We start from the raw sequence: 67,016 nt of genomic DNA on the forward strand, positions 1-67,016 counted from the left end.
GTAGATCACGTGCCATGACGGATAACACTGGATATGTTTTCTCATTTGCTTTCCACCAAAGCAAAATTTCAAAAGTTTTTCATTCTTCGGGATTGATGTAATGTTCATTTTCCAAATACAATAATAACTCATTGCAAGATGCTTCACCAACACTACTAGGTTTTGCTCTTTTTAGGCTTATTAAAGTAAAAATTGGATTATTTTTAGGCCCCGAGCTCGTAGAAAAACTGGGTCTTCTTTGTCCATGTTCCACCTCATATATATGATACATAGACCTTAATAATGATTTAATTTCATTTATACTTTTCCCTTAATCTTCAGGATCATTACCGAGGCTGTTATTACACTCTTCTAACAAGACTTCTAAACCTTGTAACTTAAACCTATGGTCCATTACTGTAGTGAAGGAATATAAAAGTGGAATTTCATTAAAATATGTTTTAAACTTTACCTCCATGACTTCAATTATTTGTTCATGTCTTTCAGTTCTATTTTTTTTAAAGTAAGCGTGATGTTATATAAGTTACCCATAATTATGTTTGAGGTTGGTTTGTAAACAGCAGAAAAAAACATTAGTTGCAGTATAAAAAAGTTCAAAAAAACTCATAAAACCCTTACAAGAGATCCAATTTGGGAAACCTATAGTGTAACGGAGAGGTTAAGGTATATTTTCATTACCAGATGATTGAATTAAATTTTTATATGGGAGGCAATGTTTCAACATTAAATAAATTGATTTCCACTTATGTCTAACATCTAATTTGAATTTAAAAAATTCTTTTCCATAGGTATTGCATAATTTTGTAAATTCTTATCTTCTGGACATTGAAAAATTGATAAATGTAATATAAGTTTTAATATTTTCTATTTGTGGGTCAATAAGAGCTAAATTATCTTGCACAACCAAATTTAAAATTTGGCATGCACATCTAATGTGAAAAAGTTTTCCACTTAAAATAGGTTTCAATTCAGTTTTTAATAACTCTACTGCGGAATTATTATTACTAGCATTATCTAGAGTTATAGAAAAAAAAATTGTAATATTATATTCACGAGCAGTATTTAAAATATGTGTTGATATAACATTTTCAGTATGTGGGTAATCAATAAGACTAAAGCTAATATTTTTTTTTTCTAAAAACCTATTAGAGTTGATATAGTGTGCGGTTACATAAATATATGAATAACCCTTTTTAGTACTCAAAATTGTAATTTTCCCATTAAATCCTTCAAAATATGAAATCAATTGTTGTTTATGTTCATTAAAAAATTTACAACTGTCTGATTTTAGAGTGTTTATATATACCCTTTTAAAAGCAGGATTTAAAGCTTGTTTAGCATATTTTTCAAAACGTTTATCTTCTCCAAAAATAAATGGTTGTTCGGAGTGTATAACGTATGCGGCTAGTTATCTTCTATTATTATGATGAGAGTAGGAAAATGTTCCTATTGAACTAGACGTGCGACTTAGTTGAGTTTACTTAGGGTCTAACGGGCCATGCTTTTTACCACAAGCGTCGGCATGCCTTTTTAAGTGGCCCGTTCCACTCGAAACATTACAACTAAGATCCCTTTTACAATGTTTACAAATTGCCCTAACTTCTACTTTCCCATCGGAACGTCTTATCTCTTCACGAGTGAAGGTAGACCAAACAGTTGAAGTTCTACCCCTTTTAACTTTAGAGCGAGAAGGAGCTTGGCTCCCACTAGCACTAAGGTTGGGTTCATTTTGGACTTCAAATTCAACCCCGTCTTCACTCCACTGACCTCCAAAACAAGCTTCCATTAACTCATCATTGGACATGACTTGGTTGCTATCATGGCCAATGTTGGGGGTAGAAAACTTCTTCCGAATCGGCCATTAAGAGAGGTTTAAAAAAATTAATGAAAGGAGAATTATAATTAAATATTTAAATGGGTATCAACCTCAACCTATTTGAGCAAAATCTTGCCCTCTTGTTAATCGTCAATGGCCGCCCTCGTGTTAATCGCCAATCGCCGCCCTCTAGATGAGTAGTTAGTGCTACTAAGTAGAGAGAGAAGTAGATTGGAGAGAGAGAGAGAGAGGGAGAAGTTGATTAGGAGAGAGAGAGAGGGTGAACTTGATTAGGGAGAGAGAGAAGTTAATTGGAGAGTTTAGATAATAGAGAGAGACTGAGCTTTGGTGAGAAATGAAGGGGGTGGAAAGTTGTATTTATAAGATTGCGTGGGTTATTTTTTTACTTCCCAAAATACCCCAAAAAAATAGTTGTTGGGGGGGGGTTTAATTTGGTAAAAGAAATGAAATGAATTAAATATCCACAAAAAAGAGTTGTTGGGAGGGTATTTAGGGAATGTAAAATATTTAAACAATGAAAATCCCAAAATACCCCTCAAAAAAGAGTTTTTTTTATTTTGGGGGGGGGGGGGGGTATTTTCAAGATTTTATGAAAATATATGTTTTGAAAGAAAATACCCCAAAAACTAGCCGTTTGAAACAACTTTTGGGGGGTATTTTCGGGTTTTCCTAAAAAAAATGCATTTTCTAAAGGGGAATCGGGCTCGCGGGGCGTGCCGGCCCGCCGGGCCACCCAACCAGGCCCGGCACGCTCATTGTAGCTATTCGTGTCGTGCCGGCACTGCCCGTGGCGTGCCGTGCCTTGTTGGGCGGGCTGGCATGGTCTGTTTGCCACCTTGACTCCTCACTTTATTAAAAGTTAGGGAAAAATACATTTACACCCCCTCTAGTTGCTCACACATTCAACTCTAACCTTGACTTTCAAAATGTGACAAGTACACCACATGATGTTTATATTTGTATGAGTTAGACCCCCTTCGTCAACCGTTCGTCAATTTAACCTAACGGAAAGACTGAAACTAACTTGGGTTAAAAATTTGAGGACATAAATACTCTCAGTCACTGCTTTTAAGCCATTTGCAAAGGGATTAAGGTTACGTCATTTCCCACCGCCCTTGTGGCCGGCCGCCATCACCTCCACCACAGACAATGGAACCTCACCCCATGGCTACATCAAACCCACATTTCAAGAAAAAAACATTGATAAAAAACAAAAAAGCAGGGAAATGATTTATGCGCTCAAGTGTTTTGATCCACCACAGACAATGGAACCTCACCCCATGGCTACATCAAACCCACATTTCAAGAAAAAAACACTGATAAAAATAAAAAAAGCCGGGGAGTGATTTATGCGCTCAAGTGTTTTGATAAACATGCACTCCACTTGTTTGATATGTAGTATTTAAAGGGCTTTAAGAGCTTTTTGAGAACTGTAATATCCTCTGACATCCCTTTAAATACTACACGACAAACAAGTGGAGGGCATGTTTATCAAAACACTTGAGCGCATATATCATTTCCCAAAAAGCCCTAAAATATTAGGGTTTTTGTGCAAATCATGATAATGATGTGAATGAAGATAAATAAAACTCCTAAATCGAGGGTTTATGTTGATAAATAAACAATGGTTTGAATCAAACCCTAATTTTCAGTTTTCATGTATGGAAACCCTAATTTTCAGTTGGGGATGACGAGGGCATTTTGGTCATTTCTACCTCACCGTCTACTTTGTCACATTAAAAAACCCTCAGGGGGTGTACTTGTCATGTTTTGAAAGTCAGGGTTAGAGTTGAATGTGTCAGAAACTAAAGGGGATGTAAATATATTTTTCCCTAAAAGTTAATAAAGTACGGTATGGCCCGCACCATACCATACTTTTAATAAATTGAGGAGTGCCATCATCAAAATACAGTAGTGTTGATAACATTTCCCAAAAAATATTAAATTTAGGGAAATAATATCAGCACAACCATGTTTTGACATCTGAACTAACTCATCTTGTCTTTTATTATTTAAAGTGCTGTTGAGTTATTACAGTTCCCAAAAGTCTATGAAAAGTCCATTAAAAAAGAAAAAGATGATTTGGGCTTGTGAAATTATTAAAAAGAGATTTTATATGATGGACAGTTGTGCATACACTTGCAACCCAAAATACAATGTGGCCAACATTTGTTTGGGTGATCCAAATCATTCATTTGTTGGGACCTGACATAGGAGGTGGTCAGAAAATCTTCTCTATAGGATGACCTTACTCCTTCAATCTGTGGCCATTTCTATACTGTGCTGTCCATTTTTAACCTCAACAAATTAGAGGGTTAGGGTCATTCTACGGAGAGGATTTTCTACACACACCCTATCTATGTCAGGGCCCAACAGATGAATGGTTTGAATCACCTAAATGATGTGGGCCTCATTGTATTTTTTGGTGTGAAAGTGATAAATCGACTCCCATATATCTTAAGTCGATTTAAGATACATGGGAGTCGATTTATCACTTGCCCCATATAAATGATCTAAATTTAATTCAAAATATTATAGTAGAAATTTCATTCCGACGAGGGATGAATCAGAATACCACCTCCTGACGTGGGAAACAGATTCTAGCCCTTTAATTTTCATCTCTCACGTCACGCTTTCTTTAATAAAATACATTTTTCTAAACAATATTTGCTAGGGACCATGGCACAAGCAATTTCGCGACCGGGCTGCTGAAAAGTGAGCCGCTCTCACATGCAACAGCCCTGCCGCAAAATGCCTTGTGAGATGGTCTCTAGCAAATCTCATTTAGAAAAATGTATATTTCTTGGAACCTTCGCGCAAGATCTCTCTGTAAAGTGTAAGCCCTTCAACCCTAACTCTTCCTTGCTCGTTCCTTTCATTGGTTTTTACTCATTCACCTGTTAATCAAGATCATCATCAGAAAAAAAAAAATCTCCCCAACAGGTATTCAATTACGGGCCTCTTTATTTCTGAGATTTCACCTTGTTTTCTACTTGATAGAAATATTGTTAGATTTTCCCTCTACCGTCTCTCTCTTTCTCTCACTCTCTTTTTCCCCTTATTAACACAAACCCTAAAATTTATCATCTGGCTCAAAATTGTGGAAACACAAAGAAATTTCCTCGGAAAAATATTCACAAGAAATGTTTTTCTTGCAATCCAAACAGTGGCTGAATGTTTTCTCTAAACACCGTTTATACTTTTTGGAGTAGCAGTGAATTAAAAGAAATCGGGTCCAATGGATGGAGATTCAAATGTTAAGGCAGATTCGGCTTTGTCGTGTGCTCGTTGTGGCAAGCCTGCTCATCTTCAGTATGCTTATTCTATTCCTATCGAATATTTTTCTGTTCAATTCCAATATCACTGGTTTCGTCGTGTGATTCTTCTTCTAGAGAGTATCTGTAAAGATTAAACATTGATTTACTGTGTTGCTTGCAAAATACCAATTGCATCTCACTGATTGCGTTCTTCATTGTGTATTTTTTGTCATTTCATGTTTCTGCCAACATGACAGAAGCTTTATATTCAGTTATTGTTTTGATCATTTGATAACTTGGTGGATCAGTATGTAACATGGTAGATGAGGTGAGGTCGTACTTATATAGTACAAACTATTCAGTTGTCAATAATTTGAACTTTCTATTAACCTATGATTTTAAATGCAAGTATGCAACTTGTATTTTCCAGGCTTGCAATCATTGTTAAATCTGTTACCGTTGGGGGTTCACGCAAAAGCAAAGATCCGACATCGGATCTGTAATGAGATGTGGATGGGCTTATAAAGGGCGAGTTCTACCCGGGTCCCAACAGTCACTTTATTACTTTATTAAAAAAAATAAGAAATGCATTGTTGAAATATGCCACACCAACCCCCCCACCCCCACCCCCACCCATGAAAGTATCTTAACAAGAGAGAGGGAGAGGGAGAGGGAGAGGGAGAGGGAGAGGAACATTAGAATGAATTTTAGACTGTTTTCATGAAACATGGGATGTGGATGGGCTTATAAAGGAGTGGGTTCCCTCCCCTTAATGGCTAGCTTTTAAATTTCTACCCAGGTCCCAACAGTCTCTTTATTACTTTATTAAAAAAATAAGAAATGCATTGTTGAAATATGCCACAGCACGCACCCGCCTCCCCCCCCCCCCCCCAACACACACACACACACCTACTCACGCAAAAAAATAAAAAGAAAAAAAAAAAACACACGCAGACCCAAGTGAATGCAAAGTGCTTGTTAAATTCTGAGCCAACGCATAGAGGTCCCTATAAGGTTGACTTTATCTCTTAGGCATATAATCCCATTTTGCTAAATTGTAATTTGCTCATCTATTCTCATCTATTGGCCGATGATTTTTCCTTGGTTTTGATGGCTTATTGATGGTGCAGGAAATATACCAAAACCAAGCTCACAAAAATTGTGATCCCTGAAAGTATCTTAACAAGAGAGAGGGAGAGGCAGAGGAACAATAGAATTTTGGACTGCTTTCATGAAACAATGGGAAACCCATGGTTGAAATTCATGTGCAGTCAGAAAAATCCATGAACCAATGCTTTGACATCAATACACTGAGGTCTAGCACCTCACAAATTTTCCTCAGTTAAATAAGAATATTTGTAGATCATTCCCATCTCTTAAGCCATTCATCCTCAAGGAAACCTCTTTAGCTCAAATGCATTCAAAGGCAAACCATGGAGGTTTCTGGATATGTGATGTGAATCCATGACAAGTTTGACAACCAAGAGAAAAAGAGAGGAAGAATAGATAATCAAGATCACGATCAAGAAAGAAGGTTAACACGGGTAGAAAGGGATGCAATTTACAAACCTAATCGAAAAGGGGGGAGGAAAGGGAAAAGGAGGGAAAAGAGAAAGAGAGACTTAAGAAAGTGAGAAGAGAAGAGAAAAGAAGAAAGTGAAAGAAGAGTTTAGGGATAGAAAACTAACCTGATATGATGGTCAAATATTTATTCATTCCATCATTGCATAGCGTCCAAGTAAAGTGCCCTTAGGCTATATATATCAAGGTTACCAGAGCGGGAATCGAAGGCTCCCAGGGAAGAATCCTACTAAAGGTTGCCAGAGCAGGAATCGAAAGCGGGAATCGAAGGCTCCCAGGGAAGAATCCTGCTTCCTTGATATATATAGCCTAAGAGCTCACAAACCATTGGGGGGGGGGGGGGGGGGGGGGGGGCACACATTTTTGGAGGGATCCAAAGCATTCATTTGGAAGGCCCTTCCATGGATAGGGTGTGTACCAAAAATAAGCCCGATCATCCTAACCCTGCCATTTGTGGAGGGAAAAATGGGCAGAAATAGTGTTTGTCCATTTTCCCCTTAAACTTTGATTGGGTTAGGATGATCCTATAGGGCTGATTTTTGGTACACACCCTATCCATGGAAGGGCCTTCCAAATGAATGCTTTGGATCCCCCAAAAATGTGGCCCTCCTATGGTTTGTGAGCCATGCATAGATGGCTTATCTGTGCAGCTGCACATACTTTATTTTCTCTCTCTCTCTCTCTCTCTCTATACACACACGCACACACACACACACACACACACACACACATATATATATATATAAGAAAAGAGAACTAGAAAGTTCTAAAACCCTAAATAAAAAACTCACTTTTGGACTAAATTATCATCAATAACTTAATGACTTAAAATTTCTTTAATATATGTGTGGGGCCTATTTAAAACACTCATAACTTAAAGAACTTAAGTGATTTGATGGGAAAAGACCGTGGTATCCCTCCTATAACTGCATCTACTTTAAAACTCCTAAAAGACTCTTAAAAAACTAGAATATGGGCCCTAGGATGGCCCCCTTCATTCTCCCCTGTTTGATTATATTCGACCCTGTCGAATATAATGATTGTCATGATGGGTGGGAGTTTATCGGCTTTGATCCTCACACAATCTGCAAACGATTGCCCTTTCCTGCGGACTAAATATTTCCAACGTACAAGAAGTTATGGGCAATTGTGTTGTCGATTTGAAGTAATGTGATCCTAAGGTCCGCCTTTGATGTTCTCCTTGTATCGTGATAACTTAGGCAGAAAAATATCCGAATCGTCTATTTCCTTAGATCGGTAGACACTCACTCGTGTGCTTTCGATTAAGTAGTAAATATTTAGTAGGGATCCAAACACTACGATTTGTGATTTTGTTGGCATGGTCTAAAGTTCTTGTTGACCATATTGAACTGCTTTCGTCTTCTAGGCGTGTTGGACGACAATTGTTGGTCTGTCGCTTGATGGTGAGCACTTTCCGCACTATTAATCCTCGCACAAAAGTCTTGATCTGAGTGACTGATGTGACTAGTTTCTGTTACACTTTCTAGGCTTGGTACATTCGCCATGTTTTCTGGATCGTTAGGCAAACAGATTGCTTCATTGCCCGTCGCTTGGCTTTCTCCTCTTGAATCATTCTAGCTCATAGTATTTTACGTTCTTAAAAAGTAGTCTGAGCAAACTTTTTCCAAAAACAGATCCCCCATGTCACACCAATGAATAACTGCTGGTTTTCGCATTATGCGTCGTTTCTTCTTCAATGTTAACCACTAATCTAAGGCATGCTAGACCAAAGTTGTCCTAGTAATGTAAATAATTTGGTCATCGCCGTATTAAGTTGCCATATATATATATGAGGAAAATGATTGTGAGCTTGAAGCTCGTATAGCTTATATGAGCTTGAGGGCCCAAACACATGTGGGCCCACATTGTTAGGATGATCCAAAGCATTCATTTGAAAGGCCCTTACATAGATAGGGTGTGTACAAAAAATCAGCTCCATAGGATCATCCTAACCCATCCAAAAGTGGAGGGCAAAATGGACAGACACCGTTTGCCACAAATCTGCCCATTTTTTCCCCTCTGCTTTTGGAGGGGTTAGGATTATCCAACGGAGCTGATTTTTGGTACACCCCCTATCTATGATGGGGCCTTGCAAATGAATGGTTTGGATCACCACAAAAAATGTAGGACCCATGTGTTTGGGCTCTCAAGCTCATATAAGCTATATGAGCTTCAAGCTCACAATCATTTTCCTCTATATATATATATATATATGAGGAAAGTGTTAGTGAGTTTAAGCTCACCAAACTTATGGTGAGCTTAAGCGCCCAAGCACATTGGGGCCTACTTTGTTAGGATGATCCAAAGCATTCATTTGAAAGGCCCTTACATAGATGGGGTGTGTACCAAAAATCAGCTCCATATGATCATCCTAACCCATCCATTTGTGGAGGTCAAAATGGATAGACATTATTTGTGCACAAATCTGCCCATTTTTGTCCTCCACAAATGGAGGGGTTAGGATGATCCTATGGAGCTGATTTTTGGTACACACCCTATCTATGATAGGGCCTTGCAAATGAATGGTTTGGATCACCACAGAAAATGTGGGACCCATGTGATTAGGGCGCTTAAGCTCACCATAAGTTTGGTGAGCTTAAGCTCACCAACACTTTCCTCTCTCTCTCTCTCTCTCTCTCTCTCTCTATATATATATATATATATATATATATATATATATATATATATATATATATAATGCTTCTACCCAATCAAGACATTCTCGTTCTTTAATTCCATAGAATCTTGGCATGTCTATAATCCTCATATTGTATTGATTACGATCCATGGGTTGGGACATTCCCATCATATTCTTGCTTTCCCAGCTAGCCATTTGAACCTAGGCTCTTATACCAAATTGATGTGAATCTATGACAGCCAAGAGAAAAAAAGAAGAGAAAGAATAGATAATCAAGATAAAGATCAAGAAAGAAGAAGAATAGGGGTAGAAAGGGATGTGGCTTACGAACCCAACCAAAATGGATGAAGAAGGAAAAGGAAAAGGAAAAGAAGGGAAAAGATAAATAGAGACTTCAGAAAGAGAGAAGAAAAGAGAAGAAAAAGTGAAAGAAGAGTTTAGGGATAGAAAAGTGACATGATATGAAGTTCAAAATTTATTCATTCCAGCACTGCATAGCATCCATGAAAAGTGCTCAGGGATGGATAGCCATGCCAACTATGCATGTGATGAGGAGATGAAGAGGAATGGAGAGCAACATCGACAAACTACAATCCATGTAGTAAACGCTGTTTGACTAGTAGGCCACCAATAGTTTTCTTGGTCTTCAAATCCTAAAAAAACACAAAAGGAAGGGCAAAAAATTAGTAAACACTAAAAAACTTTAATTACTTGCAAACAACAAATAAAAATGGAAATTGGGGACTCTTCTGCAAAAATATTAAGTGTTTGCATGCATATGTATCACATTGAATGTGCATTCATGTAATCCACCAGTACTATGGTGAATCATTAATTTTTATTTGGTTTTATTGTTACCTATTTTTTTTTTATATGCAGATGTCCCAAGTGTGTGGAGTTGAGACTACCTCGAGAAAGTGCTGCATTCTGGTTTGTAACCTTTACCTGCATTGTGAAGCATTTCTTTTTTGTAAATGTTACAATATTCAATTCTTAACAAAATCCTTTGGTGGAATGTTCTACAATTACATGGCCATGAAAACATTGGTGGAATGTTTTCATAGTTGGGCTTTTGATGGGTTGTGGTGGTTCGGTTATATTAGTGGGGTTCTGATGTTTTTTGTAATTTAACGTGGTTAATGTCTGTTGCTGGTATCTCTGTTCATTTTGGTATCTAATAAATGCGTGGCTCTATATCAATCTATTATCGCTTCCTTTTTTTCACTTTTCCTATTTTTCACATATTTCCTTAATTTTTACTAGATTTTCCTGATGTATTGTACTCTTTAAGTTCAAAAATAGTTGCACAAATGTCTAAAGGGGAGTGGCTGAGTGGGAATTACACTAGAATCAACTTCTAGAATCAGATTTATGGTTTTGGGATTTAACATTGATTAAAAAAATTATCTGGAGAAGATTTATTCAACTTTCATTTTAACTTTGAATCTTTATTTTGTTGCATGATACAACCTTTTCGTATATAGGCCTCCCCTTCCATGTTATTGACCTGATTTTTGTGTGGATTATCAAATTCATAATGTTTTCTATTGCATCATTTTCATCAACAATGATTTGCGTTAAAAAAAATGGAAAAGGTGTACATTTGATGGATTTGAAGAATGTAGTCAAAAGTCCCGCTTTTTATTATCTGCAAAATTTCTATGTTTTTATGCCATTCGTATCATTAGGGTTGAATCAACGGTGAAGAAGAAAGGATTTTGGAAGGGCTTGTTTTTGAAGGATGCTATTAGCAGCGGGGAAAGAAGTTGAGGTAAAAGAATGAGCCATCGTTCAGGAAATCCAGAAAATGCAAACTTATACCCCTAGTGAAGTCAGGTGTGTGCTTTGATGACTTAGAGATCAGTGTGATACAAGGGAGGCAGTGTCTTGGTACTTGTAGAAGGCAAAGAAGCTGTCTATTACTCTATTTAGGGTCAATCATGATAAGGTATTCTATAAATGTCATTCTTTGGGTGAGCAAGGCCAAGAAGCCCCTTTGGAGACTTGGAGGCTGGAAGAAGAGATATTAGGCTGTCTAATCCGAGGTTTCATTTCATCACATGCATCAAGAGATGAAAACTGAGAGAGAGAGAGAGAGAGAGAGAGAGAGAGAGAGAGAGAGAGAGAGAGAGAGAGAGAGAGAGAGAGAGAGGGTTGTATTTGGGATGGTAATATCATCTTATTACTGGGCAGTTTGAACAGTTTGAAAGTCTATCCGACATTTTCTCCTTGATTCCTTTATTCTTTTTTGTTTTTTTTAATTGTGCCTTTCCTTTTCCTTTGTTCCTATTACCCATAAATTAATTATGATTAGGGTGCTTACCATTCCCTTTCTAGCCTTATCATCATCGCCCTTGTCACATGACCACACATTTGCAACTCTCTCTCTCTCTCTCTCTCTCTCTCGTGTGGATAGGGAAATGGCTCTACACATTTGCAATTCTTCCTATTTCCCTCTCTCTTGAAATGATTGTAAAATGAACTGTATTGGGTATTTAAGAAGTTACAATTGGTAATAGCTGGGTATGCTAAATATAAGAGCGTATAGAGGCTTTAGGAGCAGGGATAGAACTGTTGCCACTGTTTCTTCATAGTTTTAAGGATATGGTAGTAAGAGATTTTAGACAGTATTTTGATTGTTAAATGGTTTGTTTCAGGTAAGGCTTTAGTACAGGTGCAAGTCTGTAACAGGTTTGATTTAAATCTTGTTTAGGAATAAGGTTGCAGGAAGTTTACAGGTTTTCTATCAGTTATATGACGTAGGTAAAAGAAGGTAAATCTGTTACAAGGATCTGTAGATAATCTGTAACAGAAATTTAAGAAAGATCTGCAATAGATCTGCAATAAAATTTCTGTAGCAATTTTGTACCCATTATGGGGTTAAATCTGTAATGGAAATGTGTAACAGATCGATGGTGGATATGTGACCAGATTGTAACAGGCAGGGCAGTCGGCTGCTAGGGTTTGGGTTTCTAAAGGTTAGGAAGGGACTGGTAGTGATTGATGGGCTGAAAGGTTGAGGTAAGGTTGTGAATAAAGGCTGAAGGTGGTGGAAAAGCTTGATGATGGGGATCAATGGGTGCAAGGTTTGAGATAATAGAGCTAAGAAAAGAAATAGAGAGGGAGAAAGAGAGAAGAAGAATGAAAGATAAGAGTTTAGGGATGGAAAACTGACCTGGATTCACACCAAGGTTGCCCTAAGCATCATACCTTAGGATATGAAGTATCACACTTCAGAAAGGCATCACATCCAATCAACATAAGAAAGCATCAATTTTCATTCATATTCAACCGTTTTCAGGGCAAATAGGCCTTTTATATTTATAGACTATGCAAGCCATACAAAATTGTATCTGATCTTACTAAAATAAAAGCCATTTGAAACATGCCACATAGGATAAAGTGCCTCATAGCATAGTCTTTCAAAGGCATTTCACCTCTCAGTTCGGAGTCTAAATAAACATGGTAACTACTTGATGTAGCACCGTGAAGGGAAATTGAGGAAATGGGAGAGAAATAGACGAAAGGAGATAGAATTAGAAGAATAGGGGAAGAGACGAAAATAACCTGAAGAGGAGACAAATTTAGGGTGAGAAGAGAATAGACGAAGAGAGAAAAGAAGAGACGAAATTAGAGGGAGGAGAAGAAACCTTTAGGGGGAGAAGCCAATCAATCTTTATTAATCATCAAAAGTTACAAAATAAGCTGTAAAGAGGCCTATATATAGGCAAATAAACAACTTAAAAGATAAAAACCTACTAAAATAAGAATTCCTAAAAATAACATGGAAAATAAAATCCTACAAACTAATAACATGGAAATAAAAATACTAGAAACTAAATAATGCAGAAATATATTCTAATATCTGCATCATTCTTCCCTGCTTGAAAAAGAACTCGCCCTCGAGTTCTAGTCCACCTGGGTCAAAGATGTAAACAATCCGCTGAAGTAATAGAACACGTAATCTGGCGGAAGCAATCATCATGTCTAACGCTCGAGACAATCGAGAGAAGCATCTGCAAGGTCGGTGGAATAAGAGGAAAGAAAGGGCCCATGTAGACTCATGCGAACAGAATCTGCGCCGGAGAAGTAAACTAGCTGGGAAGATCGCAACGTACTCCTCCTGGATCGGTGGGATCAGCATAACAGCAATGGGCAGTACCAATCCATAACTAGCCTCAACAAGGTCATCATCTACTGGTATCACATCGGGCGCAATGGAATCAACAACAAAGTCATCTGTTAGAATTGTATCCGGCATAGTGATATCAGACGGGCAATCCTCCTGATCAATCCGCATAACAAGTACCTTTGTGTCAGCACAAATCTCGACAATTTGCTCAACTGGCTCAAAGATAGTACAATCCTCAACAATATGCTCTCGAACATCCATCTCAAGTAATGCCTCAACAGTCAAGTCACTCGGATCGGACTCAAGCAATGGATCAGCCTCACGTGGATCTGCCACAATATCTGCCTCAGAAGAATGAAGCTGGCTCGCTGGATGCTCGTCAATCGGTGCGACAGAAATCCCGGAATCGTCATGCTCAATGATGTCGACCTCAGAAATTAACGGAGTCTCAGGCTCTGGATCGTCCATCTCATATTCTAAATATGAATTTGATGGAATCAAAGGCTCAACATCGATGATCTCATCAATACTAGCATCGGGCTCCGTAAGAATAGCAACAACATTAGGTGGGACAGATGAAGTAGTGAAGCGGCTCTGCAAATATGACTCGCGCATGTGACGCTCGAAATATCGTTTTTTGGCAGCAATTTCAGCGTCTCGTGCACGACGTGTTGCGGCTTGTCGTTCACGGCGAGCTTCTTCTTCTCGTCGAGCGGCTTCTTCACGCATCAATCTTTGGTCATACGCTGTTCGCTCACGTTTCAATCTCTGTTGATTTTGATAGTGGTATGTAAACTCATAACGAACATCTTCCCATCGACGAAATGGAGGCTTACAAAACTCACGATGCTCGTTAACGAAGAAATTCCATTTCGACTTGGCTTCGTGGCACACTGTATCCGTGACTTTGCGAATTGTTATTTGATGATCATAACCACAGTACCTATGGTATGCATTAAGTGCATGGATCCAATCTAGACACGCATTCTCAACATCTCCATAGGGATAGGTGCAGTCATCATAACCATAGAAATATGGAACTTGTGGTGCAAAAGAATATCAATGATCATATCTGTCAAAATATGGAGCAGCTAGAGGAGCCATAGGGACCGGCGTCAAAAACTGAAATCAACCGTTTGATTTGTGTGTCATGTCGAAAGGAACACAACATCTATCGCGGATCTGAAATCGGATGAGTGAAAGCAGATGATCGGAAGAATGGGTGCAATCAACGGCTGAGATGGCTCCTGAAATTATGCTAAAGACTGATGTCCGCTGCTGAAAATATGTTGGATGCGCTCTAAAAGTTGTCACGAACAACTTTCGTGTTGAGATCGAGGGCTAATTTTGAGCGGAAATGGCTTGGGCGCGGAGAGAGAAACTAGTGATGGAGAGAAGAGAGAGAAAGTATACAGAGAGAGCTAGCTTTTTTTCTCCTTTTTTTTTTTTTTTTTCGAAGAGGGGTGCCTAAAGATAAAAGAGGGGTTAAATTGGTTTGCACTAATTGGAGGGAGGTGTTTATTCAAGTGGGTAAGTGACCCACTTAATGCAAAAAGCAAAGATAAGGGGTGCCCAAGAGGAAAGTGGGGTTGGGAAATATGTTAGATAACTTACCTCTTACACATATCTTCAATATTTTGTGGCCCACCATCAATCGGATAAAAGTTGGAATCCAATGCAAGTCACGTAAACTGATGCCTTATTTGTAAAGTGATGCAAGACCAACCTTTAATGTGACCCGCTGAGTCACGTTCCTTTTCTAAAAAAAAAAAGTTATAGTGATGTTTTTTCTGACAGAGACTTGTGGTGGAGGTCACTGCTTAGGATACCAAATTGATGTAGCACCGTGAAGGGAAATTGGGGAAAGGGGAGAGAAATAGACGAAAGGAGATATAATTAGAAGAATATGGGAAGAAGAGACGAAAATAACCTGAAGAGGAGACGAATTTAGGGTGAGAAGAGAATAGACGAAGAGAGAAAAGAACAGACAAAATTAGAGGGAGGAGAAGAAACCTTTAGGGGGAGAAGCCAATCAATCTTTATTAATCATCAAAAGTTACAAAATAAGCTGTAAAGAGGCCTATATATAGGCAAATAAACAACTTAAAAGATAGAAACCTACTAAAATAAGAATTCCTAAAAATAACATGGAAAATAAAATCCTAGAAACTAATAACATGGAAATAAAAATATTAGAAACTAAATAATGCGGAAATAAATCCTAATATCTGCATCACTACTCCTCTTCAAGTCTCATAAATACAAGGACTCCCTTATGTTGCAGTGTGGGCCATATTAATCACTTAAGCGACATGATGTCACCTTATGTCATGTGGGCCCTCGTGGTCACTTAAGAGTTAAAACACAAGCGAATTAACAAGACGATGACTTGAGTGTCCTTATAAGTTAAGAAATTCGTAATAAACATGTGGGCCTATTTTAAACACCTACAACTTAAGAAACCGAGAGATACTGGCGGGAAAAGATCGTGGTACTGCTCCTATAACTTAAGGGACGTAAAAAAATACCTAAATGATACTTAAACATTAGTTGAGTTCTACGGTGATTCTCATCAATTGGTTACTTAAGTTACCCCGAAGCAAAGAACTTATTTGTGATTGAGTATGCTTCTTTATAATGGATTGCAGTTCCATATACCATTCCTTGTTCCTTGCTTTTCGTTTTCCTCATGTCCCAACTCATGTTATATTATTTTATTTTTGCCATTTATTCTCAAATGTTTATTGAGTAATATTGGATTGCAGCACCCAGGATTGTTTCAAGGCATCATGGAGCTCCCATAAGTCAGTACACTTGAAGTCAAAGGTGTCCAGTCTTACTGCAAGCACTCCAGATGAACAAATTTCAGCCGCACTTAATGAGGGTTGGGTTTATTGCTTAAAGAAGGGCCAGGCTCGAACATCCCGACTTCCTCATTTTGATTGGACAGGGTATTTTTCAGGGATTCTCTTATTAACAAACTTGTCATTATGGATATATTGCTATACTTTACAGAATTTCTGATGTTTCTGGCATTGCACCATAGTTGGCGTACCTTTCTTCATCCCTTGAAATACAGTTCTTACCTTCTCTATAATCCCTGAGAATTACTTTGTTTTCATTGTCTATAATCCATGGGAATTACTTTGTTCAGTATGTTATATACGGAACTCTAATACATGCGATGTCTATGATTACGTGAGTTCTTTTTTCTCTGGTATTTCCTTCTAAGTTATGTCTGGTTTGTTGCATCAGAATGTGTGAAAAAGTGGGTTAGTATACAGCTAAGAAATGCTTTGTAAACATACAATGTTGTATTTGTAAATAATGTCCTATTGAATAATTTTGTTAATACAATAATAAAAGAAATGCAATGTTCGGTTTTTCTTTCATTACAAGGCAACAGAAGAAACTAAGCTATAAAAAAGATATTGAAATTATAGACTTTATGTTGAACTGGAGATGTATACATAGGTTGGAAATTATTTAATCCTAATATTTTGCCATAACATAATTCATCTGGAGTGTGTATTATCATAAATGGTGTGACATAGTATTCTTAAAGAGTCATACGTGGAGAATCAACACATAGGGAGCTGGTTAAAACAGTGGTTGTGCTTTCTGATAAACTGTTTTGTTAACAAGCTCAATGCATGTAACTTTTATAACCAGTAGAAATTTCCGCAATTCCATTTCCCAGTAGCAGCCTCCTGTTCGTGTCTTACTTTAATCAAGCGAGATTAGGAATTATCCTGTCTAGCAGGCGGTGAGATTTCAGATAGCAATGGCAAAATGTTCTATCCCAATGCTCCATTCAAAAAAAAAAATCTATTCCAATGATGTTAGTGTTCTCCTTTACACTTTTCCCATGTGAGTGGGCATCTAACCACTGTAAGAATATCAGGAATAGTGTTATAGTGTTGTTAAATATCGGAAATAGTGTTCTGCTGTTGTTATAGCCCTAGCCTAACTTTTAGCCTGATACCGTTTCTCCCTGTATACTTGCTCCTTCTGAATGCTTTTATTGTTTGTAAATACTGCTCCATTCAAAAAAAAAAAAAAAAAAACAATCTATCCCAATGATGTTAGTGTTCTCCTTTACACTTTTCCCATGTGAGTGGGCATCTAATCACTGTAAGAATATCGGAAATAGTGTTTTAGTGTTGTTAAATATCAGAAATAGTGTTCTGCTGTTGTTATAGCTCTAGCCTAACTTTTAGCCTGATACCGATTCTCCTTGTATACTTGCTCCTTGTGAATGCTTTTATTGTTTGTAAATATATGATTACAAATATACCTCATTTGTTATACATGGTTTATTCTTACATGTAAAATGTCTTTACGTTCCATAATATATTGTTATGAGGCGGCAGTTTTCATTTTTTTGTCTGTCTTTCTTCTTGTTCTGTTAATACTTCTATCTTATTTTCACCTATCTGTATTTGTTCATTACATGTATCTAATGGGGCTTAAAGTTTTCTTTTATCATGATCTTTTCAAAGTTGGTTTTTCTTTCATGTTCATTTACAGGTCTCTCAAACCGTATCCAATATCAGGTCTGCGTATTGTACCTTCAAGCGTTGAGAAACCTGATTGGGCCATTGATGTGAGTCATTTCCATTTGGGTCTTATTGCTTGGCTTCTATTTTTGATGTTTAGGCTGCGAACAAGTAGATCGACATGAAAATGAATGTGGCTCTCGCTTGCTGTCTGTTCGTGCATGTATTAAACACATTATTTAAACATGCATGCATTCCTTCACTTTAGTACATTCAAGTGAAGTTTAGTGGCCAAATGCATTGGTCACACATAATGCATGCCCGTTGCCTATATATATATATATATATATATATATATATATATTCGTCAAACTATTACAAGTCATATGGGTCAACTCCCGAGTCAAGGCGAGTCTCATGGGTGACTCGCCTCTGTTGAAGACTCTTACAACTTCCAAGAAATAAATTGGAACATGTATATATAAGCAATTCCTTAGCATTATCATCTATTAAAGTCAATAGCAAATGTGTGTGCATGCAAGTTACAGGCATATAGTTATTATTATTTTGGCTTAGTGCTTTATCTATGTGCTATTGGGTTATATTTTTTACATGCTTCATCTTTTGATATATAATTATATTTTTTTCAACTAAATTTATGTTCTTGTCAAAAACTCTTACGGCCACGAGTCATAAAATTAAGAAATCCAGTTATGGGTTGACAACTATGTGTACATACACATATGTTAATGACTTTAATAGATGATAATGCTAAGGAATTGCCTATATATACATGTTCCGGTTTATTTCTTTTAATAGATAATGATGAGAAATCATCTTTCATTTTCAAATTGTTGGTTATGTATCTCACCACTTTCTCAACTTGCAGGGAATCCCAAAGATTGAGCCCAATAGTGACCTGCAGAATGTTGTGGAGGTAAGCTTGGACTAGGAACTGCTCTTTAAGGGTTTTTCAAGTCAGATATCCTTGTTAAAATTCAGATGCATTAGATGATTGACATAATTTTTTTTCTTTTCTATTGCCATGGTTATCTTCAACTTCAAAGATCAAAACACCGGAGCAGATTGAGAGGATGAGAGAAACTTCTCGTGTAAGTTCATAGTTTTCGGTGTGGTATTTTCTGGTACAAAACTATTTTCTAGTCCATGATTATCTACCTAAGATGCCCTCTGTGATAGCTTATCTTTCTTTTGCAAATGAATTGCTCTTTTTTAAATTTAGCCTTGCAACTTTCTCTATTTCTTACATGTGATGCTCTTTGGGGGTGCTAAAGTTGGTAGGTTTTGTAAGTATACCTCCAATAATACCATGAAATTAAGTTGTAGCTATATACATGAATGAACGTATCTCATGATTGAGAGGATGAGAGAAACTTCCCAAGTAATTATATGGTTTTAGTTTGGTATTTTCTGGTACAAACTTTTTTCTAGCCCATGATTATCAACCTATATGTGTGGATTCTATCTTTTGAGCTCAAATGGTGATCAGATCATCAGAACCAGGGTACCAACCTCTTTCACCAAAGAGGACGTGTACATACTCTTAGACTACGACTGCCATCACGATCTATTCTTAGTTCTTTTCTTTCCTTCTAAATTGTTCCATTGTGAAGATTTTGAGTTTCATGGTGGGTGCCTGTGACTTTTCTTTTTTTGAATGGTAGCAAAATTCATTAAAATCAATTGATTGACCGAGGTGGTCCATCCAAGCGATAGAAGGATACAAAATGGGTGCCTGTGACTTCTTAAATATTTTCAAGCAAAGTTCCCTTTTAAGATCAAGTAGAAATCTATCTTGGTGTTTTCTCCTTCTAATGTGTGGCAACCAGCTCCCATTACTTGTCGTGATGTTTATAGGTCTTCTTCATAAATGACTGTTCGTGCATTTTTTTTGGCTTTGGCACTCTTTTTTATTTTTAGTTTTGACCCTTTTACTATCCATCTAAGGGTAAACTAGACATGTAATTGCCATAGTAACAAATTAATAAAATCTTGGGAGCCTTTGCCTGTTTGCAGTAATCTGGTGTTATTAATGAGTTTAAGTGGTCGTTATCATGGTGTTATGCAGAACAATCCCCCGCCCCATGTTCTTCGTAGTTCTATTGGTCAGGATATCTCCTTGCCTAAAGGGGTGTGGGTAGCGATTATCTGTATGTGGAGGCAATCTCTGCCCCCTTTGTAATGATTCTTGTTTGTTAATGTAATCATACCCAAGTTTTGAAATTTTGGTTTCGATTTCAATTTCGGCCTCAGCCGAAAATGCAATTTTGGTTTTGGTGGAAATTTCGGTGAAAATCTTATAATTTCGTCTGAAATTTTTAAATTTCTGTTCCGGATGAAATCCAAAATTTCGGTATTTCGGCCGAAATTTAAAACCATGATCATACCTTTTCTCAAAAGAAAAAAATAATAAATAAAGAGATTAGTAAATCTTTGGCGGCCCAATTAGGATGTAATTCTTACCCAAAGCATTTGAGCTTCACTCTCCTCTTAGCAAAGTAGTTACAGTGCAACTGCAAATCTATTAGAGTTTAGAATTCAGATGCAAAGCACGTAGGGATCACCTTAGCAAAGCAATTATGGCTCATCATATTTGGAAATTGTAATTGCTCCTTGATGTCCTAACATGATTGATGACACAAAATTGAATTGAACATACTTAAAACACTAAACACTTTCAGAACCAATATTTTAAAATTTTGGAAAATTATGTTCAAGTCAAAGAAGGTATGATCTAATAGTGTCCACCTTATAATTGATGAGTATGTTGAAGAAAGAGGAATTGTTTCAACAACTGTATGGTAACACCATTTCACCTCAATGACATGACAATATCATTGCCACCAGCGTGGCCATGGCCGTGGCCACAACCACTATTTTTTTCCTTGGTGTGATATAGAAAATTAAATTAGTGGCAGAGAGTAAGAGACAGTGCTACATGTAAGAAAGATTTATTTGCACCCTCGGTTGCTAACCTTTCTCTGCATCATTCATTTCTATTACCATATAAACACAAAAAACATTCAACTCTGTGCAGGTCACTATTAGCATCCATAATGTGCACAATTTTACAAGCTCTCAATCCTTGAACTGACACCCACTTGATCTTGTCAAACAAATCTCCCTCCACTGCAGTCCTTCCCTCGTCTCATTAAGGGATTTACCAGGGCTCGTGAGAGGAGCTCTCGCTTATGTCTAATCTGGGCCTTTGACACCAATAGACCCTCAGTAAACTTCAAAATCTCCACCTTGTCATTCCTAAACATTCCCTACTATTGCCTGCTCCCCCACTTCCAATCCCAAAAAAAAAATCTTTTTTTGAGTATAATATAGGTATTTATGTCTTAGTTCTAGCTGTTACCTTATGATTGAATCATTGGATCCCTAAATCTATGACCTTCATAGGTATATTGGTTTCTCGATTGTAATGGAGTTGCCTATTTGAATGATGGAGAACATTACTTGTGCTTGATATGTAAAATTAGTTTCTTCTTGGATTTGTATGTAAGTTGTCTTACAAATTTTATCTTTAGATTGCAAGGGAAGTTTTAGATGCAGCTGCTCGTGCAATTCGACCTGGAGTGACAACTGATGAAATTGATGAAGTGGTCCATGAGGCCACAATAGCTGCTGGTAAGTAGTCTTCTTCTTCTACTAGTTTTACATTGTCCAAGTGACTAATTCTTGGACTTCTTTCTTTATGTTGAATTTATGAAATACCCAATCTGCTATTTGATTGGTAGATACATGTCCTATGCTTGTGCTGCTAAAGTTTAAAACAATGGTTAAGACCCAGTAATGGTTCTCATTTGTACTCGGTCAAGAAATCGCCTAAGGCTAACATGTCAACTCGGTCATGTCAATGAGGGACCCAGCAAGCTTTAAATACGTACTCAGACAAGTCTAGCGAGTTCCTTTATTGACTCGGTAGGGCCTAAACCGAGTCAACTCGATCCAGTCAATGATTGACCTTGTGAAATTTTTACACTGCTTTGGACTTCATATAGACAAGCTGATTTGGTTTTCTGGTTTCTGTTTTCTTCTGATATTTCCTATTCGTAAGCTTCAGAAGTATCTGCTAAGTGTGGGAGTTTGGGCAATTATCACATGTTTTGAGTTTTATCTACCCTAATAGTAAAGTTTTTATATTTTTAAAAAATAGTAAGGTTTTTATATGGAAATAAAACATTTTATTTACTTAACCTACCAAAATTCTCAATATATAACCATATTATAATGTTAAAGAATTAAAATTGGCCGAATCCATGAATCCTTTTTTTTTGTTAGCCGAATCCGACACTTCATACCCGTGTCGAATTCTGATACTCGTATCCGTACTCATGCAACATAGAAAAAAGAAAGGAAAGAATATGCAACAGTAGAAAGGGATCTGGTTCACTAGGTGGAAGGGTGTTTTATATGCCAAATATTAATCCATCCCTAGATCATGATACTGCCTTAAAAAAATCAACATCTTACACATTTGTCCTGTACCTTTTTTTATTTTTGTTGTGATGAGGTTATAAAATTGTCAATTGCTCGTTTCTTACATGTGTTCTCATGCGAATGGCATTTGCATGGGTGGGAAGGGAAGGGCATGCTTCCTTGCTATAGGCCAAAAATAAGTGGGATCGGGTGGGATAGGATTTATACCAATTCTGGAAACTCATAATGAGCCAGGAACATGTAATTAATAGAGAGAAATGAGGAACATGTGAAGTGGAAAATGAGCTCCCAATGAGTTCTTAGTTATTATTTTTTTGATATGTTGTAACTAATGTCTGATTTTAGCATTGTTGTCCGCATCAATTCCTATTTTTAGCGAGAGGTATGCTTATGATTAAATTCCTATTTCTCATATGATGTGGCATCATGCTTGCACAGGCATCATGGGTAGAAAGAGAAGTCTGATTTTAGGTTTTCGATCACCATCATTAAGATTTTAGGTTCTCCATCACCATCATTAGTGAGAGGAATGCTTGTGATTGTTAGGTTCCTTTTCTTGATTCTTGTTGTATTTCCATTCTTCTTCTTTATCTCCTATTTTGAATCTCAAAATCTTAATTTTGGTAAACTGGTAAATATTCTAATTTTTAACTATTATGGTTATTGTAGAACATATGCTTACAACTATTAATCATTGGCCCGTTACTAAGTTAATTATTGGATCTCTGATCTACTACTGGTAATCATTGGCCCGTTACTAAGTTAATTATTGGATCTCTGAACTATTACTAGTAATCATTGGCCTGTTACTAAGTCATTTATTGGATATTTGATCATTTTGTAGGAGGATATCCATCTCCACTAAATTATCATTTCTTCCCAAAGTCTTGCTGCACGTAGGTACTTTTTAAGCATCTTATTTAACATGGTTTCTATACTCTATACTAAAGATAGAAATGTGGTTTTATTTTTGAAAGGAGTGTTTCCCTACTTTTTTTTTTTTCTTTTGGTTTGCAGATCAGTTAATGAGATTATCTGTCATGGAATTCCAGATGCCAGGTGTGTATTATTTTTAATTTTGTATTTAATTTTCATATTCATATTCAGTTTCTTTTTAAAATTAAATTGCCATGCATTGGTATAGTATAGTAAGCTGATTTCTGTGGTTTCATCAATTATGGAATTATGGTTAGTTGGTTACCTCTGATGACCATCAAGGGTTGACGAGAAATGAACATTTTAAGTAATTTCTGAAGAATACTCTCTCTAGCCAATTTCTTTTGTGTGTTGTATTTGAAGAATACTGTGTTAATTTGGTTATGTATGCCACATTGCGAAATTGTCAAAGTGAGCACATAACTGGTTTTTTATTTTATTTTTTTATATTGAACTAAGTACGGCTACAAAGAATCTGCACTGTGTAGCTTCATTTGGTTCACTTTTGATATTTAAACCGATACTATAATGAAGTTTATCTTCTCATATTTATGGAATGAAGTGAAGTTGCCGTATATGGGGTAAGGCAGTCTCCCCTAGCCTAGTTTGACAAGTGTTGTCAAAGTGAAGCGGATAATTCTGTGTTTGTTCAGCATACTAAAGCTGGTTTGGCGAGAAAGTAATAAATTAATTCAATCTTTAGACAGTGCAACTTCAATGCCGAGAAAGTAACGAAGGTGTCCCAAATCCTTGATGAAAAAATTATGCTTTTGGAAATCCTTCAACCAGTTAAGTCCAACAGTGTCATTTCCTGTAACAACAATATCATCTCTACAAAAAGAAGGAATTATTATCTTTCTTCCAACAACTTTTACAGTTCCGAAATATTTATTTCTCCAAATGAAGCGACATTCCAATTATTTATCACTTTTTCAGCGGCTTCTAATATTTGCTCACAAAGATAATGATTCTTATTAAATAAGAGGGATTACCTATTGCGTATGTGTACAATTAAAAATAGTTGCAAAATGTATATGGGATAAGTTGCAACAAAGAACTTTAAATAAGAGAAAGAAATACCCTTCTTTTAACATTGTTTATAATTTGTTAAATAGTTCTGATTTGGTTACTATGAGTCTCCTCACTATGTGCGTAGTAAATGCTGCACATCTCCTTTGCAACATGGTACTTTTTAAGTGCATAAAATTAACCATATACAATATTTGGTTCTATGTCTAGTCTTATAGTTGGATGCTGGCTCATCCTATGCCATCACTAACTGTTAGTGCCTGTTACAGGAGACTGGAAGATGGTGACATTGTAAATGTTGATGTGACTGTCTACTATAAAGGTGTCCATGGTATGAAATACATTGTCTATTCATTTCTCTTGGTATATGAATGGAACTCTTTACTTGACCCTATTGAACAAATGTGCAGGTGATCTTAATGAAACATATTTTGTGGGAAATGTTGATGAGGCTTCCCAACAACTGATACAGTGTACATATGAATGTTTGGAGAAGGCTATATCTATAGGTACTTGTTAGAATTTGAACATCTCGTGCATTCCAAGTTCATGTGATTGTTCATGCATAACTTATGGTTGCTTCATCTGAGCAGATTGCATTTATGTCACATATATCTCCGACGTTTTCAAAATATTGCGTTTTTATCGCGACATTTTGACAAAAAACAAATACCAAAATAATCCCGAGATTTAAAAAATATAGCTATATTTTAATTTTTATCATAAAATATCGTGATAATATCATGATACATGATATTATCCCAATATTTTTATTTGATATTTTTTCTTAAATTTATATTTTTAAATAATTTTATTTTAAGCATTTTTTTCTGATATGAACCCGAAAAAAATAAAAAAATATAATATATCCCGAGATTTTCCCTTTCCGAGAAATTCCTGAGAACAATATTTGTGACAGTTATGAATCATGACCACTGCATTCTTATATTAGTCCTTTATTAGAAGGACGATTGTTGTCCAATCTACTTTTAATGTGGCACAGAAAGAATCAAAGCATTGATGAGTGCTGAATGATGAAAACAAAGAAGATACGCAAATAGAAATTTCTTACATGCATAACCTTGACATTTAGGAGCTAAAATAGGCACCTGACATAAGTGTATATCACTGATGGGAATAGATGCAATAGTTGACCACCTATATCCTTGTAAGTTTTCTATTGCTATCTCAAAATCGTTATATGGTAAATGTTCATGTATATCCTTAGCAAATACATTAGCAAGCAAGTTTACAAGCGGGGCCACTTGTTCAATGATCCAAATGATTCTCCTGTTAGCCCCACTATGGATGGGTCATGATCCAAAAATCCCTTGCTTAAAACAATAGTAATCCTCTGACTTGTGTGCCCCTTAAAGAGACAGTTAAAAGAAAAGGGCAAACTCTCCATACTTACCAGAAAAGTGTCCTCAATCAGAGGGTTTGAATAGTTCAATTTGTGGTATGCCCTTCCGAACCAGGCCTAGAAATTGATGGATTTGGATGGATCATCATATTTGTTGGCCCCACTTTGTACCCTTGCCTAAGAAAATACATGTGCACCGACCATATAACAGCTCGCCAAATTAGAGAAAAAAATGTTAAAGACAACAGTCTTGCCAGGAACTTATTTTAATCATATCTGAGAATTATTAATCGTATTGAAGTTAATTATGTTCCTTTTTCTCTTTCTGAAGCTCAGTTAAACCTGGAGTGCGATTTCGCGAAGTAGGAGAGGTTATTAACCGGCATGCAACAATGTCTGGATTCTCTGTGGTAATTGTGATATCATATTTTTTGAAATGAATTAAGTATTGTAGTGATTTCTTATTTTTATAACTCATAAATTAGTATTGTAGTTCTCTTCATTTTATAATACATCTTAACAGTGATTTTGTAAAATCAGGTCAAATCATATTGTGGTCATGGTGTTGGAGAGTTGTTTCACTGTGCCCCAAACATTCCTCATTATGGAAGTATCCTTTGCTTATTATCAGTATTATGGTTCTGTTATAGGAGTTTTTTTTTAATGGTCTGTTATAGGAGATTTTATATGATGTGTGGCTGTATAAACCCGTATTTTCCAAAAAGCACGGTAAGTTCCACTCCATAGAATGATCCAAAACGTCCATTTGTTGAGCCACAACGTAAATAAGTTGTGCCCCTAAAATCACTTCCATATGATGATCCTAACCCTCCGATCTATAGAGGGACTGCATTATGGAAACTTCTGAAGATCGGAGGGTTAGGATCATCCTATGGAAATGATTTTTGGGGCACAACCTATTGATGTTGTGGCCCAACAAATGGACGGTTTGGATCATCCTATAGAGTGGTCCATACTGTACTTATTGAAAAATATGGGTTTATACGGCCACACATCATATAAAATCTCCTGTTATAGAACAATCAGACAACATAACTTGGGAAATCAATAAATGCTGAATTCAACTGAAGCACTATTCCATACACGGGTTAACATAATTTGGAGTCACTCTTTTCACCCACATGTGACTTTGTGCCATCAAGTGTGAATTGCTTTCTCCTTAACCCATAGCAGGAAATAAAGCAGTTGGTGTGATGAAAGCTGGACAGACCTTCTCGATTGAACCAATGATTAATGCAGGTTATCATTATAGATTTTAGCAAATGTTGAGCCAACCATCTCATGGTTAAAACATTCCTATAATTTCTACTTGCACACTAAAAGGAACTTTTTTTGTAGGAATTTGGCGGGATCGGTTGTGGCCTGATGGATGGGCAGCTGTTACGGCAGATGGTAAACGAAGTGCTCAGTTTGAGCACACTCTTCTTGTGAGTTTGCATATTCACTCGACTTATTTTATTTGTCTGACCTGTCAATTTGATAGACCTTCTCTAAGCTATTCCACTTGTGTTAGAACTGGTTTTCCTTGTTAGATTGTCTTTCCTTATTTATGTTATTTCCTTATTCTAGTATATTTCCTTAATTTCCTTTTTCTATTTTCCTAATTTATGTTTCCTAATTTACATTCCCCAATTTCTACATAATGTTGCTGCCGTATGGCTTTGTAGCAAGGAATAATCACAATTAGCGCAGTTAGCGCATTGGAGGCCGAGTTTCCTCGAATTAACTCATTAGAGGTCTGAGTCAAGGGTACCCGGAACGCGGTTCGTTCTGGTACGCGGTACGGGAACGGGGTACGGGGTACGATGGTAGTCCGGAACGTGGTACGATGAGGGTATATATATATATATATATATATATATATATATATATGAGGAATAAGATTGTGCGGTCGACCGCACCAAGCTTAGGCGCGGTCGAGGGCCCCAAACTCATGTGGGCCCACTTTGTTAAGATGATCCAAATCATTCATTTGAAAGGCCCTTACATAGATGGCGTATGTACAAAAAATCAGCTCCATAGGATCATCCTAACCCATCCATTTGTGGAGGTCAAAATGGACAGGCACATTTTGCCACAAATTTGCCCATTTTTGCCCTCCACTTTTGGAGGGGTTAGGATGATCCAATGGAGCTGATTTTTTGTACACACCCTATCTATGATGATGCCTTGCAAGTGAATGGTTTTGATCAACACAAAAAATGTGGGACCCATGTGTTTGGGCCCTCGACCGCACCTAAGCTTAGGTGCGCTCGACCGCACACTCCTTTTCCTCTCTCTCTCTCTCTCTATATATATATATATATATATATATATATAATTTCATATATTTTTACAAGAATGTTGTTCCATAGTACACACTACACACATTTAATACAAAAAATATAAAAACCTCGTGTATGTCATACATATTTTTTCAAAAAGAAAGTTCCCGTTCGAATATATGAATATCCTTCCATAGTCCCATACTACATCCATTTAATAAAAAAATAAAAAAACCTCATGTATGCCCTACATTTTTTTTTCAAAATAAAGCTCTAGTTCCAATTCAACCCAAAAATATAAAATTTGTAGCTTTCTCCATCTCTCTTCTAGTCTCTCTCTCTCTCTCTCTCTCTCTCTCTCTCTCTCTCTCCCGCGGGTCGCCGCGGTTCGTCATTTTTGGCGATCCGGGTCGTTAGTGAACCACGTTTCGGATCGTGCGACCCCGGATCACGGATCGGAGGGCGGATGGTGAATCCGGTAACTATGGTTTGAGTTTCCTCGAATTAACTCACCCTTTTCCTATTTTTCTATCATCTTGTTCTCTATTTTCTTTTCCTATATAACAATGTTCTATCAAGTTGGTATCAGAGCGGTTTTCTGATGGATGCTTCTTATGCGTCGTAAAAAAAATGAGATTGATATCAAGGATTTGAGGAATTATTTCATGGCTACAGGAAATAAGAATGGGTCATCCTCAGAAGAACAAGCCTTGGAAGTGAGGTTGGAGGCGAGGGTTGTGAAGATGGAATCACGACTCGAATCAAGAATACAAATCGTTGAAGAAAATTTGCGAAAGATGTTTAGATAATTTCTTTCTCAAAATCCCAATCCTTGCCATGTATGCCACCGTCACTTGCTGTGAAGTTAGAAGAGCCTTCATGTTTGCTGAAACTAATTGAAGAGTTCAGTGAGAGGGCCGTAAAAAAGGATAGCTCGATCAAAAAGAAAAGACAAAATAGAAAAAGGGTAGAAAAGAAGAAGAGAGAGAAATCAGATCAAAGAAAAATCGAAAAAACCACAGAAGAAAGTGGTCAATTATTGTCGAATCCGGCAAAATCGATGCCAAAAAAATTGTCGTTCCTCTCAACCTTTCCAACACCAAAGAGAAGATCCTCATCGACAACCATTCGTGCATCAACGTCCTAATCATTCCAAAAAGATACATTAAAGAAGCTTTGATGAACGGCATGATGAGATCGATTTGGAAATGGAGCAGCCTCAACTCTTGATGATAATATTCAAAATGGTGACTAATTGCAAGACAAAGAAAAGGCGAAAAGGAGGGAGAAAGAAAAAGAAAAAGAGCAGAGGGAAGAAATTTGGAAAGTCTTGCACAAGATCAACTCCTCGAAATATCATCACTTAATCTTTATCCTTGGGGACAAGGTTGAAATTAAGAGCGGGGGAATGTTAGAACTGGTTTTTTGAAATGGCAATATATTAATAAGAAAGGAGAAACCAAGATTTCAAGGTGGAAGGAAATCAAACCATTCCAAATCCACCCTAAACATCCCAGACTTAGCTAGAGTGTCTGCTTTAGAATTAGCAGATCTCCTTACATGATTAAAAACAATAGATGATCCAAATGTCAAGTCTGCAATCTCCTCAAAGTAAGACCAAAACCTCCAAGGAGGAGCCGCCGAGCCCGAGAACCACCTAACCACATTGTTAGTCACCCTCAACAATGGTCTTGCTATAGAAATCGTTGTCAATTCTTTTATCCCTTGGTACATCGCTCTAACCTCCGCCTCATTAGAATCGCATACCCCCATTGGCCCACAAAAGGACCACAAACCGCTCCAAGAGAATCCCTGCAAAGACCTCCAAGAGAATCCTTGTTAATTCTTTCCTTATTTATGTTATTTTCATATTCTAGTAGGTTTCCTTAATTTCCTTTTTCTATTTTCCTAATTTATGTTTCCTAATTTACATTCCCCAATTTCTATATAATGTAGATGCCGTATGGCTATTCATCAAGGAATAATCACAATTAGTGCGGTTAGCGCATTGGAAGCCGAGTTTCCTTGAATTAACTCATTGGAGGCCTGAGTTTCCTCAAATTAACGCACTCTCTTCTGATTTTTCTACCATTCGTCTTCTCTATTTTCTTTTCTGATAGAACAGTGTTTTATCAACTTGCCTATCTCTATATAGATAATTCCAAATAAAGTATTCTTTACTACTAGGCTAAAAAAATTATGTTTTCAATATGCTAGCTTCCCTTGTCAGTCCTATTTTGTTTCGTTTGAGAGAAAAAAATGAATGGTGTGGACTCTGAAATTTGAATGACGTAATATATTTCCTACCATAGAAAACTATGTACAAACAAGGATTGATTTACTTCCCCATCTAGTTAACATTTGCCACAAATATTGGGTGATATGGGGTTGGTGAGATTGTAGGGCGGTCTCCATAGGGATAAGCTATCGGGGGCAAAGCAGTCCACGAGTTCATGTCATGAAAAAGTCTGTAAGGGTATTAGGCTTAGTGTTGAAGGTATTAGATTTTCATGTGATGTCTAGTTAGGAGAGGTTGCATTGTGTCATGATTTCCTGATTCTCTAGTGAATTGTAAAAGAGTTATGGGCAGGTGATTTTTTCTTCGGACTTTAAGAGGAGTTTTAAGCAAGAGGAGATAGATTTTTAGCCCCTTTGCTTAGACTCTTTCATGGTGTCTACATTTGTCTTCATGAGAAGGTTAAGAGACATTTGACTAAAGATCCTTAAGACCATTTTCTCAGCTAAATCTCTGCTTTCTTTAATGGTTTTGTCAGTCCCAACTTGAGTTAAGCTTTTTATTGGACAATTATAATCGGTCCATTGAATGCTCGCGAATTGTTGAAAATAGGAGGGTGTAGACTTGCAAGTAGATGCATTATGTGTAGATCAAAAGAGAAAATTGTGGACCACTTGTTTGTCTATTGTTGGATGGCATCAAGGATGTTGATGGCTTCCTTCAGAGTTCAAACATTTCCGACTGTGTTGACTGCTATGGAAGCAATGACTGGTTCCTTCATCATAATGCGGTCCTTTGGGGAGAAGGGACAAATTCTGTGATGGATAACCCCGATGTGGTGTTTACGATGTCTTTGAGGTTGAGAAGAACAAGAAAATCTTAAAGAGAGAAATTGACTCCCATGGAAATTGTTTTTGGAGATTATGCTAACCATCACTGATTGGGCATTGGAAAGAGAAGAATTGAATGCATCACTAATTGGGCATTGGAAAGGGAAGAATTGAATGCATCACTGATTGGGCATTGGAAAGAGAAGAATTGAATGCATCACTGATTGGGCATTGGAAAGAGAAGAATTGAATGCATCACTGATTGGGCATTGGAAAGAGAAGAATTGAATGCTTTGTTGGTGAGGGATGTCCTGCGGTTGGAAAATGTCATCTCTATAAGCCTACCCCCTCTGGAGCAGGTGGTGTCTAAGTGGGTGCCAAGCTCTTTATCCAAGGGGTAATCCAAGGTCATCAGGTGTGGAGTATTTAGTAATGCTTAGGGGGAGGCTACTAAACTGTTCTCCGGTCTCGTTGGTGTTAAAGATCTGAATGTATTGGAGCTTTTGGTACTCCTATCCAGCCTTCACAACTTTAAGAATTACAGGGCCGTTGATGGGTGAGGATAATTGAGGTAGTGCAATAGCATGGCCATCAAAGTCCTATAAGGGGTCTGAAGAGATTGGCTCATGCAATGTGGAGGTGGTGGACCTTTTTGTGAGAATTAGCGATCTCAACATGGTGAACAATTTTTGTTTTGCTTGATAAATTTATTTTTTGTGTTGCCCTTTTGTTTTCTTTTGTTTTCTTTTTTGCTTATTCTCCTTTTTTTCTTTGCCTTTTGTATGCTATGGAGCCATCTTGTACACTTGTTCCCTTTCTTCTGTCTCCTGGTTTTTCCTGTGTATATTGTGGAGCCATCTTATACTCATCATCTTTCCTGGTAATACTTTTATCAGTATACTCGTCATTGTCTTTAAAAGAAAAAATAAAGCACCAATAGCCTATTGGCTAACTGGCCTATTTTGATCAGGCTACCTGATTCAGTGAGGCTTTTTCTACAAATTATTTTTATGGATTTTCTGATTGAGCACCTTAGGGTGAAATGTACAATTGAGGGTCTAATAATTAATATTGTTGGCGGCTGCATTTTATATAAGGTATCAGAGAGTATTAATTACCAGATAGGTGTTGTCCATCCTCCCTAACTCTAGCTACATGGCGCTTCCTTCGTCCAACTCTGTCGCCCTGCACATGTTTCTTGTGCACCAGCTTTTATGCCTATCTGTGCAAGAAAAAAATCCGATGCCAAGCTAAAGTTTGTGGCTGCTGCGACCACCACAACGAAATTTATTGAAGAAACTAAAGAACATTTCCTATGTACCTAAATTTAGTATGTACTTGCATACAATATATACTCTGAACAACATTATTATTCACTTGTGTGTACTTTGAACAATGTTTCCTAAGAAGGCACTCTCTTACATCCTATCTCATTGGATTTTTGTATGAAGTAATAGAAATAATAGTGTATAAATTACCAGCATAAGAACAATGCCGGTTTCTTGCTCTGATCAATAAGATACAAGAGATTATAAAATTATAAAGCATTAATTATTAGAGCCCCAACTGTATTGGGATTTTATGGTGTATCCAATCCACACTCATTCTCAAAAGAGGGTTTCATGACCTTTTAGTTTGAACTACTCCAAGCCCCTAACCCGTTTTCAATGAGTTCGGGTATGACTCAGACTTCCTGAACATTGACATTTGTACTTTGAACCGCCCCCAACTGGTTTCAGTGATTGAGTGTTTCCTAATCCTTCCTCGGCGAATTACCATGCAATATTTGAGATTTTTTCTTCTGTTTTTTGCATCAACAGCAATTTATTCGTCTGGATCATGTGGACGACATAATATTTTACGTATTGATTTCCGTTAATCATGTGGGTTTCTAGTTTCATAAACTCTCACCAACTATACATATAATTTGAATGTCTTATTCATTCTGGCAGCTTAAGCTCTTCCTTTGCAATTCATTCATATCTTAGGATGGAACACTTTGTCCTGCAGGTGACAGATTCAGGAGTTGAGGTTCTGACAGCACGGTTGCCCAGCTCACCAAATGTGTTCCCTTGGTTAAACCCATAACCACTACCAAAGTTTAAACTGATATGGTACAATTCAATACGAACTGGCCATATATTACGTAATAATGTTTCATTAGAACTTGCCTTGGCATTTCCTAGTTAATATTATGCATCGGATTGGCCTATCCCTTGTGCATAGAGCTGATATTCTGAGCCTTGATTGTGCCTTTCTGTCGCATCTTTCTGGCATTATGATTTGATAATTTATTGAGAACTGCAGTAATAATATGCGGCCCTTTTCATATGTAGCCTCGCATACAATTTAGACAAATTGGGGTTTGCTTGTTTGTACACTGGGAGGGTTGGTTAGGTGGGCTTGCTGACCTTTTGATTGGGTTAACTTTTTACTTGTTTGAAGCATTTTTTACTTTGTTAAAGTGTAGAGGTGACTCATTTCTATGAACTTGGGGTTTGAAAGCACTGTTGGGATGGGTAAAATTCCATATCTTCTTATAGCAGATATTGTTTGAAACACTTATGTATTATATCATGTCTTTAAATAAACAGTTTTCTGGGTTGGATTGGCTGCAGCTTTAGACCTTCTCTCTTCTATAATACAGTAAAGTGCCCTTTAATCTTGCAATACAGATCCTTTACTTCATGTCAGTCTTTTATTGGTATCATAAATGGAATGACATAGCGCACCTTAGATGTGTCATTCCCTAAAATAGGGTAATTTTTGTAGGAGCTAAACTCAGCCGATGAATATGCTCGTTTTGCTTGTGTATTTAAAGGGTATTGGTCAGATGTATTAAAGAGATTTGAGCGTACCAACATATGAATGGATCATATGGAGTGGTTCCCACTGTATTTTTTAATAAATTCGTGCATGCATGTGCGGCCACCTTATAAAGACTCAGTCAGTTTCATCATCCAAGTATCCAACTCACTGTTTAATATTTTGGTGGATAAGAGAACTTACTGAAAATAAGAAGCTGTGCTAATTATGGACATACTATATTAGAAAAATGTATATTCCCTGTATGGATCAGATTATCTAGCAGCGCTGAGGCGGCTATAGCCTTTGGACCAATCGGGTTTGAGAGAGATGGTTTTTTGGGCGTCGGTTACGGCATCAGAGTAGCGGTAGAGAGAGGCGTAGGCGGCGGAGCGGTTCGAGTAGAGGACATGTTTTGTGGGGGATAGAGAGATGGCTTCTGAGAAGAATTGGACGGCTTCGGAGACTCGGCCGGAAGAGAAGGCCGCGTTGCCTTTGGCTTTAGCCTCCTCGGCCATGGAGAAACCCTAATTCGAGTAAAGAGGGTTTCTGAGTATGGGTAGAAAATGATAGAGGGAGAGGAGTGATGGTGGTGTTATTGAGGGTTTGGGGAGACTTAGGAAGGGTACAGCAGAGAGTTCTAGCATTCCAACGCGTTTCTGGAATGTTCCATTGTAGGGTCTCGGCGGTTCCTCTTCTTTCTATACTTAACGTCTTTGATGCATGCATTTTATAATTTAGGATTGTAAAATCCGGGATTTTAAAAGCTAAAATCTGGATTTTTATAAGTTAAAATTAGATTGGGATTTGATAGAGTCCATAGCAGAAGGCATTTCGCAGATCGTCTGTTGCATCTGACAGCAGTCGCAGATGCTCACTTTTCAGTACATTTTGTCTTCATTCATGAGGCGGCTGCTGTCAGATGCAACATACCATCCCTGAAATCACTGAAATATACACAATTTCCAGCCAAATGTACATGTTTTCCCCTAAAATTTCAGTGATTTCCACCTGAATTCTAGCAAACTCTACCAAATTTACATGTTTTCCACTAATTCCCACCAAAACAATTGAAAAGATTCCAAAATGAAAAAGATGGAGGGAGCTTGCACAACTCTTATGACTTTGATTTTTCCCTTCAAATTAATGGAGGGAACTTGCACTAGTCTCAAAATTTTGACTTTCCCTTCGAATATATTATTTTAATATAATATAGTTTGTAATATAAAATACTTTATTAGTAATATAATATACTTAACAATATATAACAGTAGGGCCACTCCGTAGGATGATTCAAACCATTCATTTGTTGGGCCCAACGTAAATACTCTGAAAATCATCTCCATAAGATGATCCTAAGCCTCTCATCTGTAGAGGGACTGCACATTATAGAAGCTGCTACAAATCGGGTTTGGATCATCCAAATGGAGACGATTTGGTTTACAACCTGTTTATGTTGTGGTCCATCAAATGAACTGTTTGGGTCATCGCAAGAAGTGGGTACTACTATATTTTCTTAAAAATACCGGACCACACGCCCACATCATATAAACTCTCCTGTATTGTGATGAGGTAGAATACTCGACTATTCTAATTCTCGACGGAGAATTATCCCAATTCGGTCTTATCCCAAAAATTTCGTATGGGATTTCACCCAAAAAATCTGCATTTTGATCATTATTAAATATTTTCAGTTGAAATTTTATAGGAGATAAAATAGCCATATTTTTTACTTAGTCGGATTTGTGCCGAAATTTCGAAATTTCGGTTTTGGAGAGGACCGAAACGCATTCCGAAACCGAAATTTGAAACCATGCTAGAGAGAAAGTCTACAAACAAGGAAAACACTTTAGGGCGTTTGGATACATGGATTTTAGAATCCAGGTTTTTAGCTTGAAAATAGTGTAAAAGAGGGTTCATGATCAGTTTTCTGTATGCTGTCATGACATCGTTTCTTGGATTTTAAGTGAGAAATTCAGGTTTTAAAAATCTCTCCTACAACCTGAGATTTCTAAAACCTGGAAATATGGGAGGATTTGCTACTCTCTTGTTGACGGAAAGAAGGGCGAGAAGTAAAAAACGAGTCAAAGACGACAGCTTCTTCTATTGTCTCTTAGCTACAATTTTGAAGAAATCCCGAATTCTAAAATCCACGTATCCAAACGGCCTTCCGTTTATAAAATAAAGAGAGCAGTGATATCCCCTTCTCCTTTTTACTCTACAACCGGTACAACACTTCCAAACCGGTCTCTCTCTCTCTCTCTGTGGGCCCAACAATTAATTTGTTGGAAATCGAACAAGTAGGCCCCACCCATTTTTTCAAAATAAATTGTATGGCCCACACCACAGGATGATCCAAACCGTCCATTTGATGGGGCACAAATAGGTTGCACCCCAAAATCTCATTTCCATAGGATGATCCTAGCCCTCCCATCTAAAGATTAATTGCATATTATGGTAATCTCTATAGATTGAAGGGTTGTGACCATCTCATGGAAATGATTTTTGGGCACAACCTATTTACGTTGTGGCCCATCAAATGGACGGTTTGGATCATCCCATGGTGTGGGTCATATAGTAACGTAAATAGGATGATCCAAGCCATATTTTTCAAAATGAAGCGTATGGTCCCCACCATAGGATGATCCAAGCCGTCCTTTTGATGGCCCGCAACGTAAATAGGTTGTGCCCCCAAAATCATTTCCATAGGATGATCGCAACCCATGATCTATAAGGTTTCCATAATATTCAGTTTCTCTTTAGATCAGAGGGCTAGGATCATCCTGTGGAAATGATATTTTGGGACACAACCAATTTACGATGTGGCCCATCAAATGGACAGTTTGGATCATCCTATGGCGTGGGCCCTACGGTTCATTTTGTAAAACATGTGTGGGGCCTACCTTGCTTAAAGATCTAAACAAATTAATTGTTGGGCTCACCACCGTTCATGTTGGCAGAGAGACCTGTAAGTGTCATACCAGCTCCGGCTGTAGAGCAGAATCACTGCTCTTCTAGAAATATTTTTCTTTCCAAACGTTTTCAGAAAGTTCCTGTAATCTAAACAGGACTATGTAAAACTTTTTCCAGCAAAAGGAAAATTATATAGAAGAAAACAAAAAAATTTCCTCGGTCTGGGAGTAGGGTTGAGATTATCATAGAAAATTTTCCATTGAAATTAGATAGCCTATGGAAAAGTTTTATCCAGGAGAAAAATTTCCTTACAACCAAACAGACGAAAGAGAAACGAAACTATATAAAAATTTCCATTGGTGGGTGTGGTGTTAGTTTGTTACTCGGAGGGCGGAAAAGACAAAAAAGATGCAGCAGAGAAAATCCACAGCAGGGCGTCCTACGGGAACCGACGGTTCAGATTTCTCCTATCGCATGGTCGTCGATCCCAGTTAACCAATTGAACTCCTCATTCTCTGTTTGTTTAATTTGTCTCTTTAGAAACACAGGTGATATTTTCTAGGGTTTTCCTGTGACCTTTTGATTCAAATCGTTTTCCTTTTTTTTAGGGTATACGAAAGTCGCTCAACAGAAATCTAGACTCAGAGTACTCATAATCATACAGGTACTCTTTTTTATCAATGCCTTGAACTAATCTGAGATTCTTTTTGTGGAATTTTTTAGCATTCCCATGTATTGTAGTGTTGTAATTGTGAAGCATCTTCTAGGGTTTTCATTTTAAATTCTTAGTTTGTTACAATGTGTAAGAAACTATGAATTTAAGGTTATTTTACTTCATGCAAAAGTTTCTTCAGTCCGGAAACTTTATTCTTGTTGATTTTGTTTACAGTGAATTGATCGTTAATAATGCCGAATTTTGGATTACCTTTTTTTTTGGGTATTGGAGGGCTGTATTGTGAAGCATCTTTGTGGGTTTTCATTTTAAATTCTTAGTTTGTTACAATGTGTAAGAAACCATGAATTTAAGGTTATTTTACTTCATGCAAAAGTTTCTTTAGTCCGGAAACTTTATTCTTGTTGATTTTGTTTACAGTGAATTGATCGTTAATAATGCCGAATTTTGGATTACCTTTTTTTTTTTTTTTTTGGGTATTGGAGGACTGTATTGTGAAGCATCTTTGTGGGTTTTCATTTTAAATTCTTAGTTTGTTACAATTTGTAAGAAACTAAGAAAATAGGCCATGTTTGGATACCTCTTGTTTTTGTATTTGGATTTGCCAAATAATGTCTTGCAGAACAGATTTGAAAATCAGATCTTTTTTCACTCTTGTAGCTGATTTGGAAATTTAAGGATTTGCTCAACTGGGAAATGTTAGAAATCCAAATCTAAATCTTGTGGGTATCCAAACGTGGCCTTAAGCTTATTTCACTTCACCTTTATCCCCAAAATTTTGTTCTTTGGTTTTTTTTTTTACAGTGAATCAATCGCAATTCACAAATAATGCCGGATTTTGGATTATGTTTTTGCACTTTCCTTTACTGAGATTGGCCTGAATTATTTGATTGTAGGTTATTAGTCAAGTGATAGGAGTACTATGGGCACTTCTAACTGGAGAAATGGACCTGGATAGGCTTGCTGTTTTATCAATCATTGTCGGTTTTATTTCTGTCATAACTGGAGAACTAGGTTGCTGCCATTCAATCCCAATTTTTATCTTCTCGTAGAGTTTCCTTGTTTCGTAATAGTATTTCTGTTTTATTTTGTAAATTTTGTTTGATATTAGTTATTTCTTATGTCTGAAGGTCGAAGGCGCAGCAATGCAAGCTTGTTGAGATTTTACATTGTCGCATCATCTATTGCTGTGATGCTTTCGCTAGCAACCATTGCTAGACGTGGTTTCTCTTTGGAGGTAAGATGGATTGTATGTTTCTCATAGATATGTATGTATATATGTCGTCTTTGACAAAAGGATCACCTTGCGTATCTTTATTCCCAAGAAGAATTTAGCTTTGGCAGTAGATCTTTGCTTTTTTGGCCGACCCCAACTAGTTTGGGACAAAGGCTTAGTGGAGTTGAGATATTTGCTTTTTTTTTTTTGATATATTTTGTTTAAAGAGGTAATTATATTCCGCATATATATCATCACAATCTTTACCGTTCAAATAAATAAATAAATAAATAAATAAATATATATATATATATGTGTGTGTGTGTGTGTGTGTGTGTGTGTGTGTGTGTGTGTGTGTGTGTGTAGGGAAGAACAAAAAAGAACAACCGAAGGAGGGCTATAAGAACCTTAACACTCCAAACAGGAAAAATGAAAGTATGGAACATCAAATCATAGGTAACTAAAAGCTAATGTAAAGCTCTACCCCCAACACCTATTTTTTCCCAGGGAATCCACTTTTCAGATTCACTTCTCTATGACCATAATTGGAAGAAACCTTGACACCTTTGCATTTGTCATTTTCCCCCATGATCACATGAACCCAGAGTCACACATCTGATAGAGAAAACAGAATTTGTCATTATAACCATGGTTTCAAATTTTTGGGTCTAAAAAAATAAACCATGGTTTCAAATTTTGGTTTCGGAATGCGTTTCGGTCCTCACCGAAATTTCGAAATTTCGGACGAAAGCCAACGAAATCAAATTAAGTAATATTTTATCTCGTACAAAATTTCGACTGGAATGGTGAAATTTCGGGAAAGAAATGAAATAATCAATAAAATCCAGATTTTTTTGGTGATATCCCTTAAATTTTGGATCGAAATTTCAGGGAAACAAAATTTCTACCAAAATTTCGCTCGAAATAAAGTAACGTTTCGGATATTACGGATTTCGATTTTGGTCTCCGCCGAAACCCGAAATTTTGGACCGAAATTTAGAACCTTGATTATAACATGGCCCAGCAGTTACGACTTTCTAGTGGTCAAATTGTATCCAACATGCAGAATTTCTATTTTAGGCAATATAGTAAATAAACACCCACTGTTTTTTTTTTTTTTGAAATACTGGAGGAAAACTTTGTAAAAACAGAAAGAATACAAAATAGATATAAACAGAAACATAGATTTATGATGGGGGCAGAGATTGCCCCACGAAGAGCCCTCTCTCCTCACATTACTCCTAGCCAACATATCCGCGATATAATTCACTCTACGGCAATATGAGAGAAAGACACCGAAAGAGATTGGCACAAGTCCGAATTTTTGTTGACAATGTTCGCCGATCTCCACAAATTTGGGGATTGCCTCTTCATCCATGAAATCTCTCAAACCAGGAATTTTCATTTGTGAACACTCTGAAGCCAGTTAAATAGAGCCATAACTTTTGCTTCTTTGAGCCAGTCCTATTGATAAGACCCGAGAAAACACGAATAATGTGACCCATGTGATTCCCAGGTTTGCAAGGGCAACACCGTAAATTTGTCTTGATGGCATTTGGCAGAGGTGTTCTCGACTTGACCAATTTATTTCTCTTCCACACCATCCCCTACGATCATTCCCAATTGTTTTGGAGGTCTTGAATAGTGTACCCCAAGAATTCCTTTCTTCCGATTGTGTTGGTGAAGATGGTATTTCTCACCTCGCCAAGAATCCTCCCTCCTTTTGTTTCATGATTGTCGAAAATTCTCTTATTCTTCCCATGCTAAAGAACCCAAATTACTACGAATTGAATAAGCATTTACAAGAACCTTCCCTTCTCGTCAATTTGTCAACAACCCCCCCCCCCCCCCCCCCCCCCCCCCAAAAAAAAAGAAAGAAAAAAAAGACCATAGAAAGACGAATCAATGGCCCAATTAATACCAAACAGCTTGAAAACATGACTCCAAACTTAGGCGACCCTAAACTCAGAAACGATCAGATCAATCCCTGTAACAACACCGGGAACAACTGTCTTTTTGAATGCTTTCTCTGATCCTAAACCTAAAGAATCAACAAAACGATTTTTTAGATTCTTTTTTTATCTAGCAATAGAACAGTGGGAAAAATATAATTTGATATATCCGCAACTTTGAAGCCCATCACACAACTATTAGCCATTTGAAACCTTTTGCACTTGAGGATGTTTTGGCTTGTTGGTTTTTTGGTGAGCTACCTTACAACTAAAACTTTGGACCTTGGGTGGGACGGGAGATCGCCATATTTTCATAACTAAAAGATCTTTGTATTTTCATCCAACTAAAAGAAGCCCCACTCACCCATACCATCCCCACTAAAACAATGAGATAAAAACTGATCCAGGGCTCAAATCCTTCTATCCGACATGGTAGTGGACACAGAGACCTCTCTCAAGCATTCCAAAGGGGGGTACAAGTTCATTATCTCTTCCTCCTTGAAGTTACGCCTACAAAACCCTACTCTATAACACCCTGACCTTCAATCTCTCAAAACAATCCATGATATGGATCCATTTAACTCTCACTAACATAAATACTCTGATACACATGGAACAAACCACACATCTTCCCAAAATCTAATCCCATAATCTTGCCCCCTACCCTAAAGCTAATGAAAACTTAATAACTCATTGACTACACAAACCGACAAGCATACCCCTGAACCTTTACCACTAGCTAAATCTCTCCCTTCCTACCCTTCAATCTCTCAAAACAATCCATGATATGGATCCCCTTAACTCACTAACCTATAAATACTCTGATACGCATGGAACAAACCGCACATCTTCCCAAAGCCTAATCCCACAACCTTGCCCTACCCTAAACCTAATGAAAAACTTAATGACTATTTGACTACACAAACCAACAACCATGCCCCCGAACCTTTACCACTAGCTAAATCCCTCCCCTCCTACACACCCTTCCCTCTCCATGTTTCCCCATGATTATGGATCTCCGTAGGACATTCCTTTCCAACTCTCCAAATCCGTTTTCCTAATAGAGCACTATTTCTATCTTGGATGTTTCCAATACCAAGACCCCTTCCAATTTAGGTTTATACACATTCGCCCATTTTATCAACTGCTTTAACCGTTTACATTCTCTCTTACTTCCATAGGAATTTACAATAGGGACATAAAAGACACTTTACATTTGGGGGTATGATCACTCTTATAAATGCGGTGCTTTCCAACCTCCCAACTGGTCATGCATGCGAAGATCATTGGAGCTACACTTTGTATGCGCAATCATTTTCTAATGAAATCGAGTAGCTGATGTCACAGACACGTGTCTATGTAGCCGGAGGGCTATTCGTTCACACCAGTTAGAAAGATGTTTCTATGGAACCGTAATGTCAAGCATGGTCCTTGGTGAAACTTCGCAAGAAGCAGACCTTTGAAATGCGTCTTTTAGTATGTGACTGTGGATACAAGAAGATCGAACACATTGCCCTGTTATTAACTCAACAAACACCATAAGGTTTCTTAACAGTGTAAGTGTGCATTCCGGCAATACCAAGTTAGTGATTCGACTTAAGACTTCGATGGAACAGAGTTGAGGTTGGACACGCATCACTGAGTAGTATGCAGAGTTAAAAATAGGGGCTTGGGACGACATAAATAGAGGACCCTTAACTCGGCACACAAGGGAAGTGGTGGCTAGTAAGTGGGTCGCAAGAATCTTGAGGCTATGAATCTTATGGCAAAGTGGTACACATCTTTAGGCTGAGTGATGGCGGAGATAGGGGTCTTGCCTATGGTTGGTTTGGAGAGAGGTCTTCAGGTTGTTCTCCAAGAGTAGTGTTTCAAAATGCGGATGTGGATCAAAATGCGGCCAAAGCAAATCCTAGTCGATTTGGGATGACGCAGTGGAGTATTCCGTTGATACGGCTGATACTTGGTTGACACGATCATTACTCAGTTGTGTCAAAGGAGTTTTGATCGACTTTGTGGGACAAAATACGGATTCATACAAGAACGTGACTGAGGTAAAAGGGAGTCGACTCGGGGGAGTCCACGGTGACACAGGGGATTTTATAAGTATGACCAGGAGATCTTGTTCAGAATGAGTGGCAATGACCATGCTCTGGCTTGACATGTGATGTGGCAATCCTTAGGTGGTGCGCTTTTTTGACACCTTTTTAGGGTGATGGAAAATAGGAGTTCCTAGGTGGTTAGCTGCTTTGACCGGAGGGACAGGGATATAACATAGGCACTAAAAGTTGCTAGACTTTATAGAGAAGAGGTGAATGTTTCTATTGCTGAGCTAGTGTATATTGTGGTCAGCGGTCTTAAGGATGAATTAGTGGTTTATTACTATGGGTTGTTCTTTGCGAGTTCTTTTTGTTTTGATTCTTGATAGGCACAGTGAGCCTCTTCCCCTAGTTGATCTTTCAGAAGTTAAGCGGCCAGCTAGCCCGAGAGTGCTAGCTTTCACAATGAGGAACAATATTCTCACTAAAGACAAGCTGCATCGTCAAGGCCTCTGATTCCCGAGCAGTGTCTGTTCTTCGATTGGTGGAGGGACGCCTTTCACCTTCTTCTGGTTCTCTTTACAGCGGATTTGGAGGCAATTTGCCACTCTTATGGTCAGAGGTACCCTCATTGGTACCGGAAGATGGCATTTTTGGAGATTCATTTGGGGTTACAGAGTGGGTCATATCTCTTCTGGTCACCATTATGTGTGGAATGTGGATGGAAGGAAACTCAAAAGGGTTTCTGCTGCAGTCTAATGAAATTTATTGCTCCCAAAATCTGCTTGGAAATGAGTGGAAAAACCTTCTCTTCCTAGACTAATAACAATGCAGATATTCTATTTCCAGGCCAATAGACTGAAAGATAATAAATTTTCAAAAAAGATGATAAAAGTAAAGTCTAAAATGGCAAATATATCCTAAGAATCAAAGGTAATATTGTTGTTTTAGGGGAGTTACTATGCATTTTCCAGTCATTTTTTGCCCAAAAGGAGATGGGTTGTCGGATAAAATATTAATTGGCTTGAATTACCAGATTCATTTGTTGGATACAATTTTACGATAAGCGATATGTAGTGGTTTTCTTCTTTTTTTTTTTTTGGTCGGTATGTATGTAGTGGTTTTCTGTCAGTGCCCATCGTCAATAAGTTTCTTAAAGGTCTACTTGAGTCCTGGCCCTCCTGGGCTGTGATTGGAACCAATTAAGGTGGCCATGCATCAGACTTCTGTGCTCTATTTTGTTATCATTAGCACATCTAACAATACGTTTATCAGTTTCAAAGAATACTTTGTTTTCAACATCACATAACTGGCTAATACAAGTTATGTACATAAAAGAAAACTTACTGTGAAGACCTTGAAAGTCATATGCATTATCATTGGATTGTTTTTTGAAATAATTCTATTTATTCTTGATTAGGCATTCCACGATCAAGACAGCTCGGTGCTGAAAAAACTTGAACTAGCTGAAGCGGGCTGTGTTCTACTCAGTGAGTTAAAGTTCATGATATCTATACATACCACTATAATATTAATATGTACTGAGCTATAGTTATTCTCACCTTACTTTGTGCTTCTTCCAGGAGTGCCATTGCAAATATGTGCTATTATCACGACAGTTACACTCATACAAAACATGTCTCCAAAGAGAGCTTCTTGAAAGGCTTGTAAACTCAGCAGTAATTTCCTGTCTGCATCTGCAGAAAAATCAACAGTCGCCCCGTTTTGTGCTCCTAATGCATCTTCTGGTTGAAAAACTAACCAGCTAATTTTAGCAACATTGAGCAGAAGCTAAAAATGTTTAATTTATGGTTTCTCCATGCATTTGCTCATGCTCATCGATGGTGCAATGACAAAGGTGCTTGATCTGGGCTGCAAATTTCAAAAACTTTTGCCATTAAGTTATCAATCAAAACAAGGGTAACCTGATTAGTGTGGCAGGGTTGCAAATTTTCCTGCTTCCTATTAGCAAATTTTGCTTAGAGTAGCCTGCTCTTTATACTGGAGGCTTTCAGTTCATGTCACTGAATTGTTTGGCCTGGATCAAACTCAGAGCAGTCTCTTAAGAACATAATATGGTTTAATCTAAGTTCGCAATTCCCCTACAGTGTTACAGGTTTTATATTGTTTAAAATAGAACAGGTAACAAAAAATTGATGTAAATTTTCAAACATGGCAGTGAGAATATCAGTAGCCTAATGTTATCATAAATGGCTTAATTGTGGTGAGTAACCTGAAATTGATGTAAAATCCCCGTATCGTATCATAAAGTTAATGGTGATTAGAATATAGTAAATAAAATTGAGAATAACAATCCGAGTTGCTGAAGAAATTTTAAGAATTGATGTTTCATATGGAGTAGCTCCAAATTAGTATAATATTTTATCTAATCAAAGGGTCCCCGAATAAAAATTATGGTGATAGATGAATATAAGTGTTTCAATTTTCAGGATAGTGATAAGTCTGTCTCCAAAGGACTTCAACAACCCTTCAAAAGCTTGTCAGCCCTTCAAAAGTGGGATATCACATGTGTAAAGCCAAGATATCACCCCAAAGAAGAGACAAGGATGATAGAAAGAGCTAAAGAATGAATATAGAAAGAGAGAAAAGTGGCAGTGGTTACCTCATCTACTCACTTGTCTTTCTAACAAATGATGATCTCATGTGTTCCAAGAGATGTTCCTCTAACGTGACCGATAGGACTTCTTCTCTTTATAATTTTAATTAATTTTGTATTTGATTAGTGACTAAGTAGTATAGTGTTATTGTCTGTACTCCTCCTTTGCCACAACTAAGCTTAACAGAAAACACTAATTTTATTATTTAATGTTAGGAAACTAATTATAGGTGATAAGACAATATTGGTCACATAACAGTAAATTTAGATAGTTAGGGTTGTTTTACTAGTCCAATGTGGGACATCCAATGTGGGCCCTGCTAGGTAGATGATTCAGATTGATTCAAGGGGGAGTATTGGTGGGCCAACTTTGCATTGCCATTTGTCAACGTAATCCAACCCACCATATGAGCAATGTTGGTGGACCCAACTCTTGATTAATTTGAAGCATCCACTTGTTGGCACATGCAAAACAAAATTCCAGTCGGCAATCATTCGAATAAAAGGAAACGAGGCAAAGGAAAAGGAAGGGAAATGGCGATTACTGATTAGGGTTATGGTGGATGGTCCCACATGGGTGATAGTACAATATCTCCATGTGACAACCTGCAGCCTTCCTCAATTTCTTATTACGTGAGAAATGCATCTACGTGGGTATGACACGGCAATTTTGGCTTTTGCCATGGAGAATCTTAAAGGGCGCTGATGTAAACTGATACCAGCACTAACAAATTTTGATAACGGCACTACTGACGTTATCAAACACTTTTCTGATTGGACGTTAGTAGCATCGTAGCATCTTGAGTAATGAAAAAGTGTAAAACAAAGTGAGTAGCGTCATATGGTAGTGAGTTGCCTAATTTATTTGTCTGCTTATGATATATTTTCATAGCGAGTGCGGCTAGGGAGACCGAGAGTGTAACCCAACAAATCCCCGCATGCCACATGGCATGGGAGGGGTATTTTTGCCATCTTCAAGGAGAAAAAAAAACCAAAAATCAAGAGGAAGATTGCTGATATGTCAAGAGGCTATTTGCTCGGTTCCACCGTCGGTAGGGATGACAATAGGGCGAGGTTGGGCCGGATGTTTTATTCCACATCCCCGTCCCCGCCTCAAGGAAAATCCTCTTTCCCGCCCCTCAACACTAGGAAGAAACATGTTTCATGAATTTTATTATTGGAAACATTTTACTATAAATGCATTTGAGAAAGATAGTAGGTTAAATTCAGGAATACCATACGAAATTTGTTCTATGTTGTGTGGCTACCAAAATTAAAAGCTGCAAACCCAGATTTAATACTGGAAAATTCAATTTTGTCTGGGGATTATGGGGCTGGGCAGGGGTGGATCCCCGTTTTCATAGGTTTAATTGTCAGCCCAAACCGTCGGTCCCCAACTCGGTTACCGTATCATTATTTTTTTCATAATATTTAAAAACCATGCATAATTAGGGGTGGCCAGAACCGAACCAGAACCGAAGAACCGAACCGGAACCGAACTGTAAAAAAATATTTTTGGTCCGGTTCGGTTCCACTGATGAAGAACCGAACTTTGAATATATATATATATATATATATATATATATATATATATATATATATATTTTTTTATATTTCTATTATACATATACTTAATAATATAAATTACTAATAATATTAATAAGTAATAGTTAATACTATTATTATAATAAGAAAGTAACTTATATTATAACTTTAATTAAAAGTTTTTATAAATTATAATTAATAATTAGCCATTAGAACCGAAGAACCGGACCGGACCGAACCGATTATGTTCGGTTTGGTTCGGTTCGGTTCGGTCCTACTGTGTACTACGGTTCGGTTCGGTTCTTACGGTTCATGGAACCGAGAACCGAAAAAAAAGGAACCGATAACCGAGAACCGAACCGGTTGGCCACCCTTATGCATAATCACAAGCCACAACACCAAACATTTCATTCTTCCACTTTTTGGCTTATGTGATCCTCCCCCTTCCTCCTCCTCCTCCTCCTCCTCCCTCTAATTTCTTTCCTTATTATTTTCCTAATCCTAAACCCTAACTTTGTACAAGGTGAGTAAGGACATGGGTACACTCAAATCTGTTAATATGTGACATCTCACCGTTGGATTGCATTGAGATTCACTGTTGAAACATCTTGGTGGTATATTAAGCAAGTCGGTTAAATAAGGTAATATAGCAAGCTTAGGTAACGATATTAAAATAGTTATTAGATTAGATTAGAATATTCTATTCTTATAACTTTCCATGTTTATCATAACATCTTTATATTTTTATCATCTAAATGCTCTATATAGCAATGATTCTCTTGTAAAAAAATCAAGTTTAGGAGTTTCAATGATCTTGATGCTTTTGCAAGAGAATCAGCATGATGATAAGAATAGAAAGATGTTATGATTGACATGGAAAGAGATAAGAATAGAATATTCTAATCTAATCTAATAACTATTCTAATATTGTTGCCTAATCTAGCTACATTACCGTATTTAACCAACTTGCCTAATATACCGCCAAGATGATCCTACGGTGAATCCCAATTCAATCCAACCATGAGATGACACTATTGAGTTGGGTGTCTTGAATGCAACCCGGTTGGGGTCCAAAATATTGCGTACGACCCTAATGCGGCCCGTTTATTCGGCCGATTGGCCCGGCCCATTTTAAGTTATTTCGCCCGAATTGAAGCAAGTTAAGTCCCATTTTATATAAAAGGAGTTTTAAGGCTTATTTTCGAGGTCTGGTCTTTGAGAAGAGGGTTGAGAGCTCAAAAGAGAAAAAAGAGTGTACTAGGGTTTCTTGTGGTTGGATTGAGAGATATTGATCTTCTCTTGTAATGTCTCATTCTTATGGTGGATTTTCTCATTGCCTCTGCCGTGTATGTAGGCTTTGCCGAACCAGTAAAGCTTTGTGTCTTTGTGTGATTGCTTGTGTTTGTCTGCTTCGTTTTGGTTCATTGAAATTGAAGATCGCTATTTTAGAGGGTTTTTCACAGTAGACACATATTCTAACAAGTTTGGAAATTCATCGTGTCCTAGATTTCTTTTTAAATAAAAAAAGAAGGATTCAAAAGCACTCCAAAATGATCCATTTGTGACCGGGGATTAGAAGGGGATCCTTTTGACACCTTAACCGAGGGTCTGTCATGAAAGAGAAGATTAAGATATATCAATCCAATCCAAGTGTTGAGACTATCGATTGGAAAAGTAATGGTCGGCATGAGGTCGATAGAAAGAATCAAAAGACGTAAAAAAGGAAACCGAATATAAAAGCACGAAATCAAAGGCGCAAATTTCGGCAGCTTTGTAGAACTCACACCAGCAAAACTATAAAAATATATGGGCTTGACCGGATCACGTTAGAAAGCAAACTAGCCCCAAAGCCTCCAACAACTCGTTTGAAAAGTTTGGAAAAACGTTGAATCTTGGTAGAAAAAGAAGGGATATTTTCATAGTGTTCAAATGAAAGATTTCAAGGCACATGCAGTGAAAGAGACACCCAAATTTAGAATATGGACTCTAATAAGTGGAACAAGATCTAACTATGACTTCTCAGGGTTTGACAACAGAACAAAGAAAGATCGTTAAAATTAGGTATTTCCTCTTGCCCCCCATTTCCTTTTTGGATGAATATGACAACTGACCACTGTTTAAATAGTAGAAATAGTATCTCCCCTTACTACTCAACTAAGCCTTTGTCCCAAACTAGTTGGGGTCATGGTTTAAAATTTCGACCGAAATCCGAAATTTCGGACCAAAATTTTGGATTTCAGTGGAGACCGACACTGAAATTGACCAAAACCGAAACGGTCATTTATTTCGGCCGAAATTTCGGTTTTTCCGAAATTTGACAAAAAAAAAAACTGTTTTTTAAATATTAATTTAATATTTTACCGAAATTTAATATTAAATAAAATATTCATTTCGTGTTTTGTACCGAAATTTCGGTCGAAATTTCAAATTTTCAAGTACCGAAACCGGTACCGAAACCGAAATTTTAAACCTTGGTTGGGGTCGGCTGAAATAGTATCTACCCCCCTTCATCTCCTTAAATTTGTTAAGTAATTCGACACCCTCATAAACTAAAAAAAAAATTCATCACACATTTTCAGCTGAAATAGTATCTACCCCCTTCATCTCCTTAAATTTGTTAAGTAATTGGACACCCTCCTAAACTAAAAAAGAAAAATCATCAGACATTTTCAGTGCTTCAAAATAAGGCCAAAGCAAAACCTAGTCAACTCAGCAAAACCTAGTTGACTTGGCATGAAGTGATTGAGCACTCGGTTGACCCAGCCGAGTTCTTGGTTGACCCGGCTGGGTACTTAGTTGATAAGGTCATAACTCAGTAGAAGAGTTTTGGTTGGCTTTTTAGAGATAAATGCAGACTCAGACAAGAAAACTGTAAGTTCACTGAGTCGAGTAGACAATGATGAGGAGTTTTGTGAAAATACCCTTCAAATTAGTCAGTAGCTACTCACACAAAAAACACATCCCCTAAAGAAAGGTGTGTGCCCATAAATAGAGAGGTGTAACTAACCTAACAAGAGGTTAGAAAAATCACTTTACTCTACACAAATCTGGTCTGGGGCTGTTTGGTAGATTTTTATAATCTAGGATTGTAAAATCAGATTTTACAAGCTAAAATTTAGATATTATAAGCTAGAATCTGTTTGGTTAGAGGCACTCAATGAATATTTTTTTTGTTTCATTGTTAAGGGATTAAAGGGGTTTTTTTGTTTTTGTTTTTACTTGTATCTTGTTGGGTTAGAGGCAAGGTTTATGTCCTCCTCTTGTGACTTTTTCTTTTTAATTAATAAAATTTAAGGTGCCGCCCTGGACTTCCTAGATAAATTTTGTGTTAAGAAAAATCTAGAATCTGAAATTTAAGTTTAAAACCAAAATTTTAAGGGCCGTTTGGATATGTGGATTTTAGAATCCAGGTTTTTAGTTTGAAAACAGTGTAAAAGAGGGTTCAAGATCAAGCTGACAACGTTTCTTGGATTTTAAGTGAGAAATTCAGGTTTTAAAAATCTCTTATGCATCCTGAGATTTCTAAAACCTGAAAATATGGTTGTATCTGCTACTCTCTGGCTGACAGAAAGAAGGGCGAGAAGTAAAAAAACGACAGCTGATCCGCTTCTTCTCTCGTCTTTTAGCTACAATTTTGAAGAAATCCCGGATTCTAAAATCCGTGTATCCAAACAGCCCCTTAGACTCCTGAAAATGTACCATCTAGGTTTAGCTTTTAAAATCCATGATTTAGCTTGTAAAATCCATAATTTTACGAATATAAAATCCTTGTATCCAAAACGGCTCGAAAATAGAAAAGCAAACCAAACAGGAGACGACAATTTCTTTATGCTAACCATTGATTACTAGAAGAAGAAACCAAAACTAAAACCTTCATTAAGCAAATATGTTTACAAAATACACACTCGTAGCAAAACAAAAGTACAAAGCTACCGTACAACCCCCCCAACATTATCTGTATATACTCTACCGTATATCTCTCTCTACCGTATTATACGCTACACGTACTTCTGCGCGAACCGGTTTACAAGTGCGAGGGCATTGCTCGTAACCTGCGCCACATTGACGATTCTACCCTTAACGGCGGCCTTCACTTTTCCGTTCATGTCCGCAATTCCGTCTACGCACGTGGTGTCATCCGTGAGAGCGGCGCTCACCCACGTCTGAACATTACTCACGTGCCACTTGAAGCTCGCGCCACCGGCTTGGCTAATCTGACCCAGCTCCCGAATCGATTGGCTAAGCCGATCCACACTATCACTCATATTCTCCACGCAGTCCTTTATCGCCGCCACGTCACGTGACTTCATCCCCTTAGTATTTGAGAGGCTCGACACGAAAGCGGAAGCCGATCGAGCCCGAGCCAAGCTGACGGAGAGCGCGGTTTGAGCCAGTTGGCGTGGGCTATTTTGGATGGTGGAGGCGTAGACTGAGAGACTCTGTACGCACAGCGCAGGATAGGTCGTGGCGCTACATGAGGTCTTTATGAAGTCTGTTGTGCCGGTTTTAGCTCCCGACACGATACAAAAGATGGAAAAGAGTAGAAAAGAGAAGGTGGTGGCTCTTGTGATTCCTGCCATGGTTCTTGAGATGGTTGAAACTTGAAAGGGTTAGGCAAATATAAGGGGATAGAGAGAGAGAGATGGGGGTGTGGGGTTTAAATAGAGGTTGGTTTGTGCATCACATCACATGTGAGTCCTTTTTGTTTTTATATTGGCACTACTGTGTAGTAATTGCACTGACTCACCATGTCTTTTCTTTTTTAATCAGCTTTCAAGGCTTCTTGGGAAATGGAATAACCTTTTGACATACAAAATGAGAGCAAAATTATCAACACATGGTAGTGCCAATATCAGAAGTCCAAAAAACAGAAGTCTTTTCGTATTATTTTTTACGGTTTTGTGGGACAAGGGCTGTCTGCCGACCTAAATGGGAATGTGATACCTTTTTTAAAAAATTGTTCACACAGGCTGAGATCTTAGGAAAATCAGAATAGAATAATAATTTTAACGACTGGATATTGCTACCGACACCCCCATCAAATAATAATAATAATACCAGTGGTAATGCAACAAAGAGAAGTGGAGTAATAAGCTTGATATGGGTCTTGGGGGTATATACTAATCTAACCTAATTACCCAATTGCTTAGTTGCCTAATCTAATAGCCAAACCATACAACGGTCAGATCTACTATATATGATACTTTAAAAAAAAAAAAAAACAACTCTTGTCATTGAAAGTGTTTACTAAGGCTCTGTTTCTTTTGAAGTAAAATGGGCGTAAAACAAATTTTATGCCTATTTTTCCACCAAAAAATGAAGAAAATTTTATTTCGCCCAATTTACATCTTTAGTCTTTTAAAACACAACCCTTTGGGTAAGTTTGGATGACCCAAAAAGTGAGAAAATCAAAGTAAAATTCCTACCATTATTTGGTTCCCATTTAAAATGTATCAGCCTTTGTCGGCTGTAAATTTTCCAAATGCAAGCGGTTTTGTACTATTTGACATTCCTCTCAAATCAAGAGAAAAACCAAAGTAAAAAAATGAGAATCTCTTTCTTTCTACTTCTATATTAGGTACATCCAAATGGACCCTTAGTGAAACAACTCTATATAAACTCAAAGGTTGTCTTATGCACAACGGATGAGGGATTACGTTTGGTTGCCGGAATTTTTTTGGTTCTTGGGATTTTTGTGGAACAAAAAACTTCCTGGGAGATTGGTGGGAAAAAAAACTCCATGGAAGTATCCCGGTAAAATAAAAATCCCATGTTTGGTTGACCGGACTATGGTGGGAAAAAAAAATGCTTTGTTTGGTTGCTTGAACTGTTGGGAAGAAAAAAAATTCTTCTGCAAGCTTATTTTTGGTTCCTGGGAGTATTTTTTTTTCCTTCTTGGGGTTTCGTGCAGGGTTATTTTGGTTCCTGGGATTATTTTGGGCCCACCAACCAAACATGGGTTTCCTGCGGAAATTCCACAAAAGTCCCAAGAACTAAAAAAAATCCGGCAACCAAACGTAGTGAGAAAAACACTTTTGGCACAAAACAAACAAACTATACAACATGAAAAAATATATGTTTTTGAAATTTAAATTACATCTATTCAATTCTTTAAAAGATAACAAAGCCCTTTCATTCGACCCGGCCATTACTAATCGATTGGAGATAACACGCAATTGTTCATATGAAGGCCACTGATTGGGCAGTTAAAATAACCCAATAGGTGCAATTTTTTTTTCGTTCCCATCTATTTTGGAAAGAGACCAACTGTTTAAGCGGTGACTTGTGACTTGTGAAGCGGACCTTTGTCAATAAAAACAAGAAACGATTAATCTTCAACTCTCAACTGGTGAGAGATATGATGCTCTACTCTTGTATGAGTATTGTCACATTCACCTAGCTTTAATTTTTCTCTAACCAATGAGCAGAGACTTTGGGAGGAAAGTTCTAAACCGACACGAAATCCATGAAAAAAGCACAACACAAACTCCTTCATTCAACGCATTTAATTGGAGATGAGAGAGCTAAACAAGAAATGAAAATTGCAGTTTGTAATCCAAGAAGGCCTAAATTACAACTGGGTGTACACGCAACATCACGTTTAATGATCCCATTACGACTCTTTCTTTGAAAATTCAGAATTACACAAGGATATTCTTAGTGACTATCATCGCAAATTTGTAGAAAATTGAATGTTTAATTACATCAATTGTAATCAGCTATCACTCTTCCACACGTAAATAGGGTGAACGAATTATCAAAATAAAATGTGTTTTTTTGAAAAGAAAAGTGTACTTTATTTGTAAAGTGAGGTGCTAAAGTGCTTTGCGAGGATAGCCCCACATTGGAAACTTAAAAAGTTGGAGAGGAGTGTATAAAGCTTCTCCTACTTCTCTCTTTTGCTTTGTCGCACAATGGATTTTGGAATGGTAGATCCGTAGTTGCAACGTCCGCACATGTGCGGCGTGGGCAGTGGGATGATTAGTAGTAGTCGGTCGGGCCGTAGGACAAGTCATGAGTGTGATTGGTCGGTCGGATGTGTTCCAATGGCTCTTGTTGGAGCGGGTGCGATATGAGACGTCGGATTGTGGGGGTAATGGCTAGTGGGTGATCGGTTGCGCGGTGTGGATCATTGGAACGCATCCAGTCGTGTCCCAACGATCAGAAGCCGATCGGGTGCAATCTGCGCCAGTTACGAGCGTGGGGATGCAAAAGCTTAGTCACTCCAGGATTGATCTGGACAGCAGAAAGGTCACCATGAGCTCTATAAATAGAGCAGATGGAACTTGAATTTGAGAAATTCCAAAGCAATTCATGTTATGTGTGCATCTCTCCATCTATGTGATACGTGTGCATCCACAATCCACAAGTATCTGTTATGTGTGCTTCTTTACAAATATCCAATAAGCGGTGTTTATCTAATAAGAGTCCAATAAAATGTGGTTAGTTGGTTGTGGGTAGGAGATATGGATAGGAATAATTGCTGATTTGTAGGGGTTAAGTTGCTAGGATGTAGGAGTTAGCTACGAGTCTCTTTTTAAGTTATGGGCCATGCAATGTAAAGTTGGGTCTTGAATAAAAATTTAATTCGGAAGGTTGTGTTTTGAACAGAAAGGAGGAACGACCCTTCCCTCGAAGTGGGTCAAGAGGCCAATCTTTCCTCTAAGAAGATCAATCCGGTTGCGATCCGAATCGGGTTCGTAACAATTCCTCTCTTGGAAGCCCCTTTCAAGCATTGTTCTTTATAATTTTGGGAAGGAGTGTTGAGCATGTTTGGCAACCATGAAAAAAAAAATTTGATCTCAGTTTACCCAAGGTGAGAGGAGGGTAGAGAAGGCTGGTGAGAGAGATTTGAAAGGGCAGCGAGTGAGGAGAGCATGTGATAAGGTTGGTAAACAAAGGAAAAAAAACCTTTTTTAAAATAATTCTTTTTCTTTTTCTAAAACTCCACCTAAAAGCTGAAAACTAGACGCTATATATTCTAGTCCAAGTTGCTTCTTTGCCTAACTTTATAACAAGCCTAATTTCATTACTTGTATAAGTGGAGGCATGCCAAATCGCACTTCGAATGAGACTCAACAAGGTATCAACCAATCAAAGAGAGGAGACTTCTCTGTGGACGATGTGGATCTGCAGATCTCTTTCTTTAGATGATGTGTTTATACGTTTTGCCTTTCGCTAACGGTGATTGTTAGTAGAGTCCCACTACAGATAGAGCCCTGTAAAGATCAAAGAGAAAAGTACGGAATGGGGGCTCATGTTTCGAGAAATTATGAATTTCGGGCACCTTTTAAAACAAGAATGAAACACGGGCTAATCTTCAAAATCTGGTGGTGAAAAGACCTTATACCCTTCTGACATTGACAGAGTCCTCCTTTTTCATCACTGCCTATTAAATTGGCGAGCTTCACGAGGATTCTTTTGGTTCGTTGAATGTGTATTTGAACCGACAGAACCTTGGGTTCGTTTCTATCTTGGCTGTCAAAAATAATTAGAGATGGATAGATGCTTAACACGTGTTGGAAAACTTTTTGGAACGCTGACGTTATCTTTTCTAACTTCAATTTTTGCTTAGAACAGTAATGTTATTGAATACGTCTCTTTTGGCTTAGAATCTTTTCCCTTATCTTTTGGTCCTCATTATTTACGCCGGTGTATCCATTACTTCCGCCGGCGCACACCCTATTTCCGCTAACCCCATGAATTCCGCCGCCGTACACCTTATTTCAGCTTGCACCCTATTTCCGCCGGCGTATCCCTTTATTTACTCCGGCGTACCCATGAATTCCGCCGGCGTATACCCTATTTTCGCTTACACCATATTTCCGCTGGCATACTCCTTAATATTCTTGCGGCGTACTATAGAATCCGGCGGCGTTCTCAGCCAAAAGAGACGTGAGAAATAATAAAATATTCAATAACATCGCCGTTCTAAGCCAAAAGAGACGTATTCAGTAACATTACCGTTATAAGCCAGAAGAGAAGTGAAGACCAAAAGAGAAGTGAAAAGATTCTAAGCCAAAAGAGACGTATTCGATAACGTTACCGTTCTAAGCCAAAAGAGAAGTGAGAAAAGATAATGATTGACTTTGGGTTGTCAACGTTCCAAAAATTTTTCCAACACATGTCAAGCATCCATCCGTCTCTAGTTATTTCCGACGGCCAAGATAAAAATGAACCCAAGGTTCTGTCGGTTCAAATGCACATTCAAACGAACAAAAAAAAGCCTCGTGAAACGCGCCAATTTAAGAGACAGTAATAAAAAAGGAAGACTCTCGATGTCAGAGGGATATCAGGGTCTCCCGATTCTGAAGATGAGCCCGTGTTTCATTCTTGTTTTAAAAGGTGCCCATAACCCATAATTCCTCGAAACATGAGCCCACTTTCTGTACTTTTCTCAAGATCAAAACCTTAACTCACTCTTGGCAGAACCAAGGTCTAGTATCATCCAATCAAAAGATAGGACCAATGGGCCAGATTTGTATTCGGTTGTTAGACCAATGGGGCTGATTATGTCCATGTGGTGCATATAGGGCCCCAAAGTAATCCTTAGAAAAGAACCTAACAATCCTAGTCAATTTAGCATTATTCTAATACACTGCTACCTAGGTGCATTATATAGATAAGTTAGATAGACACGTAAGTAGTTTTAATATGGTGTATGAATGCAAGTGCAATTATTTTTTCGAAAAAAAAAAAGAATTATAGTGGAGCCCGCATTATTTTACTCATAACCATTTATTTGTTAGGCCCCGACTTGAATAGGTTGTGCCCCAAAAATAATCTCTATAGGATGATTCTAACCCTCTGATATGGAGAGAAACAACACATTATAGAACCATCTACAGATCGATCAGAGGGTTGGGATCATCCTGTGGAGATGATTTTCATGGCGCTTTCTATTTTAAGTGGAGGCCCAACAAGTGAATGGTTCGGATCATCGAATAATGTGAGCCCCACAGTTTTTTTTTAAGATGCTTGTGTATACAGAGAGATACCATATAAAAACCTAGAGAGATTGGATATATTGAGGGTGTGAGTTGAGAGAAACAAAGCACATGTATTGGTGAATTGGGTGTTGTCTTGTTGCAGTTTTTTAGAACAAACTTGCGGATAAAACCAGCATCTGTTTTCATTAAGGAGGAGCATGTATGGAACAAGTTTATAGGCGTGCTTTTAGCTTCTATCGTTGCCAGGTTTGAGGGTTTTCTAATGGAATATGGAATAGTTTATTGGTGGGCTTTTAGATTCAAAGTTACAAAAGCAACAGTGGGATGTGCAGCATTTCCCCCTCTATAACTCTTTGCCTGCATCCCACCAACCGAGACGACCACTAATTCCCACGCGGCCTATCTTTACACGTATAAAGTGCCACTAATTCCCACACGTAAAGGGAATTTTTGCTAAAAAAAATGTCCTCTACTTCTTCCTAATTGCAAAAACAGGCTTAGCGCCGTTTGGATATGTGGATTTTAGAATCTTGTATTTCCTCAAAATCGAAGATGGGAGACCAGAGAAGAAAGAGATCAGCCGTCATTTTCTGATTTCTCACCCTTCTTTATGACAACAAGAGATGTGGAGACATTTCTAAAACTTGGATTTCTTACTTAATATCCAAGAAACGCTATCAAGCCAGCATACAACAGCCTGATCATGAACACTCTTTTACAGTTTTCAAACTAAAACCTAGATTCTAAAATCCGTGTATCCAAAAAGCCACTTATAGTTGGGATTTGCTAGGGTCCATTCCAAATGAAATTTCGAGGAACGTCTGTTGCATGAGAGAGCAGCCACATAAGCTCACTTTCCAACATATTTTGTCATTATTCATGACGTGCTGCTCTCTCATGCAACAGACACTCCACGAAATGCCTTTTGCAATGGACCCTAGCAAATTTGCTTTTGGTTTGATAATGTGAATATAGATAGAGCCATCACGTTCACATTTGAAAGGAATTTATAAAACAGTTCATACCATAGATTTGTGACCAAAATATCCATGATGCTCTGTGAATGGTTTTGATAGAGTGGGTCCCATCAACTTAATTCAAACCCAGCATTGGGTGGGGGCCTTAGCTTTGCGTTCACAACCAATAGGGACCCACGAACATCAATCACACCTCTAATACCACATATAGCTTCCTTGATTCTCGCATCATAAACATGTGACATTATAATGTTTAGTTGAAGGTGAGTAGCCGAGGCGGATCGTCAACTAAATCATGTGATAATTCCGTTAATACAGGAACTGTGGATTGTGTCTGCTCGTACTCCGTGAACGCAAACACATTCTCTCTAGCCGATTTCACCACTTCACAAGATAGATTCCCTGAAAAAAGTACTCGGCGGTACAACAAAATGACCGCCCGCCCTTGATAATTGATCCAACAACAGTCCCCACTTTTTAAGAAGCTACTGTCGGATCAAATATCAAGGGCGGTACCTCTTGCACTGGACTTCACGCTCAGGCACCACATAAAATCTCTAGAACTCTGTCTACCTTGCCGTGGATGCACAAGCAATAGAACTGACTTGCAAAAACATGCGTGAGCAAGCCAGTGACCCGTGACGGGTTCTATTATATGTACAAAAGTGTGTAAATGTGCCAATAGATAGTGTCTACACCTTTTTTTAAAGTTAAAATTAGTCATGGGAAACTAAGTTACTGGATGATGACCTGGTTAGACAAGGTCAAGAGAGTAATGTTTACACATTTGGCATTGCATTGCACTAGAAAGATGTCCGGCCTTTCCATCTATGTGAAGGCAATAGAGCCCAACGAAGAAGTCACATTCCCCTATTCTTCTTAATCGCCCGAAATCCGATCTTCAAGGGACAGAAGTTTCAATTGTCAACCCTCAAATTGAATTTCAAATTATCTTCTAGAGGACTGGCACTCTTGCGCATTCACAACACACATTCACGCCCACAAGCACATTCCACAGACAAGTCGTGCTAACCGATCGTGCCGGAAGTTTTCGTCCCAAGCTGAACAGATCAACATTTATAGATTTAGAGAGAGACTCCAATTGAACCTCTCCTCTTAAAAGATCTCTCTTCAACGTGTTTACGTTTTGTAACTATAGCGATAAACCTACCTAACATTTACCACGCACATTATATTTCTTAATTAACTCTAGCCCACAAAATCGCACCACTTGATCTTTGTCCAGGCCACCCCCCCCCCCCCCCCCCCCCCCCCCCTCCTCTCTCTCTCTCTCTATATATATATATATATATATATATATATATATATATATATGAGGAAAAGGATTGTACGCTCGAGCATACCAAGCTTATGGTACGCTCGAGTGCCCAATCACATGAGTCCCACATTTTTTGTGGTGATCCAAAGCATTCATTTGCAAGGTCCTATCATAGATAAGGTGTGTACCAAAAATTAGCTCCATTGAATCATCCTAGCCCCTCCAAAAGTGGAGGGCAAAAATGGGCAGATTTGTGGACAAACAGTGTCTGTCCATTTTGACCTCCACAAATGGATGGGTTAGGATGATCCTATGGAGCTGATTTTTGGTACACACCCCATCTATGTAAGGGCCTTTCAAATGAATGCTTTGGATCATCCTAATAAAGTGGGCCCACATGTGATTGGGCACTCGAGCGTACAATCCTTTTCCTCTATATATATATGAGAAAACTGTTGGTGCGCTTAAGTTGTTATAACGGCTCTCATTCGTTTAAATGTTTGGGTTCCACTTAAGCGCACCAATGGGAGGTATTATAACAAAAAATTGGTGCGCTTAAGCTCACCAACAGTTTTCTATATATATATATATATATATATATATATATATATATATGAGAAAAGGGTAGGTACTCCTTCGAGTAGATAACTTATCTACTCCCAAGCTTAAAATAACAGTTGGGGCTACATTGTTTGGGCGATCCAAAGCATTCATTTGATGGCCCTCCACATAGATAGGGTGTGCCCAAAAAATCATCCTAAACCTATGAACTGTGGAGGCAAAAAATGGACAGATTTGTTCAAGTTTATACACGTCCATTTTTGCCTTCACAAGTCATAGGGTTATAATGATCCTATCGAGCTGATTTTTTGGGCACACCCTATCTATGTGGGGGCCATCAAATGAATGCTTTGGATCACCCAAACAATGTGGCCCCAACTGTTATTTTAAGGTAGGGAGTAGATAAGTTATCTACTCCAGGGAGTACTCTCTCTCTCTCTCTCTCTCTCTCTCTCTCTCTCTCTCATGTTGGAGAGGAAAAGGATTGTGCGCTCGAGTGCTCCAAGCTTAGGTGCACTCAAGTGCCCCAAACTCATGTGTGGCCACTTTGTTAGGATGATCCAAAGCATTCATTTGAAAGGTCCTTACATAGATGGGGTATGTACCAAAAATTAGCTCCATAGGATCATCCTAACCCATCCATTTGTGGAGGTCAAAATGGACAGACTCTGTTTGTCCACAAATTTATCCATTTTTGCCCTCCACTTTTGGAGGGATTAGGATGATTCAATGGACCTGATTTTTGGTACACACCCTATCTATGATAGGGCCTTGCAAATGAATGGTTTGGATCACCACCAAAAATGTGAGACCCATGTGATTTGGCACTCGAGTGCACCTAACCTTAGGTGCGCTTGAGCGCACAATCTTTTTCCTCACACACACACACACACACACACACACACTTGTGAGTGTGGGGTGGGGTGGGGGGTAGACCTGGCAAAAGCGACCCGTGCCCGCTGGTCAACCCAACCCACCCGCAAATTTGCGGGCACGGGTCTGAGTTTTAGTGACCCGTCAAAACTGACCCGCGGGTGACTCAACCGGCAAAAACACGGGTCAGGTCAATCCGCGGGCACCCGCGGGTCATTTGGCCTTTTTAAGGGTGGTGATTTTATCATGCTAATCTAGTTAGATGGCTTTTTTCCTAATGCAAAGGATGGTGATTTTGTTATGCTAATCTATTTTTTAAGGGTTTGATGCCTGAATAGGTTATGGCTGGCACCATAGAATATAAATAGGTTGTGGCTGGCACCATAGGTTGATCCCAACCCTCCGATCTGAATGTTAGAGGGTTGATCACTTGATCCGAACCCTCTATAGATCGGAGGGTTAGGATCAACCTATTGAAATGATTTTTGGGGCACAACCTATTTAGGCTGTGGGCCATCTAAGGGACGGTTTGGATCATCCTACGGTGCCGGCCATACGACCCTCATCAAAATCCAGCGATAACATTTCCCAAAATAAACGACTGTTTGAATTTGCGGGTGGACCCGGCCGCGGGGTACCTAAATTCTAACCCGCAAAAATGTATTTCCTGACCTGACCTGCACCCGCAGGTTGACCCGGCCCGGCACACCCGTTTGCCAGGTCTAGTGGGGGGGATTAATAACACTTACATGCATTGGTCATTGGAGGCCGTGGCCACTAAACTACCTAAGCATGCATGTGCTAAAAAAATTTTTGCAAGCCATTGGGGGCCATGAACACCCCCCCCCCCCCCCCCCCGCCCAAAAAAAATAAAAAAATAAAAAAGAAAAAAAGAAAAGAGAAGAAAAAGAGTAAGAGATTTAGCCAAAGCAATTTCACCCTCTTTTCAGGGAGAATAGTGAATATGATTTAAAGCTTTTAATCTCATACACTTAAACCATTCCATACGTGACACTCTCTCCCACTTTACCAGCGAAAAGGGGAATTTATATCGCAACAACTATATCAAAAATTCACTCTTTACAGTCAATGGTGAGGCAAATTCTGATTGATACACGAAGGCATAGCGGCATGTACGTGAAATTAAGACTGTTGGATTTGTAGAAAGATCATGATGTGACCCACGTGATCTTGGTCTAAACCCAAAAAAGACTTCTCATTCAGAAGATAAATGGCTGCAAAAATCAACATTTTAGCTTTTCTTGGTAGAAGATAAATCGGGCTTAAAAGATCAAGGGCCTAGATCATCCAATGAAGGTGTCCTCCATAACATTTGGTCAGGCTTAAGATTGCCGTTTGGGTCAATAAATTTGATCACATAAATGAGGCAAAATTAGGGCCCAATAAGTGTATCAGGAGGAGGAAGCATACATTGACCTTCATTTTAGTATTTTTCAACTTAGATATGAACATATCAGGTGTGTTGTTGATACTGAAGAAGTAGTCACCAACGGATCCACCAACTCCTTGCTGAGTTTAGATGGCAGTGGTAATTCATTACAGGAAATCAGTTGGAGATAACAAATATGCCCCTTTTGTTACACCCACTGAGTTATTAAGGCTTGTTTCTTTCCAAGTAAAACAAAAAGGTTGAAATAGTACACCGGACTTGCTTAAAAGTCTCACCAGTTTCAGGGAGGTCTCAGACAGCCCTCTGTTAAAAAAAAATGAGCTACAAGGTCGCACCCATTGGACCATCTCACCAAAGTGTGATAAATGCAACATTAGTAGACAAGTTCCTTGGGACAATCCTAAAACAAGCGCTAGTTTTGGACACGACCATCAGTTCTCAAAATCCGAAACAAACAGGGTCTTAATGTTTTGTTTAGAAAAATGATTTTATAGTTGCAAAACCACTAAAAGAAAGATGCTCACCCTTAAAAAATGATTTTATAGTTGTTTCACCATTATTCTATGATAATTGATGGAACTTCTTATGATCTTCTTACATGTAATAGCAAATAGAGATATGTCAATCATAAGCCTCTAATCCCCTATCTGTCATTAACCTTCTCACCCTCTCCTCCTCCTCCATTCTTCCTGCATTCCTATAAATCTTCATTAAAAGCTCAAAGTTATGCCCATTATCAGGCTCCAACTCAAACAGTCTCTCCGCTGCAACCTCGCCCACCTCCACATTTCCATGAACCGAACAAGAATATAACAACGCTCCCCACACAGTTGGGCCAGCCTCAAACGCCATCCTCTTCGCTATAAATTCGTATGCTTCATCAACCAATCCAGCCCTTCCCAACAGGTTCACCATGCAAGCACAGTGCTCCATTCCAGGTTTCATTCCATAAATCCTTTCCATCTTCTCAAATAATCTCAACCCATCTTCCACTAAACTCGAATTAGCACACGCCGATAGTAAGGACACAAATGTTACACGATCTGGCAACACACCTAAAGCTTCCATCCTTTCAAAAATCACCACAGCCTCTCGGTCTTTAGAGTGAGCTTTTAGTATAGCATTCCAGGATACAATATCTCTTTCAAGCATTTCATCAAACACTTTACGTGAACGACCAAACTGGCCACGCTGAGAATACATACTAATCAAAGAGTTTGCCACTGATAAATTCTGATCAAGCCCCCGCCGGAGAGCCCAACCGTGGATCTCGGTTCCAAGTTCTAGTGATACAGACCCAGTCAGAATTGTGGAAATGGCAACCGAGTCTGGATCAAACCCAGCACGAATCATCTGGCCAAAGACGTCCAGAACCTCGGCTAAAAGCCCATGTCGAATGTAACCAGTTAACATCGAATTCCACGAAATTGAGTCCCGTTGAGGCATTTTATCAAACACATTCCGAGCCTTTATGATATCACCACATTTGGCATACATGTCCACGAGGGCATTGACGACAAACACGTCAGTAGCAAACCCAGACCGAACTACGTGTCGGTGGACGGCCTCGCCGATCTGAATCGACCCGAGTCCAGCACACGCTTTCAACACACGTGGGAAAGTGAACTGGTCGGGTTCGACTTCCTCTTCCTCCATTTGATAATAAAGCGCCATTGCATCTTCATAGAAACCCAATTCGGCGTAACCGGAGATAAGCGAATTCCACGCGAAAGCGCTTGTTTTTCGGTGAGGCATTTTGTCGAACAGTTGGTGGGCTTGTTCAATTAGGCCGAAAGAAGCATAGAGACGAAGGAGTTTTGAGGAGAGGTCGATGTTTTTTCTAAGGAGGTTTGGGGGGATGAGATGGTGGATTCGGATGGCGTGGTGGAGGGTTTGCATTTTGAAACATGTTTCGAGGAGGGATGAGAAGATTTGGGGTTCGATTTTTACGTTGCGGTCGATGGTTTTTTGGAGGTCTGTGAGGACTTGGTCGAGGGCTTGGTGTTTGGTTTGGATGTGGGGGGTTTGATTGAGAGAGAGAGGAGTTAAGGATGATGATAGTTTGGAGGAGGAGAGATGGTTGTAGCTTTTGTTTGGCTGCAATTGATGTCTGTTTTTCTTCTTCTTCTTGATAGAAGAAAATGAAATACAAGGAGAAGCTCGTAATGTCTCCATTCAAGCTCAAGCTAAGTTGCATGGGCTGGGAAATGATATATTCTACCCCATTTTTTTACTTGGGACAACCCCTGTAGTGATAAAGAGTAGTAAAAAATAAAGGGACGAATATATCTAGAATTCTAGACAGCTAAGTTGCATGGGCTGGGAAATGATATATTCTACCCCATTTTTTTACTTGGGACAACCCCTGTAGTGATAAAGAGTAGTAAAAAATAAAGGGACGAATATATCTAGAATTCTAGACCCGGCAAATTCGACCCGTGCCCGTGGGTCGACCCAACGCACCCGCAAATTTGTGGGTATGGGTTGGCATTTGAGTGACCCGTCGAAATTGACCCGCAGGTACCCGCATTTCATTTTTTCCTTTTTTTTTTTTTTGTTCGAGTAGAGATCGGCCACATTTCCTAACTCGCACCACAGGGCAGCTTTTAGATAAAAGAGGGGATCTCTCTCTTTTGAAGGATACTCCAGCATTTTGTGTTACTTTATTGAAAAGTAATCCATACGAACTGTGAGATCAAAGAGAGAGAAATGGACAATCTAGATTAAGAGGAAATGCAACCTAGTATAAAAGGGACAAGGGTTGATTTGTAATGGGAGACTCCAGACATTTTTTCTAAGTCTCATCTTCTTTTTTGTTGCTATAATTTCCTTCTTCACCGAAAAAAAAAAAAAAAAAAAAAACTCTTTGGCAAAAAATTGTGGGTTGACCCAACCACCCTCAATGGGTGCGGGTAGCCCAACCCAACCCGACCCGCCCGTTTGCCAGGTCTAAATATATCACATCCCATTTTCCTCCCTCTTACAGAAATTAAGGGTGCAACTTGGGCTGGGCCCAACCCTAACTAGGGACATGTTTAACCCAATTTCAGCTCGGTTTGGTTTGGCCTTGCTGGGTTAAGGTTGGGAGAAGCCAACCTCATTTATTAATTTTGGGTTGCGTTAGGGTTAAGGCCTTGGGCAATCTGATCCGACCCAAACCCGACATCATCCCTCTAATTTTATAGTGATTTTATTCAGACCCGAAACCTAACAGACCTGGGTCGGGTAAGTTACGCAAATTTTTCAGTGGAAAAATGTGCATAAAATTTGTTTTACATCATTTTATATCAAAAACGGATCTGAAAAAATGAGGGTAAATTTTGTTTTACTCCCATTTTAAAGTTAAAAGAAATGGAGACTTGAAATATTTTCCTGCTTCGATGTTGACAAGGAAGAGAGTGTCATTATCAAATATAGGAGTGTGTATATCATTTCCCTTTATTTACTTTCTGATTCAAATATTTAGAAGGTAACTCTGTCCACCTCCAACATCAACAGAGATAGGACTCGAATTTCGCTTCACAAGAACTTTTGTCTACTTGCAGTAGTAACATCTTTATTTTCAGTAACACTACAAAGACTCTCTCTCTCTCTCTCTCTCTCTCTCTCTCTCTCTCTCCAAAGGTGATTGGTTCTTCTGTAAATGTGGTAATAGCATAGGGGGTACAATTGAAGCTGCAAACTGAACTTTCATATGAAGATCCAATGTTGAAGACACACCTTCATTTTTTTGAGGAAAACTTGTCGAGAACATTGAATGGCATGTTAGGGAGTTCATTGATTGTACAAGGGTCGCTAGAACTGATGTATTATGATCTTAAAATAAATCTATTACTATTTCAAGAAAGAAACTCCTCTATATAGATAGTGCAGCTAGTTGAAAAAACTAGAAGGAATTCATCTATCTCAGAAAATGAAATTATTTCTTCAAGAGAAAACCACATCAGAAATTGTATTACCTGAGCATGACAGTTGCATATGCCAGCCTACACAGAGGTAGAACAGCAGGGCAACCTTCTGGCTTCTCCCATTCGAACCCAGAACTTGTTGCCTTCTTAAGACTACTAAAATGATCATCATTTCTCACCAGGAAATACAAACCCTTGCGCAATTCATTGACCCTATCAAGAAAGAGATCAGCATATATCGCCGAATTCCATGGAAGAACCCTATATGGGAATGCCAAGTGCTTCCCCTGCTTCTCTCCCCGGTCTCGAGAACCCAAAGAAAGACAAATGTAGAAGAATCTGATAGAAGGTGAGGAGGTAGGAAACTTAGTAGGTATCATCCTTGCTGATCTTCTTTTCGTGTTTCTGATGTTTTATTGTTGCAGTTTGTCTTGTATTATAGTTGTTTAAATGCCTAGTTTTCTGGCCAACCCAATGTTATGAGCATCCAAAACTCCATAGCGTGGGTTCTATCATAGATGGGTCAGAAACCAAAAACCAAACTAATCATTTAACCAAAGTGCAAACTGCAAACACAATTGATCCACATTATTCACTTAATAGGTTGCTTCTTGGATCAGCCATCAGCCATCAGCCATCAGCCATCATCAAAATATCGGCTAATTTGTAAGATCCTGACAATCCAATTAATTGGTTTGTTGATTGGGGATCCTAGCTTTTGCTGATCGTCAACGACCAGGCTATAAATTGGATGGTTAGAATTCATAAAAATCTAACCCACGTAAGGGATGGATATTTGACGAAGCGGAAGCATGCAGAGAAGGCGGATCACCATCTCGCCTAGGAAAAAGAACAAAGATCTCCGTCTCTCCCTCTCAAAGAAACCCTCAAATCCACAAGGAAATAAGAGGAAAAAAAAAAGAAATTTTATTTCGTGAAAATCAGATTTTTTTTACATACAGAAAGTCCATATTTATAGACATCAAACCCTCAAAGTCCTATTCAAACTCTACTACTAAACTAGGATAAACCCTAATTAAAGAGAGACTAGGATAAATATCACTCCTACACTCAATCTCATGCCAACTAACTAAAGAGATAAAAAAACAATAGAATCGTCCTACATCAATATTAGTGATGAGGGGCCTAATTGTTCCACTAAGTTCTGGTCTAAAAATTATACCCAAGA

At 38.2% G+C, this 67,016-nt stretch overlaps 4 protein-coding genes across 6 annotated transcripts; 2 read left to right on the forward strand and 2 right to left on the reverse strand.

The window, feature by feature from the left end:
• The first annotated feature begins 4,671 nt into the window (after positions 1-4,671).
• Positions 4,672-33,734, forward strand: LOC143885039 (methionine aminopeptidase 1A-like). Of its 3 annotated transcripts, none has more exons than XM_077388990.1 (17): positions 4,672-4,780; positions 5,053-5,149; positions 10,214-10,264; positions 16,232-16,417; positions 17,997-18,072; positions 18,855-18,902; positions 19,033-19,077; positions 21,520-21,619; positions 23,277-23,328; positions 23,450-23,491; positions 24,667-24,728; positions 24,808-24,906; positions 26,097-26,170; positions 26,301-26,370; positions 26,955-27,020; positions 27,120-27,208; positions 33,122-33,734. In XM_077388990.1, the coding sequence occupies exons 2-17, from the start codon at positions 5,076-5,078 to the stop codon at positions 33,197-33,199; spliced, it is 1,212 nt and encodes a 403-aa protein (XP_077245105.1). In that variant the 5' UTR covers positions 4,672-4,780; positions 5,053-5,075; the 3' UTR covers positions 33,200-33,734. The 3 variants fall into 3 exon arrangements, with proteins under 3 accessions (XP_077245105.1, XP_077245104.1, XP_077245106.1); XM_077388989.1 differs by having other exon boundaries at positions 4,673-4,780; positions 5,047-5,149; XM_077388991.1 differs by having other exon boundaries at positions 4,676-4,780; positions 5,050-5,149.
• Positions 33,735-37,080: 3,346 nt separating this feature from the next.
• LOC143883527 (uncharacterized) lies at positions 37,081-44,526 on the forward strand. Its single transcript, XM_077386868.1, has 6 exons — positions 37,081-37,319; positions 37,438-37,493; positions 38,399-38,516; positions 38,633-38,739; positions 44,127-44,196; positions 44,290-44,526. Exons 1-6 carry the CDS (start codon positions 37,238-37,240, stop codon positions 44,364-44,366), a joined length of 510 nt encoding a protein of 169 aa, XP_077242983.1. The 5' UTR covers positions 37,081-37,237; the 3' UTR covers positions 44,367-44,526.
• A 6,197-nt stretch (positions 44,527-50,723) lies between these two features.
• On the reverse strand, positions 50,724-51,507 carry LOC143885040 (21 kDa protein-like). The gene has a single exon (XM_077388992.1). The coding sequence runs from the start codon at positions 51,446-51,448 to the stop codon at positions 50,867-50,869; it is 582 nt and encodes a 193-aa protein (XP_077245107.1). The 5' UTR covers positions 51,449-51,507; the 3' UTR covers positions 50,724-50,866.
• Positions 51,508-62,425: 10,918 nt separating this feature from the next.
• On the reverse strand, positions 62,426-64,519 carry OTP70 (Tetratricopeptide repeat (TPR)-like superfamily protein). Its single transcript, XM_077386869.1, has one exon. It carries the CDS (start codon positions 64,092-64,094, stop codon positions 62,541-62,543), a length of 1,554 nt encoding a protein of 517 aa, XP_077242984.1. The 5' UTR covers positions 64,095-64,519; the 3' UTR covers positions 62,426-62,540.
• Positions 64,520-67,016: the final 2,497 nt, after the last annotated feature.

The sequence above is a fragment of the Tasmannia lanceolata genome, unplaced genomic scaffold, assembly GCF_043159265.1.
Source record: "Tasmannia lanceolata isolate RefF3 unplaced genomic scaffold, GAP_Taslan_0.1 ptg000008l, whole genome shotgun sequence".
In the NCBI taxonomy this organism is placed as follows: domain Eukaryota; kingdom Viridiplantae; phylum Streptophyta; class Magnoliopsida; order Canellales; family Winteraceae; genus Tasmannia; species Tasmannia lanceolata.

What these genes read in the sequence shown, in the direction of transcription:
- LOC143885039 (XM_077388990.1), top strand. Translation starts at nt 5,076, where the DNA reads ATGGATGGAGATTCAAATGTTAAGGCAGATTCGGCTTTGTCGTGTGCT. An exon ending in CGAGAAAGTGCTGCATTCTG is followed by an intron (nt 10,265 to 16,231) that starts GTTTGTAACCTT and finishes ATTGGATTGCAG; the next exon opens with CACCCAGGATTGTTTCAAGG. An exon ending in CCTCATTTTGATTGGACAGG is followed by an intron (nt 16,418 to 17,996) that starts GTATTTTTCAGG and finishes GTTCATTTACAG; the next exon opens with GTCTCTCAAACCGTATCCAA.
- LOC143885040 (XM_077388992.1), bottom strand. Translation starts at nt 51,448, where the DNA reads ATGGCAGGAATCACAAGAGCCACCACCTTCTCTTTTCTACTCTTTTCC.
- OTP70 (XM_077386869.1), bottom strand. Translation starts at nt 64,094, where the DNA reads ATGGAGACATTACGAGCTTCTCCTTGTATTTCATTTTCTTCTATCAAG.
- LOC143883527 (XM_077386868.1), top strand. Translation starts at nt 37,238, where the DNA reads ATGCAGCAGAGAAAATCCACAGCAGGGCGTCCTACGGGAACCGACGGT. An exon ending in GAGTACTCATAATCATACAG is followed by an intron (nt 37,494 to 38,398) that starts GTACTCTTTTTT and finishes ATTTGATTGTAG; the next exon opens with GTTATTAGTCAAGTGATAGG. An exon ending in GACGTGGTTTCTCTTTGGAG is followed by an intron (nt 38,740 to 44,126) that starts GTAAGATGGATT and finishes ATTCTTGATTAG; the next exon opens with GCATTCCACGATCAAGACAG.